This window comes from Orcinus orca, chromosome 1, assembly GCF_937001465.1.
Source record: "Orcinus orca chromosome 1, mOrcOrc1.1, whole genome shotgun sequence".
NCBI classification, from domain to species: Eukaryota; Metazoa; Chordata; class Mammalia; order Artiodactyla; family Delphinidae; genus Orcinus; species Orcinus orca.
In genome coordinates this window covers 194228854-194289206 of record NC_064559.1, presented here as the reverse complement: position 1 = coordinate 194289206, position 60353 = coordinate 194228854, and the positions used below count along the sequence as shown (strand labels likewise).

Genomic DNA, 60353 nt, shown 5'->3' with positions numbered 1-60353 from the left:
TACAAATAATCTCTTTGAGATTCTGTTTTCAGTGCTTTTGGGTATATATCCAAAAAGTGGAATTGCTGGACCATGTGGTAGTTTTGTGTTTAATTTTTTCAGAAACTGCTATACCGTTTTCTGCAACCAGTTGCATCATTTTACACTCCCACCAGTAACGCACAACAGTTCCAATTTCTCCATATTTTTGCCAACACTTGTGATTTTCTGGCTTTTGTTTTTTGATAATAGCCATCCTAATGATTATGAAGTGGTATCTCACTGTGGTTTTAATTTGCATTGCCCTAGTGCTTAGTAATTTTGAATATCTTTCATGCCTTATTGGCCATTTGTATATCTTCTTTGGAAAAATGTCTATTCAAGTCCTTTGCCCATTTTTGCTGAGGTTTTTTTTGAGTCACCTCAAAAGAATGGTACTAGAAGTGAGGAGTAGAAGAACCAAAGGAATTACTTTCTTTGCTCTGCATTAAAGAGACTTGGCAAGTTATCCCCCTTCTATTTTTTTATAAAACATAAGGCTATAAGCAATCCATATAGAAACTGGAAGAAGAAAGCTACAACATGCTTTTTGGTAGAAAATAATTTGATGTACAAATTTATTTATTTGATTGTATTAAAGAAAGCAGGGCAGAATCACATTCATTTTCTTCATAGTATCACTGTAAACAGACTGAATTTCAGAGCTCTTAGTTTGCTTTGGAAACTTCTAAAAAGCTGATTATTAGCAGCCTAGGAAGCACTTTCCTTCCCCTCCAGGATCTCCTGCTCCTGGGGGTAGGTGGGAGTAACTGGTCACATTTGATGCTAAATAAATAGCACGTGGTGGATTTTGCCAAATCCTTTTCAGCTCCTCCCATAGGCAACGGGATGACTTGGCTTATTCTTGATCTGAAGTCATTTGAGTAAACAAGCAGGTTATGAAACACAGAATGGAGTGAAGTTTCCATCGTAGATAATTCCCAAAGTTAGGATGAGCTTAACTGCTCAATCCCTTCTGCTGATCAGAGAGAGAGATGCTAGCAATCGATCTCAGATCTTTGATCCTGTGAGACATCAGCATAACGTAATTCCTTCCTTTTATTAAAATGCGTTGGAAAAGAGATGTGTGAGTAGACAAGAGTAGTTTATTACAGTGATGGTACTGTAAGAGGAAAGTCAAAGTGTAGGCAGTGTCCCTTTCTGGTTGAACTCCAATGATCACTCCACTCCTGTCAGCTTTACAGTCCAAGCAAACTCAGTCGGAAGAGCAGAGGGTGGTAACTGGGGCAGGTACACGAGGAGACCTTTACCTGGATTTGGGGACCACTTCAGATACTTTTCGATTCCCAGCATTGTTACCTGCAGAAAGCAAAAGGGAATGGAAAAAACATTAATGCACTGATGGGCACAGAATGTGGCCTGAACATGGTGAGAAACAACTATGCTGGGCCATGGCAGGGAAGACAGTCCAAAAGGGGAATAAATATGGGAGAAACCTGGGGAAGGAAGGAAGAATTAGGGAAGACTTGCCAATTCCTTTACAAAAAGTTACTTCTCTGACAAGACTGACTGAGGCTCTTTACCTCTGTAGTCGAAGTAGTTATGGGGGATTTAAGGCTTAAGATTCCATCTTCTGGCCAGTGTAGGAAAATGGCATAAACAGCTGATCCTTTTGAGGTATACCTGGGAAAAAAGAAACATCACTGTCAAAGATACCTGGCTTATTACCCTGCCACATGACCTTATATGTTCCCCTTTCAATTATCCACCAATTCCAAGACCTTCAGTCTGTCACTGCTACAAGGAAGCACTAATAACTCGATACCAATTAAGGTCTGTGGGAAGAAAGCAGCCCTGGAAGATTCTTTCTGGTGATATCTTCCATTTTCTCTCTCTACAGGGTTCTAAGTTTTCTTTAAAAAATTTGTAACTCTTATACTAGTTACCTCACACTGAAGCCATTTGCCTCATCATTCAAATCATTCTTTGACTCCAAATCCATATGAAAAGTCAAGGATATAACAAGGGCAAGGTGTGCAACGAAGACAAATCTGGGTTTTTGTTTTTAATTTTAAATTTTTTTTTTATTTTTTAATTTTTGGCCACCCAACACAGCTTGCGGGATCTTAGTTCCCCGACCAGGGATCGAACCCTGGCCCATGGCAGTGAAAGCGCAGAGTCCTAACCACTGGACCGCCAGGGAATTCCCAAGACAAGCTTGTTGTTCTGAGATTTCACCATGCTTAAAGAAGAGGGTGAAAATCACTACATAGAAACTCATCCAGAACAGAAGGATGAACGTGTTTCCCCTGACCCAGAGACCCCTGCTCTCTGGTATAACATTTACAGAGGTCTTTCACTGAGCAGTTAGTTTGTGCCTGGCACTCTGATGATACTTTACATATGTTATCTCATTTAACCCTCACACTCTAGGAAGTTACGTATCATCACCCCATCTTGCCATTGAAAAACACTGAAGCGCAAGGTCAAATAACTAGATCCACAATCCAAGCATGAATCATGACTTCTCCATTTAGCAGCTCTGTAATTCTGGGCAAGTGATATTCCTGCCCTGAGTCTGCTTTCTCACTTGTAACCTGATAATGATAGGATCAACTTGGTGGGATGGTTGAGGGGATGAAATTAGGGGAAAGAATTTAGAGCGAAGCCTGCATATTGTGAATGTCGTGCAAATATCAGCTATTAGTATTTTTAGGAGGTGGGCTAACATTGTCAAGCAAATTGACTGACACTTTGTAGCTCTTTCTTTTTTCACCAAGCCTTCGGCCTCCCTTACTAGTCAAAGATACCCTGGGGCCTAAAACATAAACCTGGGCACAAATTTAATAGCAAAAGGACCGCTTTTGCATTTCCTCAAGATGACTCCCAGCCTGGCTTGTACCACTGTGGACCCAAGGAGATGCCAGCTCAGGGTGGGGCCACATCCCATTCCTGCACGTAACAGAAGACTAGACTCACCACACAGAGGTCGTGTTTTTTTCCAATTGTACCCTCCATGGTTTGGAGGCATAGATAGCCTCCCCATTGATGCTCAGCCACTTCCCAACAGCAAGAAGCCTTTCTTGGAAGATGGGAACAATCAGTCCATCTTTAGTTGGTCCAACGTTGAGAAGATAGTTGCCTCCCAAACTTACTGTCTGAATCAGTTCCTGGAGAGAAAAGAAACAAGGAAATCCCAGCTCTGAATGTCAAGACTGGAGAAATGCTTATAACACACAGATGAAGGGAAGAAAAAGAATCTAGGCTACATTCTCCCTCTGTTTTGTGAATAGCCTTTACCCTTTGGAAAATACTATATATTTTTGTCATTATAAAAGCAGGATAGGCTTATGTGAGAAAATTTTAAAATCCTGCCACAAGGTGGAGAAATATATTAACTCGAATTCCAGGGAGTATCACAGGCACTTCCCTGTGAACCGGCACCTGCTGTGGTGCCGTGTGCAGCGGGAAGGGTCGTGTGTCAGAAGCACAGACTGTGAGCAGGGAACTGAAAACAAAGCACTTGGCCATGAAGGAATCCCATGGAGCCATCCAGAGAGAAAACAGGGATCAGAGAGGACAGATTTAGAGCAGGTGCTGTGGAGACTCTGGGGAGGTAGAAAAGATCTGATGAATTTCAGGACACTTTGTATGTGGTGGGCTATATAAGTGTGTATGTTGCCCCTTCAGGAAAACATGCTGTAAAGAGATATATTCTTTAAGATTTTTGGAGGGAGATGCATGTGTGTTTAGTGTGACCTCAAACGGTAGCACTTCAAGGCAGCCCAGAAAAATTAAGGCTACATACAGAATACTTTAAAAAGGAGGTTTTGTTACAGTACCCCAAAGACACCACACCATTAATTTTTTTTTTTTTTTGGTGGTACGTGGGCCTCTCACTGTTGTGGCCTCTCCCGTTGTGGAGCACTGGCTCCGAACGCGCAGGCTCAGCGGCCGTGGCTCACGGGCCCAGCTGCTCCGTGGCATGTGGGATCTTCCCGGACCGGGGCACGAACCCGTGTCCCCTGCATCGGCAGGTGGACTCTCAACCACTGCGCCACCAGGGAAGCCCCACACCATTAACTTTTGATGTTTCCTTTTGGTGCTTTTCCTATGCAGTTAATTCTATATAGTTGTGATACTACACCAACCCTCTAAGCATTAATCCATGTTACATTCAGAAACATTTTAATAGTTAAGGAAAATCCCTAAATCTATGTAATTACTCCTTTATGGTTGCAAGAAATTGAAACAACCCAAATGTCAAACTGAAAATAATCCTGGGAAGAACATCTCTGTACAGAACTCTTCTTAATTATACCTAGTTCCTTAGGACAGGTTTTATGAGTGTGTTCAATAACCCTAAAGGGATCTATCAGCCTGCACTTCCATCCACAGTGCTTCCACCACTCTTAGTCAGAAGGTAGTTAACAAATCACTACCTCACAGGTACTCTTACCGAAATGATTTGAGATTCACTTGCGATGTCAGCCATTGCCATGTTGCGACGATAGCCCCAGGACAGCTTGTCTATTGAGGTGCACATCTCCCACTTGTGATCTGGCAAGGTCTCTGGCTTGAATTTATCTTGACAGTTGTAGTATCCTCCATGGCGACAGGAACAGTTCTGACCCCATCGGTCATTTACTACGACAACATCCTAAAGGAGGAAGGAGTACCGGGGTCATCGGGGGTAAAATCACTTAGGTTCCTTACGTAACACAGTTTGATGTATTAGGTGCTTACTTGGAAGCAAGAAGCAGACTTAGTCGAGAGCAGTGTTTCTTTTTTTTTAAATTTTATTTTACTTTTGGCTGTGTTGGATCTTCATTGCTGTGCGCGGGCTTTCTCTAGTCGCGGAGAGTGGGGGTTACTCTTCACTGTGGTGTGCAGGCTCTAGGTGTGCGGGATTCAGTAGCTGTGGCACGCAGGCTCAGTAGTTGTAGCTCACGGGCTCTAGAGCACAGGCTCAATAGTTGTGGTGCGCGGGCTTAGTTGCTCTGCGGCATGTGAGATCTGCCCGGGCCAGGGATCAAACCGTGTCCCCTGCATTGGCAGGCAGATTCTTAACCACTGTGCCACCAGGGAAGCCCAAGAGCAGTGTTTCTTAACTGGGGGCCATTTTGCCCTGGACAAGACTTTTAGCAAAATCTAGAGACAGTTGTTTTGGTTGTCACAACTGGGGCGGGGGTGGGGGGTGCTACTGCCACCTAGTGGGTGGAGACCAGGGATGCTTCTAAACATCTTAACAACATACAGGACAGTCCCCTCACAACAAAGAAATATCCAGCCCGGAATGTCAATAGTACCGAGGCTGAGAAACCCTGGCCTAGCAATGTGTAATGTCAGAGCTGGAATGGCCTGTTTAAATAATCTAGTAAACCACTTATTCTATCAGAGGAGAAATGGAGAGGAGACTTGCCCGAGGTCACAACCCCAGGCAGAGTTTCAGAAAGCTGGGCCTGTGAATCAGGTATTTAAACCCAGCCCAGGATACTTTCCACTATACAACCCTGACTTTCTTTACTTAGGTAAGAAAAAATCAAACATTCTTTTCCCTTCCCTCAAGGTTTTGCTGAACTTTGAGAAATCCTTACATGGAATAACCTAATGTAAATGTTTACTACTACTATAAGGGACTTCCCTGGCCATCCAGTGATTAACAAGCCACCTTCCAATGGAGGGGATGCAGGTTCGATCCCTGGTCGGGGAACTAAGATCCCACGTGCTGTGGGTCAACTAAGCCCGTGTGCCCTAGAGCTCGCACGCCACAACTAGAGAGCCCACGTGCCACAACTACTGAGCCCGTGCACCACAACCAAGACCTGATGCAGCCAAATAAATAAATAAATAAGTGTTTTTAAAAAAATACTACTATGAGGCTCATACTGGGTTATCTAGGGTAAAAAAAACACAGTTCTTGCCCTCAGAAATCCAGCAGAGACTAGCTGAGGAGACAGATATGTGAAAAATTATAATGTGACATCACAGCAGAGTTAGGGATGAACATAAACAGGGAACACCGATCCAGGAGTGTTTCTTGCTTCTTCCAGGAAAGAATATAAATTGCCAGGAGGCAGATTTAGTTTACATTGCACCAATACTTACTATGCGCCTAACTGGGCCAAGTACTGTTCGTGGGGTTGGGGACACAGCAGTGAACAGACCCAAACGTTTGCCCTCACAAAGCTGACACTTCAGTGAGGGAGACAGACAGTAAAGAGGCAAATGATATCTGAAATATGTTAGGCCAATATCAATATCTTAGTGGTAAGAGAAAGATAAAGCAAAGAAAGACATACAGTGTGACAGGGGCATGCTGCAATTTTAGATAGGGTGACGGGGAAGGTGACCTCCCAGGGAAGACCTGCGGAGAGCTCAGGAGTGAGCCACGTGGGAACTAGAGAGAATGGAGCATAAGGAGAAGGGACTATTTCTCCTAAAAGTACTTTCCTAACATGAGTATATCTCCAAAACAACCCTCTTTCCCAATGCGTGAGAAAGCATTCAGAACAAGAGTGGGTAGAACAGGGTCTGTGGTGTCCCACCCAAGGATCCACAACGGAGCCACCCCAGCCTGAGGACCATCGGGGAAGAAGCACAACACTGTGCCACTAGAGGTCCCCACACATCTTGCAAGTCCCAGAAAACCAATCTGAATTTGCTTCAATTTGTCACATAGGATCCTTCCTTTTTTCTTTCTCTCCATTTTCTGAATTTAGTAATATTTACCCAATGAGATCCTTAGAGGTTTATGAATCTACCAAGAAAGCTCAGTTCAAACTGGTCTTACACTTAGATTTTTCTTTAAAATCCACAACAAATCTAGAATATGTAAAATTTTTGAAATTTGCTATAGTGAAGATTAAGATGTCTGCTGCTTTGTAAGTGTATTGAAATACAAACTTTAAATGGGTAGCTATCGTGCAGCGTAATAGTGTTGATTATGGGGGAGAGGACAAGGTAGGCAAAGTTCCCTCAGGAATTTGGAGGGACTCCCCTGGTGGCACAGTGGTTAAGAATCCGCCTGCCAATGCAGGGGACACAGGTTCGAGCCCTGGTCCGGGAAAATTCCACATGCCATCCACGGCAACTAAGGCCGTGCGCCACAACTACAGAGCCTGTGTTCTAGAGCCCGTGAGCCACAACTACTGACCCCGTGAGCCACAGCTACTGAGCCCGTGTGCCACAACTACTGAAGCCCACATGCCTAGAGCCCGTGCTCCACAACAAGAGAAGCCACCGCAATGAGAAGCCCGTGCACCGCAACCAAGAGTAGCCCCTGCTTGCCTCAATTAGAGAAAGCTGGGGCTGGCAATGAAGACCCAACACAGCCAAAAAAATAAAATAAGTTAATTAATTAAAAAAAAAAGGAATTTGGAATATAAGGGAAATGAAATTTCCCCTTAAGAGTTAAACTACATAATCAACATAAGAGTAGGTGAAGTCATAGATATTCACATTTTATTCTTATCGTTTAATTTTACATGTTTTATATATTAATTTTTGGTGTGGTTTTCTCATTTATAATGTCTGTTTACTTAATAGTTTATTTTCTCTATGGTGGTCTGGGACTTCTACATACTATTTCTAGCCTACTTAAATTTAAGAAGATTTAAAACTATCTTGTAAAAATCAAGAATTAAAGGAGAAGAAGAAAGATTATACTCCAAGTAAGGGGCCAAAAAAGAATTAATGGAGAAACTTTTAACATCCACTAAGTTCCCCGATCCCTACCACACCCACGTTGATATTACTATTTACTATTGTTGCTGTGGTCATTATTGTTATTACTCCGGATCTTGGTTCCTCACATTTTCTTTTATCATAACAGAAAAATAAGAGATAAGTCATATAATCATGTACCTTAACTGGGCTATCATTGTAGAGCCAAGCAAGAAAATTTGTAGAGTTCCAATAAGTATCAGGACATTCCCACTCTCCATCAGACCAAATCAAGTCAGGTTTGTACCTGAGAGACAAGCAATGAGAACAACGTTTATTATCTGAATTCATTCATAGTAAAGTCTTACGGATCTATCTTTGCAACAAATATTTAAAAATTAATTTTCTCCTATTTGGAAAGTACCAAAAGACTACCGCAATGCAGAGAAGGTGGAAAACTAAAGAGACAAAAATGACAACACAGACACACACACAAACCCCTTAGCTAACACAACCACTGTTTAATACACAGCACTTTGGTGTATTTCTTCCTAATCTTTTTCTTTTTAATGTCTTAACTTAAAAAGTAGAGTTGTAATCAGTGTGTATACAATTTGGTTTCCTTCCGGCAACTAATTCCAATGAAAAGAGTGGTGGTCCAGAACTATAGGATTAATGTTTCTGCTTTTAAGATGTATTAGAGCTTGAACTGTTCCGCCAAATGCATTTCTGGGGACAACTACCCAAAACTTTGACTATAAAAATCTATTGAATTCACTTGGGCCACAGTTGCCTCTTTCACATATTATTACTCTGAGCCCTATGAGGTGTGAGTGTGTGTGTGTGTTTATAACTATAAGGTAAGCATTATTATTCCCACTTTAGAAAGCTAGAACCTAATGCTCAGTAGGGTACTTTGCTTTAGGTGACAAAGCTGGTAAGTAACAGGAGCTGGAACCCACATGCAAGTCTGCCTGATGCCTAATCGTGTGCTGTACTCTGTAACTACTTAGGATAGCAGCTTGGTTCCAGGAAAATGACTGCCTGTCTGAGAGGTGAGAGAAGCACTGCTGGTCTGTGTTCCACTGTGTACGAGAAACTGTACTAGGCACTTTATACTCATTACCTCATTCATTCTCACGACAACCCTGTGATGTATAAACAGATAAAGAAACTGAGTTCTAGAAAGATGAAGTCGTTTTTTCAAGGCTATACAGTCAGTAAGAAAAAAGAACTAGATTTCTGACTTAAAGCCTATGCTGATCTCTTACAACTGTACTATTTCCTTAGAGAAGTCATCTGGATGCAAGGAGTTTTTTTTGTCTTCTGGTCTACAATGAGAGTCCAGGCAGAGATGGCTGCCTCTTAATCTTTAAAGGTCCACCATCCTCTAGGAGGCCCCAGAAGCAAGAAGGGCAAACTCAGAATAAAACGTGGTGAAGACTAGGGACAAATGCCAAAGTGAAAGTCATCATTTTAAGAATAATGGCAATAACAACACCATTATTCTGTACCAGGCATAGTGACAAATACTTTTCACATACTATGCTGAGCCCTACACAGAAGGCATTATTATCCCCACTTCACAGAGTAAGAATCTGAGGCTCAGAAGGGTGACCTGTTTAAGGCCTGTAAGTAACTAGAGCCAGGATTCAAATACAAATCTGCCAGATGCCAAATCCTCTTCAGGTTCCGTTAGACCATGTTGCCCTTCTTCAAGGTCCAGACAAAGAAAATAGCATGTAAGGAGGGAACTGAAGTTTTGTTTGGCTTTTTTTTTTTTTTTTTTCTCGGTACGTGGGCCTCTCACCGCCGCGGCCCCTCCCGTTGCGGAGCACAGGCTCCGGACGCGCAGGCTCAGTGGCCATGGCTCACGGGCCCAGCTGCTCCACGGCATGTGGGATCTTCCTGGACCAGGGCACGAACCCACGTCCCCTGCATCGGCAGGCGGACTCTCAACCACTGCGCCACCAGGGAAGCCCGGAACTGAAGTTTTGACTTACTACCATCCTCAGTTTTGTTTGTTTCAATTTATAGAGGCAATATGACCATATTATGAAAGTTCTGAAAAGTAGGAAGAAAAAATATATTTTGTCTTAACACACCCACTACTTTTACTATTTTGATGTCCTACCCCTTTTCCCCCTTCCCCTCAGCTTAACAGTAACCTATAAGAAGCTCAGGTGTCATTGCTGAAGGTCATAAGGCCAAAAAAATTTTCTGTTTTGTACCTGCTAACAAGGTCATATAGCTCTGGCATTGTTTTTGCACGGACAAAATGCTGTGTTTTGAAGCCATTTTTCTTATCACGTAGGTAGAGAGGATGGAACCATTCTAACAGTGAGTGATAGAGTCCATAGCGTATGTTCCTTAAACAGAAAAACAGGACAGCAACTGTCATTAAGCAAAGAAAAAATAATTTATTTTAAGAAATATCAGTTGCAGCATTTTTACATCTCAGTGAAACTTATCCATAGGGCATGCAGAGGGGCAGGATCCACAACCATTTCCTTAAATTATCTCATCATTCACTTAAGCAAAATGATTGGGCTTACTATGCTTTTGATAATACACATAACAAATTATTTTCATACATAAATATCTTAACACCAAATGTCATTTAAACCATCTTTTGTCTTTTAAGTCAATTATCTCAATAACATGTAGTCCTATTAAAAAATGTTTTCTGTCAATCGTAAGAACACATGTGGAAGAGATACTAGAAAATAGAGACAAGTATAAAGAATAGCTAAAATCTTATCACTTAAATAATCATTAGTAACATTTTCTGTGTAGCTGAATTAATATAGGTTTATTGTTTCATATAAGATTTATTAATAGTTCTTAACGTGAGCAGAAGCAAGAAGAACTACAATCCTGCAGCCTGTGGAACAAAAACCACATTCACAGAGACAGACAAGATGAAAAGGCAGAGGGCTAGGTACCAGATGAACGAACAGGATAAAATCCCAGAAAAACAACTAAATGAAGTGGAGATAGGAAACCTTCCAGAAAAAGATTCAGAATAATGACAGTGAAATGATCCAGGACCTCAGAAAAGGAATGGAGGCAAAGATTAAGAAGATGGAAGAAATGTTTAATAAAGACCTAGAAGAATTAAAGAACAAACAAACAGAGATGAACAATACAATAACTGAAATGAAAAATACACTAGAAGGAATCAATAGCAGAATAACTGAGGCAGAAGAATGGATAAGTGACCTGGAAGACAGAGTGGTGGAATTCAATGCCGCAGAACAGAATAAAGAAAAGAGGATGAAAAGAAATGAAGACAGCCTAAGAGACCTCTGGGCCAACATTAAATGCAACAACATTCGCATTATAGGGGTCCCAGAAGGAGAAGAGAGAGAGAAAGGACCTGAGAAAATATTTCAAGAGATTACAGTTGAAAACTTCCCTAACATGGGAAAGGAAATACCCACCCAAGTACAGGAAGCGCAGAGTCCCAGGCAGGATAAACCCAAGGAGAAACACGTGGAGACACATAGTAATCAAACTGACAAAAGTTAAAGACAAAGAAAAATTATTGAAAGCAATAAGGGAAAAACGATAAACAACATACAAGGGAACTCCCAGAAGGTTAACAGCTGATTTCTCAGCAGAAACTCTACAAGCCAGAAGGGAGTGGCATGATACATTTAAAGTGATGAAAGGGAAGAATCTACAACCAAGATTACTCTACCCAGCAAGGATCTCATTCAGACTCTATGGAGAAATCAAAAGCTTTACAGAGAAGCAAAAGCTGAGAGAATTCAGCACCACCAAACCTGCTCTACAACAAATGCTAAAGGAACTTCTCTAAGTGGGAAACACGAGAGAAGAAAAGGACCTACAAAAATAAACCCAAAACAATTAAGAAAATGGTCATAGGTACATACATATTGATAATTAACTTAAACGTGAATGGATTAAATGCTCCAACCAAAAGACACAGGCTTGCTGAATGGATACAAAAATAAGACCCATATATATACTGTCTACAAGAGACCCACTTCAGACCTAGGGACACATACAGACTGAAAGTGAGGGGATGGAAAAAGATATTCCATGCAAATGGAAATCAAAAGAAAGCCAGAGTAGCAATACTCATATAAGATAAAATAAACTTTAAGAATGTTACAGGAGACAAGGAAGGACACTACATAATGATCAAGGGATCAATCCAAGAAGAAGATATAACAATTATAACTATATATGCACCCAACATAGGAGCACCTCAATACATAAGGCAACTGCTAACAGCTATAAAAGAGGAAATCGACAGTAATACAATAATAGTGGGGGACTTTAATACTTCACTTACATCAATGGACAGATCATCCAAACAGAAAATTAATAAGGAAACACAAGCTTTAAATGACACAATAGACCAGATAGATTTAATTGATATTTATAGGACATTCCATCCAAAAACAGCAGATTACACTTTCTTCTCAAGTGCGCACAGAACATTCTCCAGGATAGATCACATCTTGGGTCACAAATCAAGCCTCAGTAAATTTAAGAAAATTGAAATCATATCATCTTTTCTGACCAGAACGCTATGAGATTAGAAATAAATTACAGGGAAAAATACGTAAAAAACACAAACACCTGGAGGCTAAACAATACGTTACTAAATAACCAAGAGATCACTGAAGAAATCAAAGAGGAAATCAAAAAATACCTAGAGACAAATGACAATGAAAACATGACGATCCAAAACCTATGGGATGCAGTAAAAGCAGTTCTAAGAGGGAAGTTTATAGCAATACAAGCCTACCTCAAGAGACAAGAAAAATCTCAAATAAACAATCTACACTTACACCTAAAGGAACTAGAGAAAGAAGAACAAACAAAACCCAAAGTTAGTAGAAGGAAAGAAATCATAAAGATCAGAGCAGAAATAAATGAAATAGGAACAAAGAAAACAATAGCAAAGATCAATAAAACTAAAAGCTGGTTCTTTGAGAAGATAAACCATAAGTCAGACTCATCAAGAAAAAAGAGGGAGAGGACTCAAATCAATAAAATTAGAAATGAAAAAGTAGAAGTTACAACAGACATTGCAGAAATACAAAGCATCCTAAGAGACTACTACAAGCAACTCTATGCCAATAAAATGGACAACCTGGAAGAAATGGACAAATTCTTAGAAAGGTATAACCTTCCAAGACTGAACCAGGAAGAAATAGAAAATATGAACAGACCAATCACAAGTAATGAAATTGAAACTGTGATTAAAAATCTTCCAACAGGGCTTCCCTGGTGGCGCGGTGGTTGAGAGTCCGCCTGCCGATGCAGGGGACACGGGTTCGTGCCCCGGTCTGGGAAGATCCCACATGCCGCAGAGTGGCTGGGCCCGTGAGCCATGGCTGCTGAGCCTGCGCGTCCAGAGCCTGTGCTCCACAACGGGAGAGGCCACAACAGTGAGAGGCCCACGTATCGCAAAAAAAAAAAAAAAAATCTTCCAACAAACAAAAGTCCAGGACCAGATGGCTTCATAGGTGAATTCTATCAAACATTTAGAGAAGAGCTAACACCCATCCTTCTCAACCTGTTCCAAAAAATTGCAGAGGAAGGAACACTCCCAAACTCATTCTATGAGGCCACCATCACCCTGATACCAAAAGCAGACAAAGATACTAAAAAAAAAAAAGAAAATTACAGACCAATATCACTGATGAATATAGAGGCAAAAATCCTCAACAAAATACTAGCAAACAGAATCCAACAACACATTAAAAGGATCATACACCATGATCAAGTGGGATTTATCCCAAGGATGCAAGCATTCTTCAATATACGCAAATCAATCAATGTGATACACCATATTAACAAACTGAAGAATAAAAACCATATGATCATCTCAACAGATGCAGAAAAAGCTTTTGACAAAATTCAACACCCATTTATGATTAAAAAACTCTCCAGAATGTGGGCATAAAGGGAACCTACCGCAACATAATAAAGGCCATATACAACAAACCCACAGCAAACATGATTCTCAACGGTGAAAAACTGAAAGCATTTCCTCTAAGATCAGGAACAAGACACGGATGCCCATTCTCGCCACTCTTATTCAACATAGTTTTGGAAGTCCTAGCCACGACAATCAGAGAAGAAAAAGAAGTATAAGGAATACAGGGCTTCCCTGGTGGCGCAGTGGTTGAGAGTCCACCTGCCGATGCAGGGGACACGGGTTCATGCCCCAGTCCGGGAAGATCCCACATGCTGTGGAGCAGCTAGGCCCGTGAGCCATGGACGCTGAGCCTGCGCATCCGGAGCCTGTGCTCCGCAACAGGAGAGGCCACAACAGTGAGAAGCCCGTGTACGGCAAAAAAAAAAAAAAAACCCGAATACAAATTGGAAAAGAAGTAAAACTGTCACTGTTTGCAGATGACATGATACTATACATAGAGAATCCTAAAGATGCCACCAGAAAACTACCAGAGCTAATCAATGAACTTGGTAAAGTTGTAGTATACAAAATTAATGCACAGAAATCTCTTGCATTCTTATCACTAATGATGAAAAATCTGAAAGAGAAATTAAGGAAACACTCCCATTTACCACTGCAACAAAAAGAATAAAATACCTAGGAATAAACCTACCTAGGGAGACAAAAGACCTGTATGCAGAAAACTGTAAGACACTGTTGAAAGAAATTAAAGATGATACCAACAGATGGAGAGATATACCATGTTCTTGGATTGGAATGATCAATATTGTGAAAATGACTATACTGCCCAAAGCAAACTACAGATTCAATGCAATTCCTATCAAATTCCCAATGGCATTTTTTACAGGACTAGAACAAAAAATCCTAAAATCTGTAGGGAGACACAAAAGACCCCAAATAGCCAAAGCGGTCTTGAGGGAAAAAAAACGGAGCTGGAGGAATCAGACTCCCTGACTTCAGACTATACTACAAAGCTACGGTAATCAAGACAGTATGGTACTGGCACGTAAAACAGAAATATAGGTCAACGGAACAGGATAGAAAGCCCAGGGATAAACCCACGCACCTATGGTCAACTAATCTATGACAAAGGAGGCAAGGATATACAATGGAGAAAAGACAGTCTCTTCAATAAGTGGTGCTGGGAAAACTGGACAGCTACATGTAAAAGAATGAAATTAGAACACTCCCTAACACCATACACAAAAATGAACTCAAAATGGATTAGAGACCTAAATGTAAGACTGGACACTATAAAACTCTTAAAGGAAAACATAGGAAGAACACTCTTTGACACATATCACAGCAAGATCTTTTTCGATCCACCTCCTAGAGTAATGGAAATAAAAACAAAAATAAACAAATGGGACCTAAGGAAACTTAAAAGCTTTTGCAAAGCAAAGGAAACTACAAACAAGACAAAAAGACAACCCTCAGAATGGGAGAAAATATTTGCAAACGAATCAGCGGACAAAGGACTAATCTCCAAAATACATAAACAGCTCACGCAGCTCAATATTAAAAAAACAAACAACCCAATCCAAAAATGGGCAGAAGACCTACATAGACATTTCTCCAAAGAAGACATAGAGATGGCCAAGAAGCCCATGAAAAGCTGCTCAGCATCACTAATTATTAGAGAAATTCAAATCAAAACTATAATGAGGTATCACCTCACACCAGTTAGAATGGGCATCATCAGAAAATCTACAAACAACAAATGCTGGAGAGGGTGTGGAGAAAAGGGAACTCTCTTGCACTCTTGGTGGGAATGTAAATTGATACAGCCACTATGGAGAACAGTATGGAGGTTCCTTAAAAAACTAAAAATAGAATTACCATATGACCCAGCAATCCCACCACTGGGCATATACCCAGAGAAAACCATAATTCAAAAAGACACATGCACCCTAATGTTCATTGCAGCACTATTTACAATACCCAGGTCATGGAAGCAACCTAAATGCCCATGGACAGACGAATGGATAAAGAAGGTGTGGTACATATATACAGTGGAATATTACTCAGCCATAAAAAGGAACGAAATTGGGTAATTTGCAGAGACGTGGATGGACCTAGAGACTGTCATACAGAGTGAAGTATGTCAGAAAGAGAAAACAGATATCGTATATTAACGCATATATGTGGAACCTAGAAAAATGGTACAGATGAACCGGTCTGCAGGGCAGAAATAGACACACAGATGTAGAGAACAAACGTATGGACACCAACGGGGTAAAGTGGCGGGTAGGTAGTGCGATGAATTGGGAGATTGGGATTGACATATATACACTAATATGTATAAAATGGATAACTAATGAGAACGTGCCGTATAAAAAAATAAAATTCTAAAAAAAAAAAAAAATAGTTCTTAACGTTCCCCAAATGAAATACGGTTAAAGTGACCTATTTTCATATACAATAAAGCTTGTTTTGAGTTAAGAATAGTGAGTGTTTTGGAAATGCTATAATACAAGTAAGAAGTAAATGTAATATTGCAATGGCACAGATAAGACAGAAACAATTGAAGTTAAGTATTTCATCACGTGATTCAGGGACTAAATAAAGAAGGTAAAAATCAAGGATCTTAGAGTCCAGATCTAATCAACACCTCAGAGTCTTACAGCAGGACTATTAGCAGAGCACAGCAGTGGGAAACTGAATATTTAACCGGTGACATAAGTCAGCAAATGCTTTCTCAATGGACCAGATAATATTTGAGGCTTTGCAGGCCTTGCGATCTCTATCCCAACTCTGCAATTGTAGCTTGAAAGCAGCCAGAGACAATGCATAAATGAATGGGCACAACTGTGTTCCAGTCAAACTTTACTTATACAAACAGGCAGCTGGTTTACCCCTTAAATAGGACATCAAGTTTGCCAAATCACAACAGAGCTGAGATTGGGCATGATACAAATACCACTTTTCCTCCTTAGAGGCAAACACCCAGAAATATAGGATCCAAAACCAAAATACCTGGGTTCAAATCCCACCTCTGCCATTTCCCAGCATTTTGATCTTGGGAAGTTACTTTTTATTAAGTGGCAAATATTAGAAAGCATTAATTAGAATCTACAGGGTGGCTCCTTAGCTCACTTTTTGCCCTTTTCAGTTCTCTCTTGATCTACTATTCATCTAAACCTTCCCTGAATGCCTGCAAAGCTCTGTGTTGACAGCTAAGGAGGACAGAAAGATGAGAGGCCCAATCCTGGCCCCCATCAGATACTGGAAAAGGCCTGGGGTTGGTAGCCTTTCCAGAAAAAATCCTTTGCAGAATGCAAATGAAGCATTGGGGTCTACGCTGGGTATCCTTCACCTAAGCAGACAGGGCTGTGAACTTCTCTGATGGTGTCACCTTTGGTCATATGAAAACTGCCAAGCATCAAACACTGCTAAGGCCAGAAGCCCTTCAAGGTACTGGTTAAATGCAAACTTAGAAAACACACAAGAGTAGAGAAGGCACGGCACATTGGATGGCGAGATCAAAAGTGATGATGGAGTAATCATCTGTGGACACACACCTATTTCGGATGGCTGTTCCCAACTCACCAACCAGATCACGATGGGGCCCCAGATCCTCAGAGTTCCAGTTCCAAGACACAGGACTTGGCCAGTTTGTGAAGCCTTCATGATGCTTTGTTGTCAGGACTACGTACCTGTGGACATTGAAACCATATGAACAAAGGAAGTGGGCAGTGGGCCACCGGCACGAACTTACCCGGTATGCCTGGGGCTTTCAAAATGGTTGGGAGAACTTGACTATAGGAAATGTATGGTTGAACCTTGAACAACGTGGGGGTGAGGGGTGCCAACCCCCTGTGCAGAAGAAAATCCATGTATAACTTTTGACTCCCCGAAAACTTAACTACTAATAGCCTACTCTTGACTGGAAGCCTTAGCAATAACATAAATGACTGATTAATGCCCATTCTGGGGGACTTCCCTGGCAGTCCGGTGGTTAAGACTCTGTGCTTCCAATGCAGGGGGCACAGGTTCGATCCCTGGTCGGGGAACTAAGATCCTGCATGCCATGCAGTGTGGACAAAAACAAACAAACAAACAAAAAACCCCGCCCATTTTGTAGGTTATATGTATTACGTACTGTATTAATACAATAATGTAAGCTAGAGAAAAGAAAATGTTTTTAAGAAAATCATAAAATACATTTAGAGTACTGTATTTATTGATACTATAAGTTTACATTGTTTGTTTACAAGAGGAACCACCTGTCAGTACCTACATCAATATTATCTTACATGATACAAAACACTGCAGATGTTATAATTATTACTAAAACTAGATATAAAAAGTGAAAAGCTAATGTGAAAAAGAAGTTCATATTTATTTGCAGGTATAACAATTTGTACATTGATAATAAAGAAGCAGTAATATGATTGCTTTTCAGTAGCCTAGTGTAATCAATATGATTGCTTCATGATAGCCTAGCCGATACACTAATGAATGAATCATTATAAAATTTTTATGGCCTATGGTATTATAATCCTATTCATAACACAGTATTGGAAACATTGTTACATTAAAAAAAAACACACTTGCCTGTGATGATAGGCTGATACACAGTTTATCCAATTATGAGAGGGTAGAGGGGAGGGTATACTGTATGGTAATGTAATTCTTTGAAAGCAAAGTTTTAAAACAGTAAGAAAACTGATACATTGGTAATTTTTTATTGTGTCACTTACCATATGCTTATGTAAGGATTGGCTACTCACTTCCATACCAATCTTGCATATGATGTTCTACGTGATGCATACTCAGGCAATGACGACGATGATGATGACACAAAAACGTTTCATACAGTTCTTGCCATCCAGTTCTTAGGTTTTCACATGAAGACACACACTCACACAGCAGATACATTTATTAACTGTATGGCATAATGATTATTCACCGTTCATTAAGTGGAAGGAGATCATCATAAAGGTCTTCATGGTGAGTAGGTTGAAGAGGAAGAGGAGGGGTGGGTCTTGCTGTCTCAGGGTGGCAGAGGCAGAAGAGGTGGATGGGGAGGCAGGAGAGGCAGGAATTCAGTGTAATGTTATGGAAATACATTGCAATTTCTGTCTGCCTTTTCTGTTTTTACATTTCTCTAAAAATAACTTCTACATGATACCAATCCTTCTTCCACTATTTGCTTTTTTTGTTTGTTTGTTTTTATTTTTTGGCTGCACTGCTTGACATGTGGGATCTTAGTTCTCAGACCAGGGATCAAACCTGTGCTCCCTGCATTGGAGGGGTAACCACGGGACCACCAGGGAAGTCCTCACTGTTTGCTCTAGTTTCAGTGCTCATATCATAGAAGGGTCCATGTGGTAAAAGAAGTCAAAAGCTGTCTTGAGTAATCAGAATCCTTCTGCCAGATTGTCTAACGTCAATCTGTCTTCTGGCACTGCTTCTTCTACATCTCCTTCCTCTGCACTTGCTCAGAAGCACTCATCTCCATCAAGCTGTCCTCTGTTAATTCCTCAGGTGTGATGTTTATTAGCTCCTGAATTTCTCCAAGATCCACATCTTGAAACCCTTCACCCTGCATCTTTTTTTTTTTTTTGGCTGCATTCGGTCTCTGTTGCTGCGCACGGGCTTTCTCTAGTTGCGGTGAGCGGGTGCTACTCTTTGTTGCGGCACGCAGGCTTCTCATCGCGGTGGTTTCTCTTGTTGTAGAGCACGGGCTCCAGGTGTGAGGGCTTCAGTAGTTGTGGCACGTGGCCTTAGTTGCTCCACGGCATGTGGGATCTTCCCAGACCAGGGCTCGATCCCGTGTCCCCTGCTTTGGCAGGCGGATTCTTAACCACTGCACCACCAGGGAAGCCCTCCCCCCTCCCCATCTTTTTTGCCGTATCCACATCTCTTTCATGATTTCCTTGACTGGCTCTGTTATAAATCCCGTGAGGTCATGCAAAATATCTGGACACAGTTTTCTCCAGCAGGAATTTATTGTTTGGGGCTTGACGGCTTTCACAGCTTTTTCTATAACAACAATGGTATCTTCAGTGCTGTAATCCTTCCAGACTTTCATGATGTTATCTATATTGGGGTTCTCTTCCACAGCACTGACAATCCTTTTCATAGAGTACCATGTGTAATGAGCCTTAAAGGTCCTTATGACCCCCAAAGATCTAGAGGTTGAATTAGAGATGCTGTGTCTGGGGGTAAGTAGACCACTTTGATGCTTTTGGTGTTGAACTCTTGGGGTTCTAGGTTGCCAGGGGCATTTTCCAATATTAAAAGAACTTTAAAAGGCAGTCCCTGGGCTTCCCTGGTGGCGCAGTGGTTGAGAGTCCGCCTGCTGATGCAAGGGACACGGGTTCGTGCCCTGGTCCGGGAAGATCCCACATGCCGCAGAGCGGCTAGGCCCGTGAGCTATGGCTGCTGAGCCTGCGCGTCTGGAGCCTGTGCTCTGCAATGGGAGAGGCCACAACAGTGAGAGGCCCGCGTACCGCAAAAAAAAAAAAAAAATTAGGCTGTTTGTTTTACCAAGCCCATATGAATTGCCTCTCATTCACAGAGGTGACAAAAGGCCAAAAGAAAAGGGGAGAAAAGGCAAGTGTTGAAATAACAAGCAAATCACTCACCATTTCATTTACTTTTACGGCAGAAAAACACCTGGTGCTCACATGTGACAATTTAATCACTGGCCGATGTGGAGTGCTCAAGACTTTAAGGTCTAGACAGTATTTCAGACTCTGTGGATCACAGTCCTCTCTGTGGCATACTCTTCTTCTACTTTGTTTTTTTAAATTAATTAATTTATTTATTTTTGGCTGTGTTGGGTCTTCATTGCTGCACGCGGGCTTTCTCTAGTTGCGGTGAGCGGGGGCTACTCTTCGTTGTGGTGCGCGGGCTTCTCATTGCGGTGGTTTCTCTTGTTGTGGAGCATGGGCTCTAGGCGCGCGGGCTTCAGTAGTTGTAGCACGCGGACTCAGTAGTTGTGGCTCGCAGGCTCTAGAGCACAGGCTCAGTAGTTGTGGCGCACAGGCTTAGTTGCTCTGTGGCATGTGGGATCTTCCCGGACCAGGGTTCGAACCCGTGTCCCCTGCATTGGCAGGCGGATTCTTAACCACGGTGCCACCAGGGAAGCCCCTCTTCTTCTACTTTTTAAAAACAACCCCTTAAAATGTAAAAATCCTTCTCATCTCAAGAAACTCACCAAAATGGGCAGAGGACCAATCCCTCTGACCATGGTTGCAGACCTCTGGTGTGGTGGAAAGAACCTTCACCTTAGAGTCACGGGATTTGGAGTCCAGGACATTAGTTCCCTTCTTCTGTCTGGGCCTGTCATCTTGTCCATAGCAAGGGCATCTTGTCCTGGACAAAGGATGTCTCCCAGATTTTAACTTCTTCATTTGAAAATTATGGATTTCTAAGGCTTCTGGAAGACAGTGAACTCCTCCTTTGTTCAAGGCTTATATTCCCATACACTTAATTGCAAACACTAAATATCAGTTGTAATTTCTATTTAGTACAAGAGAACTTAAAGTCCAAGAGAAACTAAAACCTGGAAGACAGGTGAGGAGACAAAGTAAGGGTGGAAGACTGCCCTAAGCCAGGAGCCGGGAAACCTACCTGTCCTTCATTCTTACTCTCCTCCAACTCACTTCCTGCCCAGCAGCCTCAGAGTCATCATTCCTTGACTTAATACCTGCAACATCCTGTCTTCAAGGATGATTCCTTCAGGACTAGCCCCAGCCTTCAACAACCTTGTGAGTCCTTGCCTCTCTCTTCCCAGCCCCAGTGCTCTGCACTTTCAGTTCTCTGAACCATTCACAAGCAAGTTGCAACAGTTCTCAAAACGATTCTGACATTTCTTGAGCACTCTCTATGTGCAAGGCATTGAGAAGAGCAGCTGAAAGAGAATCTGTATTGTTGCCCAAATACACTGCACACCAGAACTCCCTTCCCTTCGGGACATATTAAAGCTGAAAGGAGGAACACAATCCCTGTCTACAACCATGGAAGGAGGCGGTAGGGAGGTAAAATGCCTTGTTCAAGTTCGCAGCTGAACTAGGATCAGACTCCATACCACCGGCTTAAAATCCTGGAATCCTGATTGCCTTGTTGACCCGGAAGGGACATTAGGTATCACTTAGCTCAGTCTTCTCAATATTCAGGTGCAGACACTGTGGGCTTTGCAGTCCATCACCAACCGGAAACCTTTATTTCCTTCTAATCCTCAACCAGACGCACCTTCTTAGGATCAGGCGTGCCATATTCAATTCTGCATCCTTCAGGAGGCAAAACACAGTACCCCCGGTATCTTAAGTCAGACGGACACCTGTGTGACCCGGCAAGTCGCCTAGCCTTCCCCCGCTCGGTTTTCACCTGCCTAAGCCCCCTCCCGGCGCTCGGGTCAGCCCTAGCCGGGGAAGGGGAGCCCCGCCCGCCCCGCGCGGCGGCACTCACTTCGCCCCGGCGGCCTCGAACAGGTTGGCCCAGCTGTCCGGGTGGAAGAAGCGCGCAGTGAATCTTGGCCCGAAGTCGCCATAGGTGAAATTGGGCGGGTAGTTCTCCTTCATGAAACTCTGGTACTGTGGCAGCTTTTCGCCCTTCCAATGCCACCAGAACCACTCACTTCCCCAGGCCGGCACCGAAAACACGCCCCAGTGCACAAACACTCCAAATTTGCCCTCGTCGAACCAGGCCGGCAGCGGCCGGGAGTCCAAACTCGGCCAGTCTGCGGTGTAGCGACGCGGAGGGTCGGTGCAGCGCGGAGGGTGGGTGCAGCGCAGAGCCCGCACCGCGCCGAGCACCAGCAGCAGCAACAGCTTCGCGCCCACCACCCGCAACTTCATCTCGGGATTTGGCACAGCAGTCTTGGAGCCGCACCGCCGCCACTGAACGCGCAAGTGCGGGGCGCGTGGCCCCGCCCACCCTAACTAATGATTGGCTCGGAAGGAAAAGGGGTGGGTCAACCCAGGCTGCTCGGCTACCGAGCGTCTTCCCCTCCTGGTGGGCGGTCCCTACCACCACTGGCTCTCAAAGGGAGAAAGGTGCAAGGAGGATGGGGGTGTGACCGATGATTGAAAACTTTGGAATTCACTGCCGGTGAAATCGAGGGGGTGTGGAAGGCCCGGTGTGTGCAGAGAACTGGGACTGGTCCATTTTGCCGTTGGCAGCTGTGGGGGACTTTTTGAGCTGTAGTATGGAAGAACAAGTCAGGAGGCAGGAATACCAGATGGACGGGCATTGTAACAGCCCTGGCAGAAATGACGGGGCAGAAGGACGATGGGAAGAAGCATTATAAGGGGAGAGGTGGGAGGAAAGTGGGCGCTGAAAGAGGAAGAACAGGTGTGACCATTTTGCCTGTCTAATAAATATTTTTTGAACTTGCTTTGGGAATTTTGAGGCAATTCAAAGAGCTTAACATCTAGTTGGAAAAACAAGACCCATGCACAGGCTACCACGAAGGAATATTTTTAGAGTAACAGCGTGAGAAATTCGAGAGCCTCAGGCCCAGAGTGCCTTGTGTGAACCTTGTCTGGCAGGGAGGTCACCAAATTCCTCTACAGTTGGTAGAGGCTGTGCCTGCGCAAACAGGCGGTGAGGCTGTCAGGTGTGGGAAGTCTAATGACTCCCCCGTGGCACAGCTGGTACCTACATATCAGTGAGAACTGCTGCAGGTAAGAGTTGGAAGGAACTTTGGAGACCCTCGACACTATCCCCTTCTTTACCCTTACCATTTTATGGAAGAGGAAACTGAGACCCAGAGAGGGGATTGGAGTTGCCCAAGATCATGCAACTAGTTTGGATCAGAGGTGGGACCAGAACCCAGGTATCCAGATGCAGAATCTATGTCTCTCAAATGCTGCTTCTCTCTTGCACCCCAGGAGGTGCAAGAGAAACTGACAAAAGCTGTGTCGACAGAAGCAAGCACTTCCTCATTCTAGGAGTGATAAAGAAACACAGTGGCTGTTGCTGAATGAACAGTCATTTTCTTTATTTTCCGTTACTTCCTCTGCAAGATTATATTGTAATATTGTCCACAACAGCAAGCCCAGACACCTAACACAAGCAAACAAACAAAACAACAACAACAAAAACATTCGTACACATCTTGTAGTGATCAGGGTAATGGTCTTTGATGTTACAGAACTCATCTTGGGGGAGATAAAATAGGACACCATGACCTTCATTTCTCCTTAGCCTCATAATCAAAATGTAAATCTGTAGGGGCAGGTGAGAGGCATTGCAATAGGGTGGAAAAACTGCAAGTTGGGAAACCTAGGTTTCTTGCATTGGACGCCACCTTGTTGGGTCTCCTTGGGCAAGTCTTGTCCACTCTCTGGTCCCATTTCCTCATCTAAACAATGAGAGCAGTTCTCTGTGATACCTGAGGTCCCCTTTCTCCCTTGCTCTCCCCCTCCATAAACTCTAAGCAGAAATAGAGTGTGATTGTGAAAGGAGAGAGGAAGAAAGTGTGGAAGTGCATTTAATTCAATGATTTTTAAACTCTAGTTTAAAACTCTAGTTTTATTCATTAAACAGATGTTTACTGAGTATCAATTTATGCCAGGCACTTGGGCATTTTCTTTGCTGAAATGAGATAGGACCCCACCAATGAATAAAGAAAGGCATGCCCCAAATTTAAGGAGCCACATATCCACGTTTAAAAAATCATCCAATTTCCTTGCCTTACAAAAATTTGGGTTAAAATAAAATTCGATTTTCCAAAATGTAATTTAAAGCTTTTCAGAAGCAGCTCAGTTTTCAGAAGCAGCTCAGCCACAGATGTTGATCAGCCCCTTTAAGACTCTATGCTGGGTCTTCACGTAACGCTGGGAACTGAGAGATAAACATGGAGCTCATCTTGTGGGGGAAGACAAGCCAGTGACTCCCACTTAACACAGTCCATGAGATGTGCTGTAAGAGAGGGTTGAAATTTGTCCTTGGGGGCTGTACTGGGTTGAAGCATGTCCCCCAAAACTTCATGTCTGCTTGAATCCTGTGAATGTTACCTTCTTTGGAAGTAGAGTCTTTGGAGATGTAATTTGTTAAATTAAGATGAGGTCATACTGGATTACAGTGTGCCTTAATCCAATGATTGGTGTCCTTAAAAGAAGACACCAAGAGAAAAGACCTAAATGTAAGATGGAAAACCATAAAACTCCTAGAAGAAAACATAGGCAGAACACTCTCTGACATAAATCGTAGCAATATTTTTTTGAATTTGTCTCCTAAGGCAAAGGAAATAAAAGCAAAAATAAATGGGATCTAATTAAACTTAAAAGCTTTTGCACAGCAAAGGAAACCATCAACAAAATGAAAAGAAAACCTACTGAATGGGAGAAAATATTTACAAATGATATGACTGATAAGGGGTTAATATCCAAAATATATAAACAGCTCATACAACTCAATATAAAAAAAGGAAAACAACCTGATTATAAATGGTCAGAAGACCTGAATAGACATTTTTCCAGAGAAGACATACATATGGCCAACAGGCACATGAAAAGATGCTCAACATTGCTACTTATTAGAGTAATGCAAATCAAAACCACAATGAGATATCACCTCACACCAGTCAGGATGACCATCATCAAAAAGAACACAAACAACGAATGTTGGCAAAGGATGTGGAGAGAAAGGAACCCTTGTACGCTGATGGTGGGAATGTAAATTGGTGCAGCCACTATGGAAAACAGTATGGAGGTTCCTCAGAAAACTAAAAATAGAGCTACCATATGATACAGCAATTCCACTCCTGGGCATATATCCAAAGAAAATGAAAACACTAATTCGAAAAGATACATGAATCCCAATGTTCATGGCAGCATTACTTATAACAGCCAAGAGATGGAAGCAATGTAAGTGCCCATCAAGGGATGAATGGATAAAGAGGATGTGATATACATACATATATATATGAAATGGAATACTACTCAGTCACTAAAAAAGAATAAATTCCTGCCATGTACAACAACATGGAGGGACCTGGAGGGTATTATGCTAAGTGAAATAAGTCAGACAGAGAAAGACAAATAGTGAATGTTATCATTTATATGTGGGCTCTAAAAAATACAACAAATGAATGAACATAACAAAACAAAACAGACTCACAGATACAGAGAACAAACTAGCGGTTACCGGTGGGGAGAGAGAAGGGGGAGGGGCAAGATAGGGGTGGGTGTTAAGAGGTACAAACTACTATGCATAAAATAAATAAGCTACAAGGATATATTGTACAGCACAGGGAATATAGCCAATATTTATAATAAGTAAATGGAGTATAATCTATAAAAACGTTGAATCACTATGTTGTTGTTGGCTTTTTGTTTTGCGGTACGCGGGCCTCTCACTGTTGTGGCCTCTCCCGTTGCGGAGCACAGGCTCCGGACGCGCAGGCTCAGCGGCCATGGCTCACGGGCCCAGCCGCTGCGCGGCATGTGGGATCTTCCCGGACCGGGGCACGAACCCGCGTCCCCTGCATCGGCAGGCGGACTCTCAACCACTGTGCCACCAGGGAAGCCTGAATCACTATGTTTTATACCTGAAACTAATATAACATTGTAACTCAGCTATACCTCAATTAAAAAAAAAGGAAGACACCTGGAGATAAAGGGTGGGGAAAGGCCATGTGAAGACAGAGGCAGAGGTAGGAGTTATGTTGCCACAAGCCAAGGAACACCAGGAGCTGCCAGAAGTTGGAAAAAGCAAGGAAGGATCCTCCCCATGCAACTTTGGAGAGAGCATGGCCTTGCTGACACCTTGATTTTCTAGAGTCCAGACCTGTGAAAGAATAAACTTCTGTTGTTATAAGCCACTCAGTTTGTGGAAAAGTGTTGCAGGAAGTTTAATACAGGGCATAAAATGAAGTATGTTGAGAAATAATGATGAGTTATTATCTTAAGTTTGCAGCAATCTGATGTTACAAAAGTCTAATATTATTATTGGACCTATTAAGTCATATTATCACTTATACTTTATACATATTTATCACTTAGACTTATTATTATTGAAGTCATTATTATTTATAGACTTATTTATTATTACTATCCTAATCGAGCAGAATTTGACTGAACTAGGCCAAGAGGTTAGTGGTAAAGAGGCTTAGGAGTCAAACAGAACTGGGTTGAAAACCCCAGCTTTGGGTACATGTTAGCAGTGTGACCTCAGGCAAGTGATTTTGCCTCTCAGAGATTTCCTCATCTGTAAAATAAGGATACCAAACCCTCTTCATCAGGTTACTGTGAAGACTAAGTGAGATCCCTCATTTAAAACCACATAGCCCAGAGCCTGGCACATAGTAAAACCTCAGTAAAAGCCAGTTGACTCTTATGACCAGAGCACACAGTAGTTATACCTTACCTAATGTTACCTCAGTTAATCTCTATCCCACGACCCTGACGATTTCCTTCATTGTACCACCAGTAATCATCTTCTTTCTTTTTTTATTGGCTCTCTTCCCACCAGAATGTAGAATGTGAGCCCCATCAGACAGGGGCAGAGTCTCCTTTATGGCTGGACACCCAGGACCTAGCACAAAGCCTGGCACATATTTGTGAGATGGGTGGATGAATGAATGAACAGTGAACACCTCGTCTTGTAAGTATTAAATGAAGACACGTTTAATCAATATCTTTCCTTTTATTCCATCTGTAGCTCCAAATAATTGCATTAGGATTCCTCTGCAGTCCTCCGCACCATCAACAGTTTCTCTTGCCTACTGCTTTAAGCCCCTTTGGTAGGAACCTAGCCTCCCTGATATGTAAGATATGGGTGTCCTGGGATCTCCAAAAGTATGGGGCTGAATCCTTGCTGGAGATGATGGACTGTGGGATGTCAGAACCACACCTGGCACATAGTAAGGGAATCTCCCCCTCCTCCCACTTGCTCTGCTTATTATTCATTATAGGGCATGGGGGTGGAGGAGACAAAGGGGCTGAATTGAGGGATGACCGGGAACAATTCGGGGATTTACAAAATCCCTGTGAATATCTTCCTTTTTTTTGGAGTTGGGTTAGCCTGGGACACTGCCTGCTTCCAGTGGTACCATCAAATAGGTCTTCACAAAACCAATCTGCATCTCAAGCGATCCCAGTCTCCTCTGTATTCCCCACATACCTAGGAGGACACAATGGTTGTGAGTGGGGATTATCAGGGTGTGAGAGAGGGCCGGTACCATAATGATTAGATGCCCTGAACTGGAGGCTTGTCAGTTATCTCTGCAAGAGGTGGATCCACATCCTAGGTCCTCATTGCATTGCAGTTCTTGGTCCTCTGTGGGAAAGGGTGACCTGCAGGTAGGGCCTTTCATAGCTCTAGAACCAAGGTGGACCCAACAATTAAGCAGGAAGAAGGGCTAGCCAGCCATCCTGAGATCCCAGGAGAGTGATCCATTCTTCCCAGATTTCCTCCAGGCCATTTACTGCTGAGGCTGAAGGCTCCGCTTGGCTCCCGTGGTCTCTAGAGAATGCAGGCACTAAGCCGTCTTGTTGGGAAGGTTGTCCTGACCTGCAATGAGCCTGTCCCAGGCCTCCTGCCTCCTGCCCACCTTGCCGCCCCTCACAGGGTCTGGCTACCCAACAGACTGTGTGCAGACAGGCGTGGCCAGGTTACCCTCCAGGGGTCAGTGCCAACACTCAGTGAAAAGGGGTAAGTGTCCAGGCCTTTGGGGCTGGTTCAAGTAAGATGAGAGGATCAAAGACACTCTCCTCCAGGGATTGAAATGATTTCTGACTTGGCTTATTTAAAATTGTGAAAGTGACCTCATTAGTGATTAGAGCAGTACAGCTCTCTGGAATCTGGCCCTGGGGTGCTTTTCACATCAGCCTCTGTCTCAGTGACTGAGGACCTCGGGAACTCTTCTTTTCCTTCAGGTCCGAGGCCCCTCAGGCACTTCTTCCAGTGGGCCAAGTGGTGGTGAGCAGAGGAGCGGATCTCCCCACTACGCAGGGCGTAGATGATGGGGTTGACCATGGAGTTGACAAGGCAGAGCAAGGAGCAGAAGGCAAAGACCTCCTTGACCTGTTTGCTTAGAGTGGTGGCCAGGCTGTAGACCATGAGGGTCAGTACCGGGACCCAGCATATCAAGAGCACAGCCAGCAGCACCCCCAAGGTCTTGGCCAACCACACATCCAGCCTCATCCGGGCCATTCCGAGCACTTGCCTGTCCCGGTGCTCAGCCAAGCTGGTTACATGCTGACGGGCCTTCCAGAGGACATGTGCGTAGGTATAGATGATGCCAGAGAAGAGGACAGCAATGAACAGGAGCCAGCCCAGCAGATAGTCATTGGGGATCAGGGGGAAAAGCTCGGAGCAGGGCCTGGGACAGCAAGTCCATCCCATGAGAGGCAGAGAGGAAACCAATGCTGAGAGGACCCACATGATGCCCAGGGTCACCAGTGCCCTCCCACGGGTGAGTAGGGCTTTGTATGTAGGTGGGTAGTGCAGACAGAGGTAGCGGTCAATGGCGGTCAGCAGCAGGCTGCCTACAGAGGCCGTGAAGGTCATAGTCACGCTGCCAATCTTCAGCAGGAAGACAGCTTTGGAATCAAAGCCATGGAAGACGTGGAAATTTACAAAGTTGAAGGCAAAGACCGCACTGGCCAGAAAGTCAGCCCCAGCCAAGCTGCCAATGAACAGGTACGAGGGCTTCCTGCGGAGCCGGTGTGAGGACAGGATCAGGTAGAGCACCACCAGATTCTCCAGGGCGCTTAGTATGCCCAGAGAGGTGCACAGCACCGCGATAGCTATCTTTTGGGAACCGCTCAGGATCATGTAATCCTTCATGGGGTTGAAATCCAAGCCATCAGTGGAGCCATTGCCTGCCTGTATCTTCCAGCATATCTCCATGGGTTGGGTCCCTCGGCTTCTGCCGGGCTTACCAAGAAGCCTTTGCTGTAGTACAATGAGAAGAAGAAATGAGTTCTTTTTCAATCAGCGCAATAATGACCTCATACAATCACTGACTCTAACCAAACACTTTACCTGTGCGATGGATCATATGTTGAAACAGCGATTTATATTGGTTTCTCTCTATTTTACTCTTTCTTCATCCTAGTGGGGTGCTAGGTCTGTACTGGTTGCCTTAGGAGAGGCATGTGGGAATTCAAGAAGCAGAAGTGACCTGCAAACCATATGATCTCACTTACATGTGGAACTGAAAAAAAACCCAACTAATTCATAGATACAGAGAAGAGATTTGTGGTTGCCAGATGCAGGGGTTGGGGTCGGGGGGTGACATGGGTAAAGGTAGTCAAAGGTACAAGCTTCCAATTATAAAATAAGTAAGTCTTGGGAATGTACGTACAACATGGTGACTATAGTTACTAATATTGTATTTGAGAGTTGCTAAGAGAATAGATCTTAAAAGTTCTCATCGTAAGAAAATAAATTTGCAGCTACGTGTGGTAACGAATGTTAATGACTTACTGTGGTGATCATTTCACAGTGTATACAAATATCAAATCATTATGTTGTATACCTGAAACTAGTATAATGTTGCATGTCAATTATACCTCAATAAAATAAAATAAGAAATAAAATAAAAGTGACCTGCCTTTTTTGGTCTTTTTTAAAAAACCGGAAAACTACACCTAAGACTTCCCTTTGAAAGTAAGGAAATCTCCAGGGGTCAAAAACCGAGAGGAAATCAAAACCAAGAAGAAATGGAATCCAGAGGGATCTGGGGGAGGGTGTTTTGCATTGATGTTTTATTTTGTTTTGTTTGCCAGTTTTGGTAAGTAAGATGCTGAAGTTTTAACAACTGTTTAGGGATGGGAGACAAGACTTGGGTTTCACACCAGTAGATTTGCCAGATAAACTATAGGAGTCCAGATAAATTTGAATGTCAGATAATGAATCATTCTTAGTATAAGAATGTCCTAAATATTGAGAAAAACAAACAGGGCACCCAAATATTGTATGGGACATTATTAGAAAGCAAACTCTGAGTTTCTCTAGAGGGGTATACTCTCGTATCCAGGTCACACAAGATTTCCACATATAAAGGCCCATGGAATGTGAGCTCACAATGCAAACTTACAAAATGCACAAGGAAACATGAACAAGAGTTAGCAGAAATGTCAGACAGTAGAATTAGACTTCCAAGAATTCATACAATTCTTGGGTTTATGTTATAGAATATGTTTATAAGCTTTTGTTTGTTTTTTTGTTTTGGCTGCACGGCATGTGGAATCTTAGTTCTGACCAGGGATTGAACCCACCCCCACCCCTTGCATTGGAAGCACGGAGCCTTAACCACTGGACCGCCAGGGAAGTCCGAATATGTTTAATATGATTAAACAATAAGGTATCAAAACCATGATTACCTAATGAGGGACTAGGCAGAATTGAAAAAGAATCAAGTAGAGTTTCTGGAAGTGAAAAATGAAGTCATTGAAAACAGTAACCCTTAAGCGTAGCTTAAAGAGCAGAAGAGACTAGCTGAAAAGCTTTGATCTAGAAGGTGGATCTGAAGAAACTTCTCAAAATGCAGCACAAGGAGATAGAGAGATGCGAAATATGAAAGAGAGGTTAAGAGACAGGAAGGATCGAAAGAGAAGGTTTAAAATATATCTAACTGGAGTTTCAGAAGGGAAGAATAAAATTGGTGGTGGGCATTGAGGAGGCCATATTCAAAGAGATGCTAGTGGAGAATTGCCCAGAATTCTCCTGGACGTGACTCTTCAGATTCAGAAATCACAGTGAACTTCGAGCATAATTTTTTTTTTAAACTGAAGTATAGTTGATTTACAATGTTGTGTTAGTTTCAGGTGTACAGCAAAGTGACTCAGTTTATATATATATATATATATATATATATATATATACTTTTTCAGATTCTTTTCCATTATAGGTTATTACAAGATATTGAATATAGTTCCCTGTGCTATACAGTAGGACTTCGTTGTTTATCTATTTTATATATAGTCGTGTGTTGAACAGAATTTTAAAAACAAACCAATGGGAATTCCCTGGTTGTCCAGTGGTTAGGACTTGGCGCTTGCACTGCCAGGGCCGGAGTTCGATCCCTGGTCGGGGAGCAAAGATCCCACAAGCCACACAGCAGGGCCAAAAACAAAACCAACCAACCAGCAAAAACCAAACAAACAGAAAAAGAATTCCACATTCACATATAGCATAATACAACTTCAGAATACCAAAGACAAAGAAAAAATTTAAAACAATCAGAGAGAAAAGGCAAAGGAATCACAATTAAATTTAAAAGCAGATTTTCCAATAACAGTAATAATAGCCAGAAGATAGAGGGAAAAAAGCTACACTATCACTCAAAATAAAGAAATACAAGTAGAATTGTCCACTAACAGACTCTCACTGAAGGAATTCTAAAGCATATGCCATTAGAAGAAGGAAATTCTTCACAGAGGGAAGAACAGAAAGGCAAGCAGGAATTGTGAACAAATAAATTGATAAATGTATGAGTAAATAAAAAAATACGTATAAAGCAACAATAATAATAATAATGATGACTGAGACTGATTTGGAGGGTATAAAAACAAAGTGGAAGTAAAATTGTGAATGACAGTAACACAAGGCAAGAGAGATGAATAGAGTTGAAGCTTTATTTAGGAAGTGAGTAAAGGTATTGATCTAATTTAGGATTTTAAAAATCAGGCATCATCTCTTACTTGGTTTACTACAATAGTTTCCTAACTGACTCCCTGCTTTTAACCAGGCCTGTCTAATTTCAGTACAACAGCCAAGGTGATCCTTTTCAAATATGTCAGATCCTTTTCAAATATGTCACTCCTCTGTCCCAAACCCCACACAGCACCCATTCCATTCAGTGTACAAGCTAAAGTACTAACAGTGGCCTAGAAGGCTGTGTGTGTTCTGGCCCCACTGACTCTCTGACCTCCCTACTAACCATGCTTCCCTTGGCCAACTAGCTTTAACCACACCGGCTTACTAATGGGTACCCCCCCGCCCCCCAACGGGGCCTTTGCAGTAGTTGTTCCCTCTTCCAGAACACTCTTTTCTATGCATGGGTCAATCTCACCTTCTTCAAGTTGTGGCTCAAATTTTGCCTTTTCAAAGACATCTACCCTATCATCGTATTTAAAACTGTAGCTCACCCCACCCTCCTGCTCATCTGGTCCCCCTTACTCTGCTCTATATTTTATTTTTTCCATCTCACTAATCACCTTCTAACATATAATTTACCCTACATAATCTTTATTGTTTATTATCTGTTCCACTAGAATTTAAGTTCCATAAGGTCAAGGAACTAACTCTTTTGTTCACTGGTATAAGGGTTTAGAATAGTTTTTGGTACATAGTAGATACTCAACAAATATTTGTGAAATTGAAGTGAAATTGAATAGTCAGTGATTTTTAGCATTCCTCTCTCAGAACTTAACAAATTAAGCAGACAATATACTAATTAATATGATATATAAGATTTGAACATGCAATTAATAAGTTTGATCTGATAGTCATATATGGAACTCAGCACCCAATAATTAAAGAATACTCATTGTTTTCAAGCAAATGTGGACATTTACCAAAACTGGTCTTGTCTTAGGTGAAAAGTAAATTGCAACAAACTTTAAATAATCTGTAACATACAAACCATGTTCTCTGACCACAGTGCAATTTATTTAGAAATCAAGAACTTAAAAAAATGTAACTAACAAACTTCACAGGTTTGAAGCTCCTGAATAATTCCTGAGCCAAAAAATCATAAAGGAAATGAGAAAATTCTTAGAATTATAACATATTAAAATGAGTGGGATGCATCTGAGTAGTACTGAAAGGGAACTTCATAGGCCTACGTGCTCATATTAGAAAAGAAAAAAGACTCATGAGCTAAACATCCAACTCATGAAATTAGAAAAAGAGCAACAGCAAAAATACAAAGAAGGCAGAAGGCAGAAATAATAAGAGCAGAAATTGATGACATGGTAAAACAACAGAGAATAAGAAGCCCTGACCAAGACCGAAACTAGTTCTTTGAAAAGATCATAAAACAGACAAACCTCAGGCAAGATTACTTAGGATGAAGGAGAGAACCTGCAAATAAGAAAAATATCAGGCATGACAGAGAAATGGTCAATAATCCTTTAAAAAGATGTTTAACCTCGATAGCATCCACAGAACGGCAAGTTTCACTCCCATCAGATCAGCAAAAAGATGAATCTGACAATATCGAGTACTGGAGAGGATGTGGCGTGCAAACGGTCAGCACTGTGACGGGGGTGTAAGTTGGGGCAAACACTGTGGAGAGCAGTTTGGCAAAATCTAGTGAAGTTGAAGATGAGCCACTGCCCTGAGATGCACCAATTCCGCTCCTGAAAATGTGCCCAAGGAGACATGTACAATCAGCATTTTTGAAATAGCAAAAGAAAACCACCATCACCACCACCAACAAAAGTCCATCAATTGCAAAATGCATAGATAAATTATAGTACATCCATACACAGAAATAAATGAAACAGTAAAAAATGAACTAGAACTATATGTGTCAACAAGGATAAATGCTAACATCACACCATTGAGCCAAAAGCCCAGTCCCTTAGGAGAATGTAGAGGATTTATAGAGTAGATAAAGAGAAGAGAACTCGCGGACAGTGGCAGAGGAACTAGAGAAGCAGGAGCGAGTGCAGGTTTTTTTCCCCGGACTAGACTAGAAAGCAATGTCTTGCCTGAGGCAAAGGGAAAAAATGTGTTCCTCTATGTAGACATTTCCCTGTATTCTTTTTTTTTTTTTTCCGGTACGCGTGCCTCTCACTGTTGTGGCCTATCCCGTTGCAGAGCACAGGCTCCGGACGTGCAGGCTCAGCGGTCATGGCTCACGGGTCTAGCCACTCCGCGGCATGTGGGATCCTCCCGGACCGGGGCTTGAACCTGTGTCCCCTGCATCGGCAGGCGGAATCTCAACCACTGCGCCAACCAGGGAAGCCCCTCCCTGTATTCTTTACTGGCTTTTATTCCCCCCCTCAAAACATTAAACACTAAAACACTAAAAAGTAGTTACTTTTGAAAAATGGAAAAGTAGGTCATTAAAACTCACAACAGCATTTTATAAGATTTAAATATTTTATTTACACTCAAAACAGAATTTATTATAATTTTTTGGCACCCATTTAAATTTTGTGCCCATGGTGAGGGCCTCGCTCTCCTCACCCTACTTCTGGTCTTGCTAGAGGTTATCAGGGAGTGGGAGTTGGGACAAGCGAGGTCTGTGGTTCCCAAGCAGTGGTTTCCTGGTGTGTCTGGGTGAGAAGACCTTCGCTGCATTTTCAAACCTCCCCTCACAGTAACCTCCAGGGTGGGTGTGCTTATGCTCGTTTTAGAGCGGAAGAAGGTTTAGGAATGATAAGCTGTTTGGGCTCCCTGTACTCACTCAATTTCCTTATCTATAAAATGGGGATAATGATGGTAACCCACCATTATAGATAATTCACGTTATAAGGATTAAGTTAGATGAAGATTAATTAAGATTTAATCTAATCTAATTAAGATTAGATTACGATTAATTAAGAATTAATACATAAAATATATTTAGAAGAGAGCTCGACACTTCACTGAACTGTTCTTAATTTGGAACCTGCTCAGGATGACCTAGTTATTTAAGAGTTGAGAACTGGGTTTCAACTCCAGTTCTGTCTATACCTGCACCATGAATGTGGTTAGTCTGAACGGAGATATGCTTTGAGTGTAAAATACACACCAGATTTCAAAGACAGTATGGAAAAAAGAAGGTAACATAGCTCATTAGTAATGTTTTTATATTAATTACCAGTCGAAATGATATATTGGGCTAAATAAAAACATTTATTTCACCCGTTTCTTTTTTTGGGGGGGCGTTTCTTTTTATTTATTTATTTACTTATTTATTTTAACATCTTTATTGGGGTATAATTGCTTTACAATGGTGTGTTAGTTTCTGCTTTATAACAAAGTGAATCAGCTATACATATACATATACATATATCCCCATATCTCCTCCCTCTTCCGTCTCCCTCCAACCGTCCCTATCCCACTATTTATTTATTTTTTATTGTGGGTACTAGAACATTTTAAATGACAAGGGGCTCATGGGACAGCGCTAGCCCACCCCAATGTGCTGTACTGTCTGGTGACAGCAAGGCAAGGTCAGAAGTATTCCTCTGCAGCTGCTGTAGGCAGCCCCAGTTGGGCTCAACTGGTTGCCTCACCATTCCTCAGATAGTTCTGCTTTCTTGCACCTTTGCCCCAGGGGTTCCTCTCCCTGGCTCATCTTTTTTCTGGACTTGTCTTTCGCCCAGTGAAAGCTTCTACGACCACGCAGTCACACACCAAGTTCCTAGACTTACTCTGTATATATTATAACCAGTTCTGATTAGTCTTTTCTCCAACCAGGTTGATAACTGCACCAACCAACATTTGTATGCAATTTAACTTCTACAAAATATTTTTTCTCAGCCACAATCTAAAGTAATCCACACAATCTCTGATATAGGAATTGTGCTTATTGTTATTTCATAGATAATGGAAGCTCAGAGACGTTAAACTACTTGGAGGAGGATGCACAGCTCGTCAAGGTCAGGAACTGAGCCTTCATTATTTCTGGGTCTTCTGTGCCTTGCACAATGCCTGCTACCTAGTCAGTGCTAAAAAACTGCTTAATGGGGAATTCCAGTGGTTAGGACTCTGCGTTTTCACTACTGAGGGCCCAGGTTCGATCCCTGGTTGGGGAACTAAGATCCCACAAGCCGCAGCAGGGCCAAAACAAACAAACAAAAACTGCTTAATGAATGAAACCCATTTGGATGGAAAGCGGCTGTTGCCAATGTGTAGATCCCAAGTAAGAGTGTTAGGGGGAGGGGAGCACATAGGGTAGGTTCAAATCCTAGCCTGGTGACCTTGTTCAAGATACTTAATGCCTCTGTTTTCCCATTTCTCATCTGTAAAATGGGTTTTTGTGAGGATTTCAGTAAACTAATATAACATATGGAAGTGCTTATTATTGTTATTATTATTAGGAGCATCTTCAAAGGGGATAATTCAACCTGCTTAGTGAGGTTGTTGACAGTAATGTGCCTGGAGCATTATATGAGCTTAATAAGTGGCAGCTCTTATAATCCAGTGTTTTTTAAATTTTAAGAGAGCAGAATGCTTTTTACCATCAATGGAACACCTATTCATAAATCAGGTAAAAATCTGAATTCATGTCACCTATTGTCCTCTCTTCCAGGCAGCCCAGATTCCTCTGTGGAGCCCTCAGCCTCCAAGGAACAGATTGAAAACCTCTCTTCTAATCCACCTCTGTCATTTTACCATCAAGGAAACAGTCTAAGGGTGGGGATGCAATTTTCTAAGATCACCCAACAAATCAGCAGCAGAGCTGGAACACATCCCCCAAACCACAATCAAAACCCTCGTGCTGTAAGCATAGAAGTGACCCTATTTCAAAATTTGAAAAGGAGTGTTTCCCTGAGATGGATGCCCTTTGCTGAATGTTGCCAAGGCCACCCCAGAGTGAGACAGGAAATGGTGCTAGCCGAGTTCTCAGCCCTGGACATGAATAAGAGACAGTGTAAGCCTTTCTCAGCTCCCATATCCACCATCCCACTTCTGGAAGCTTCCTCCCTGCACCCCCGCAGCCCCAGTCCCATCCCCCTCCAACTCTCTTGCCATATTTCCCTTAGAAAACAGCCCCCCACCATCAGAGAATGGCTTACCCCACGCAGAGTCCAGCCTAGAAGAGGGATGCCGGGGTGGTGGTGGCTGGTATTTGTGCCTCACCCAGGCCTGGCGTGGCCACCAACCTATGGTTATTGTGCAAATTAAGTAAGGCCAGGAAATGCAGGCATTTGGATGGAGGTCCTAACAAGAAAACATCCGACAACAGGATGCACAGAGCAACAGGAAACCCAGCTCCCTGTCTGCCTTCCCTCTGAGCAGATAGAAATCCCTTTTGGAGTCAGAGCTTCTGGCTTCTAGATGAACCTTCCTCCCGGGCAAGGACTGGTCTGAACGTCCGGCGCAGAGAGAGACTCAGTGCTTGCTGTGCTACACAACTGTTCCAGTTCCACCTCTTCATGGCTTGTCATGTGACTTTGGGCAAGTCCCTTCAGCTTTCTGAGCCCCTCTTCTCATTGTGAAATGACAATGACAAGACCTGTCCAATTCTCCTTGGGAAAACCAAATTGGCTGGCAATCTCCCCCATGGCTCTTTAACCAGGTCCATGGGGAGGCTGTGATGGGGTACCACTCCTTTCAAAGTGTAGGTAAGACTTCATGTCAGTGCGTTTGTTAGGAGGAAAGGGTTCATTTTTTTTTTTTTTTTAATCAGCATGTCAGTGGAGTTTCAAATATTAGGAACCACTGATGCGTGTGAAAACATTTTGTGACTTGACATCGTACAAATGTAGTATTAAAAGAGAAGCAAACAACCAAGTGCTTTTCCCACCTAAGAAAAATGCCAAACCCCCAAACTATATGACACTCTTTCCCCAGGGAGCATGCCCATGCTGCAGTGGGTGTCCAGGACCTGGAGCCCTGACTCCTGCTGAGTGTCTGTGAAGCGCACATTGAGTGCCGGGAAGCTGCTCAGGAAAAGGTGCGCCTGGGGGTTTTACTGACCTGAACTGAAAGCGTGAAGTGAAAGCATGCCATTGTCACAGCTGGCCCCTCTGTACTGCTGTGTTGAAAGCCCAAAGGCACTGGGGACCATGTGTGAGTGAGAAGGAGCTGGCCCTTTGATTGTGGCCGCTACAAGTGCAGTGAGAAGCTGAGACTGGAGGCCGGGAGCCAACATATTTATTTCTTACTGGGAGTGGGGAGGCCTGGGTTCCAGTCCCTGTTCTGCCACTGAGTGACTTTGGGCAGGTCCTTTCTCCTGTCTGGGTCTTTCTTTTCTCATCTTTAAAGCAAGTGGGTTGCTTAGGTCACTTCTTAGGTCTCCTCTGGGAAACTCGCAATGTTGGATCACAATGTCACAGGCTTGGCAACCAAACCTCCTTGGATTCAACCAGCCCTGGATTCAAATCCAGCTCTGTACCTTGTGGGCTGTGTGATCTTGGGCAAGTTACTTCACCTATCTGAGCCTCTGTTTCGTTCATCTGTAAACTAGGAGGAATACTACCCATATCACCCTGTTGTACAATCAAGTGATAGAAATTTATGAAATGAATGGTGGCTTCCAGTATGTGTCTAATGAACGGCAGGACATACTCAGTAGAATTAGTTTATAGGATTCTTACAGGATTCTGTGCTGGTCTTGTCCAACTGTCATCTGAGAACTTAGGCATATAGAAAGCTTTTCACTCATCCTCAGTGGACACTTTACTACCATGAAGTCCAGACCATCACATTAAAAAAACAAAACCAAAAAAAACCTGTTTGACCTGCATGAATGATCCATTAGTAATAGACCAAGTTGAGGCTCTTGACTTGCTTCCCGGCAGGGCTCTTGGTGCTGTGTTCAGCCATAGGAAGGGTGTCATGGGGCCTTCCTTCCATCTTTCTTCCCCTAGTTCCCCTCCGTGCTTGGTAGCACTTGGTTGCAGTTGCAAGAAAGTTTTCTGGAGTTTTGGGCTGTGGGCTATATTCCTTTGCCCAAATCTTATTTAGTTTTTCAGGCCCTATATCAAAAGCCACCTCCTCCAGGAAGCATTCTCTGGTTCCTCCTTACCTGTCTACGAGGATGAAACTCATTGAGTCCTAATGCATGGATCACTGTCTACCTTCCATTATTTGTGTCTTTTCCTCATATTGCTCCCTGGACTGTGAGCTTCTAATTTTGAGAATCTGGGTCAAGGATTGGTGGCATCTTTGTGTTCTACTCGCCCTCACACCAAAAAGAGCCCACAGTAGACTCTTGGTGGAGATCTTTTGATGAAGGACCCAAGCTAGGCTAAGCAGCCCTATGGAGATGGAACTCAGCCCACATAAGCAAGGCAATTTGATGGCCCCCAAGCCACCACTCCCCATTCCCAAGTCATGGCAGACATTGTCCATCTGTCCCAGTCCTCCCGCACCCTAAGCCTCACTGTGAGCTTCTCACTATAGTGTCCCTGGCCCACAGATCCAGACTTCCGGAAAGAGGCGGGAACACAAGCAACAGGTTGAAAGCAGAGAGTTAACTAGAAGGTTGGCAGCCGTCCAGGATCCTTAACCTTATAAACAGAGCACCAGGATAGTCATTCCTAAAATGAATTTGCCAGGGGAGGTGGGCCAGCATGTGGAAGAAGGAACTTAAAATTTCTCCAGTGATATGAGTCGCAGGAGAAGGTTATCGATGCAAGGCAGAGTATAGAAATTGCCTTAGAGGAGAGACGCAAAGGGCTGCCAAAGGGGTTATTTCCCAAGCTGATTTCTCTAGTACTTTCCTCCTGGATTTCCAGCCCTTGGGCACAGGGCCTGGCAAAAAGTAGGCTCTTAAGTATCTTCAAATCAACTTATTGAACAAATGAATGAACAAATGTCGATTAGGAAAAAAGCAGGTTTCTTCAGACAAACTTTTGTGTTTCCTTTTCCCTCAGCTGCCAGGAAGCTCAGAGCTAAATGCAGTACAAGCCAGCAGTGCTGGGTCATTCAAGGTTGGTTCCTCATTCACTTATTGCTCCTTTTAGTAGTTTCTAGTGTTTTTCTTTTTTTAAAATTAAATAAATATATATATATATATATATATATATATATATATTTGGCTGTTTCGGATCTTAGTTTTGGCACTCGTGATCTCGTTGTGGCTTGCGGCATGTGGAATCTTTAGTTGCGGCATGTGGGGTCTAGTTCCCTGACAAGGAATCGAACACGGGCCCCCTGCATTGGGAGCGTGCAGTCTTAGCCACTGGACCACCAGAGAAGTCTCTCTAGTGCTTCACTTTTATTTCCACTGCCCTAATTCATAACATAGGCCACCTCCAGTCCTTTTAGGAAAGCATTTGTATTTTAAAGAATTGGGGCAAAAGATCATCACTGAGGTCTCCTCTACAATTCCTTTCTCAAATGTCTATTGGTCATCAAAGAAACCCAGTCCCCATGAATCTGCCTTGTGGGGCTGAAGGATTTTGTCCCAAGTCTGCTGTCTACTCACCATTCATCATTCCTGCCCAGGGGTCTGTGGGGTCACCACCTGCTGTCTGGACACTCATTCTCCCTGGACCTTCCTTCTTCATTAATCTGTATCATCTCCAGCCTCTCTCCCAGGAGGAATTGAGCTAAATGATGCCTGAATCCTCTTTCCACTGTAGCGAAGGTTAAATGCCACATCTTCGGAATGAAGCATTGCAGGGTTCAAATCCCAGCTCTGCCACTGATGGGCTGTGTGACCTAGGGGCAAGTTACTCAAACTCTCTGAGCCTCAGTTTCTTCATCTGTAACTGGGGAAATTAATACCTGAATTCTTTTTTTTTTTTAACTGTTCACAAGTTTACTTCTGAGTTGCAAAAATATTTTCCCTGTAATACCAGCATTCTTGATGTGCAGATGAAATAATTATTTAAAACAAGCAGTAGCTTGGCCGCCTAATTGAACGACAGAGCGTGTGTGCAATGTAGTAGAAAGAAAAGCGTCCCAAGTTAGGAAGCAGATACTCAGGGTTTGAACCTGGCTCTGGCACTGGTTAATTCTATGCAGAAGTCACTTACTCTCTGTTGCCTCCATACTGCCATCTGAAAAGAAGATTGGAGGATAGTGGTGATGGGCACTTGGCATTGCACTAGCACTTTCTCTTCAGTATCTCATTTAAACCTGATATTATTATTTTCAATATTTCATAAATGAGGAAATTGGGGTACAGGGTTGCTAAGAGACTGGCTGGGGGCGTCAGGAACCTGTGCTCTTGTTCATTCCTCTGAAGACCCAGGGTCCCATCTTATTGCTTTACACTCTTTACCTCCAAGCCATTACACGGTGAATTAACAGACCTGAAATCTGCCCACAGAACAGTTTTGTTGAGTCTTTTCAAATATCTTCTTCTTCTTTTCAACTACCTTATACTCTAGCAACTTCCCTTTCAGAGAACAGACTCATAAGGCCCACATTCAGATCATACTTGACAGTTTGCACAGCAGGGAAGGGCTCATGGCTATTATATGAAGCAGGTAGCATTCCTTGAGCAAATGGGTTTAGAGAACGCAAGTCACTTGCCCCCAGTTCACAGCAAGTGGCAGGCCAAGCCAGACTTGAGCCTTTATGTTATGACAAAGTCAAGTTGATAAAGGGACAGGATCTAATGCATGACATTGCCCAGGTGATGCCAGACACAGGCAATCTTTTGTCTTTAGTCCCAGGGTCAAATCACATCTCTTTTCTCTTTTTGTCTTTTTCCTCTCTGACCAGTTGCACTCAGTCATGCCTCCTTTGCTACTATTAGCTGGCGTAGATTTTAGTCCTGTCCCCATCAGCCTGGTGAAGTCCTGATCTGCATGGATTTGCCAGTCAGGCTGATTTCCAGTCCTGGCTCAGCCAATTATTAGCTTTGTGCCCTTGGATAAAGTCAATTACTTCATTCACTTCTTTTCCTCAGTTTCCTCATCTGTAAAATGGGAATAACATATAGTACACATTTCATCGGTGGTGAAGCACGAGGACTAGTTGGGATAGCATCATGCTTAGTATAGTGCCTGGTACACAGTTAGCCCGCCACTGACGGCAGATTATATATGTATATATAATATGTACACATATTGTAGCTTTCTCCTCAAAAAAAAATTTTTTTTTTTTTTTTTGCTATGCCACGTGGCATGCAGGATCTTGTTTCCCTGACCGGGGATGGAACCCGCTCCCTCTGCAGTGGAAGCGCAGAGTCTTAACCACTGGGCTGCCAGGGAAGTCCCTCTCCTCACTTCTCAAGTTCTTTGTTAGTTGGCAACAAATGAGAGTGACAATGCCATGTCTGCTATGCCCTTGGGCTGGTGTGAGGGCAGGGGCGTGGTCAAGGAGGAAGGCAAAAGGCAGGAGAGAGGGGGTGAGCAGAGGGAGAAGATCCTGTTTCCGGTCAGGACTTTTGGAGCTGAGTGAGCAGGAAGCTGACAGTATGTCTGGGAGCTTGACGGATTATTAACCAGGCTGCGGTAAAGAAGTCAGTACCCGACAGCCTGCAGTCCAGAGGAGAGCCCTGGGCCAAGGAGATAGGAGTCTGGATTCCAGTTCCAATTTTGGGTGGAACTGATGCCTGAGAACCTCAGGCAAAACAGTCCCCTTCTCAGAATGTCCATCTGCACCAGATGAGATCTCAAAACCCTTCCAACCTCGTTCTTCCATTTTGTGAGTTGTGCAATCAACTGCACACAATTGGGGCGGGCTGGGGCGGGGCCGGGGCCAGGCAGAGGCGGGGAGTGGGTGCGGGGGTTCGTCAGGTGGGAAAAGAGCTAACAGCGAGAACGCCTGGAGCAGCAGTTCTCAAACTCCGTGGGCTCAGCACCTCTTTACCATCTCAAAAGTTACCCAGATCCTAAAGGGCTTTCCTTGCAGGTTACATCTTTCAAAACCTACTGGGTAGAAACCAAAACTGACAACTTAGAAACAATATTTAATAAAGCTGTTACGTGTTAATAGAAATAACATGTTTTTAATGAAAATAATTTTGGGGGGCAGATGTCTTTATTGCCAGGCAGCTGGATTCTCATCTGCTTCTGCATTCAGTCTGTTATAATGTGTCGTTGTGGTTAAAGCGTATGAGGAAAATGAATTTTTCACTGTCTCCCGTGCTTCCTTTGTGGCAGGCACTACAGGAGGCATTTTACCTGCACTCTCTCCTTTATCCTGCAAACTGCCCTTGCAGATAGAAATGCTTTATTCTCACTATCTTAGAGATCAGGAAAGTGAGGTTCAGCTGAATGGATTTGCCCAGTGTCTCACAGCTTGTAGGTGGCAGGATCAGAACCCAAAGCCAGGCTGCTCTGCTACGGCTGGTGCCAGACCCAATCCATGGAAGGCAGGCCAGCCTGGATGGAGGGGGACGGGGGTCTTTCTCACACTCTGGGCAACAGTCTCTTCCCTGGTCTCCTTTTCCTCCTTTCCTCCTTGGACCATTTCCTCTAACCAGGGCCTCCAGCACCACCATTAGCTGCCAGGGCATTGACAGGTCAGCTCCAAGAGATCCGGGGTTCACTGTCTGTTTTGTTCCCTGCTGCATCTCAGGGCCCTAGAACGCTGCCTGGCCCACGGCAGCTGCTCGAGGAATATTTGTCCAGGGAATTGGTTGAAGGAGTTCTGTGAACTTGTGAAAATCCTCAGGGAGGGCTACCTTCTTCAAGATTCTCAAAGTAGACACAACTGCTCGATTTATGGGGGAAAAGACGGACTGATAGAATATACATCAGCAGGAAGGGCACGCCTGGCTTAACATTTCAAAAGTGACTCTCAAAGCTTCTGTGGCAAGAGGACATAGGGAAAGCCTTTTAGAGCCTGACCTGCCCGCCTTGAATATATGGGCGAGAGGGGGATCGCAGGGTAGGGGGGACTGTACCTTAATGACAGTGGCTTGCTGTGTGCCAAGCACTGGGCTTTGCGTGTAAACTCAGTTACTCCTCACAACGAGGAGGGGAAGGTGGTGCTATTCTCACGTCCCTCTTTTACAGACGAGGAGATAGAAGCACAGGGGAATGAAGTGACTTGCCCAAGGTCATACAGAGGGTAAAGCCCAATTTGAACCCAGGCCCAGGCCCATCACCCTCAGTCAGATCCTGAAGCTTTCTCCTGGGGACCTCTATCCTTTGGGGGGGGGGCGGTTCTTGAAATACTGTAAGTACATAGGCTTCCCTCTTTCCTGCTTTAGCAGATCCCAGGGTTCAGAGTCTCAGGATGGGCACCTTGACATGCTGTCTGAAGACATGTGTCTTAGTTCTGCCCCTGCAGGGAGCATCTCTACGATTCAGGGCTTCACTCTGATTCTGTGCTGGTTATCTTCATCTTGATAATAGGAACTAAAGGCCTATCTTCCTCTTTCTTTTTTGTTTTTTTAATAAATTTTTTTATTTTTGGCTGCGTTGGGTCTTCGTTGCTGTGAGCAGGCTTTCTCTAGTTGAGGCGAGCGGGGGCTACTCTTTGTTGCGGTGCACAGGTTTCTCATTGCGGTGGCTTCTCTTGTTGTGGAGCACGGGCTCTAGGTGCGTGGGCTTCAGTAGTTGCAGCATGCGGGCTCAGTAGTTGTGGTGCACGGGCTTAGCTGCTCCATGGCATGTGGGATCTTCCCAGACCAGGGATCAAACCCTCATCCCCTGCACTGGCAGGCGGATTCTTAACCACTGCGCCACCAGGGAAGTCCCTATCCTCCTCTTTCAAAGAAAACCTATTACAGAAAATTTTAGGAACTCAATCATTAAAGTGTAAATGCCCGATAAGAGTCTCTGGCTTCCCCTCACCCTGGGGGTACTTGCTGCTGGTGGAAGCTTGGTCAGGAGTCAATGGGAAGCATGACGTGGGGAGCAGGTGGGTTTAGGAGCATTGTTAAAACTGTTAAAATTACACCTAGAAGTGGCTGGTCAGCCCCCTCCGCCCATGAAGTGCTCTCTGTAGGACAAGCAAAGCTGTAATGGGGTAGGGGGAGGGGGGGCAGAGAGGCCATTAGTGGATGCTGAGGACTTTTCATGGTGGCTCCTCTGTATAGCAGAGAGTAGGAAAAGGTTAACCGCATGGTGGGTATTCTGAATCCCCTGTGGTTTCCTTTCAGGCTGCTCTGCCTCTTCCTGGCTTGGCCAGATCCCAAAGGGTGTGGTCCCTCCCTAATCTTGATTCTGGTTGTTTCTAGGGTTGCAGCAGTGGGGGTGGCGGTTCCAATTTGGGCTGGTCCCCGAGCAGAGGCGGGAGTGGTGGGGTGATGACGCGCAGAGCCCTGGAGGCTCAGCTCTTGAAACACACCAGTGCTCACGACAAAGACAGAAGGTGACACTGAATGAGCACTTACTGTATACTGTGGGCCAGACTCCATGCTACACCCTTTACACATGAACTCATATATTCCACACGACAAGCCAATGAGGGAAGTGGTATGACTCCCATTGTATAATTGAGGGAACCGGCATCAGTAAAGAGGCTGAGTCGTAGGGCTGCAGGCCGCTAAGATGTGAGCGGTGACAGAGTGGCTGGAGGGTCACAGGGACAGCTGGACAGCGGCTGATGCTAAATGAAACCTAGTGTGGGCACTCAGGCCATGGACAGATAAGGAGAGGCCAGACATCTGTGGAGCTGACCCTCATGCAAGTCCCACGATAGGCTTTTGTGATAGAATGAATTCACGTGTGTTTGGGGATCTGTCTGGCTTCTGGCCTCCGTGGCCGTGAAGAGGAAAGCACATTACCATTTCTGGCCTAGGATTTGGGATCAGATCCAGCAATACTGATTCCTTCAGTATACCCACTTGCAGGGTAACCTGGATTTCTATCTCCTGCTTCTGTGAAGAGAGGTGGTGAACAGGTAAGGATCAGCTCAGAATAAGAAGGGAATAGTTAGAGGTTTAAGAGGCAGCCTTGAGTCACAGTTGTGAGTTCTGATTCTGCCCCCTTATTAAATCTGTGGGCTCATGGCAAATTACCTCACTATCCTGAGCCTCAGTGTCCTCATCTGTAAAATGGGGATAATGAAATTATCTCCCCTCAGGGCGCTTGCGAGGGGTGAATGGGGCGGGCGGCAGGTAGAAAACGCATAACACAGTGCCTGGCTGGCACTTAACAGATCCTCATAAACGTTAGCTATTACGTTTATTGTTTTTGTGTGCATTTTTCTCTGCCAGATTACTTAAGGATCATATCCAAAATTTAAAGAGTAAAATAAAATAGAATGAGATGGTTGGACTAGACCATCTCTCATCTCTCCTGACTCAGGAACTATTTCACAGTAAAATATAATTTTACAAACCCCCATGAGAATTATTTGGGCTATATCATAATTTTCTATGGTCCATGAAAAAGGAAGTGTTTTTAAGTCGAATGTACTATTTTTTTTTAATTAATTAATTTATTTACTTTTGGCTGGGTTGGGTCTTTTTTGTGGCGAGCGGGGGCTACTCTGCATTGGGTTACGCGGGCTTCTTGTTGCTGTGGCTTTTCTCGTTGCGGAGCACAGGCTGTAGGTGCGTGGGCTCAGTAGTTGTGGCTCACAGGCTGAGTCGTTCCGTGGCATGTGGGATCTTCCCGGACCAGGGCATGAACCTGTGTCCCCTGCATTGGTAGGCAGATTCTTAACCACTGTGCCACCAGGGAAGCCCCCTAAATCAAATGTACTATTTTTAATAAGTGTATTATTTCCAAAATTTCCCTAACATTTATTTTATTTAAATTATATGCATAATATATAAAAACAAATTTTGACTTCTCCCCACTTTACAGTGGCATATGTTCTTGATTTGCTTTAAATTCATGACAGAAGAAAATGCATGGTTGCTGAACAAATTTTAAAGTGATGTTTTATGGGGAGACCAAATAGACATTAAAATAGAATGAAATGGGGAATTCCCTGGTGGTCCAGTGGGTAGGACTCAGCGCTCTCACTGCCAGGGGTTCAGGTTCAATCGCTGGCTGGGGAACTAAGATCCCGCAAGCCCTGCGAGATCACTGTCATAAGTCGGGGGTTTGCATTCTTGCATTTGGTGCTTAAAAGTCTGATTTGTAGGGCTTCCCTGGTGGCACAGTGGTTAAGAATCCACCTGCCGATGCAGGGGATGCGGGTTTGAGCCCTGGTCTGGGAAGATTCCACATGCCGCGGAGCAACAAAGCCCGTGCACCACAACTACTGAGCCCACGTGCCACGACTACTGAAGCCTGTGCGCCTAGAGTCTGTGATCTGCAACAAAGAGAAGCTACCACAATGAGAAGCCCATGCACCACAATGAAGGGTAGCCCCTGCTCGCCTCAACTAGAGAAAGCCCGCACGCAGCAATGAAGACCCAACACAGCCATAAATAAACAAATTAAAAAAAAATCTGATTTGTACTTTAAAAGAGAATGTTATGTTTGTTGTATGGTAAGATAAAATAGCTCTCAGGTCCCTATTTGCAAGCACCTCTCTGCATATGCCTTGCAGGTATAGATTACCTTTATGCCCAACACAGGGAAAGAAAGAGTACATATTATTTTCTCTTTCTCTTTTTCTTTTTTGCAGTATGCGGGCCTCTCACTGTTGTGGCCTCTCCCACTGCGGAGCACAGGCTCCGGACGCGCAGGCTCCTGGGCCTAGCCGCTCTGCGGCACGTGGGATCGTCCCGGACCAGGGAACGAACCCATGTCCCCCACATCGGTAGGTGGCCTCTCAACCACTGCGCCACCAGGGAAGCCCTATTTTCTCTTTTTAACATTTTGTAACTCACAAGAATTTTTATGACAAGGTATATAAGTAATTTGATCAGATAAATGCAAATGATAAATCTTGAGACTTATCTGCGGAGGAGTCATCATCTTCCTTCTCCTATTTCCTTGTGTATTCGACCTCAGTGTTCACTTTGATTCCTTTATTTAATCATTGGTTCGTAAAAGGTATAAATTAAACAATATAAGATTAAGAATAAGACCAATGTAAAACCTTGCATCAGCCAAAGCCACTCCAGTGGCCAAATGATGAACAGCCTGGTTGGGGGTCATGAGGTTATTGTTTGTTTGATCACCACTAACTGCTGCTTTTGATTCTTCCATTTATTTTATTTTATTTAAAAAAATTTTTTTGGCTGCGCCATGTGGCTTGCAGGATCTTAGTTCCCCAACCAGGGATCGAACCCAGAACCCTGGCAGTGAGAGTGCCAAGTCTTAACCACTGGACCACCAGGAAATTCCTGATTCCCGTGTATCTTAAGAAGCTCTCACCCTGAGAAAAATATCTTTTAAATGGCAAAATAATTATTCACTAATTTTTCAAAAAATGAAAACATTCTAATAATGTGAACCTTCTGGAACACCTTCTTCCCTGTTGGGAAGAGCTGGTGGAAAGTAGTGGAAAGACAGACCCAGGCTTGACTCTTGTCTTTGCCATTTACCTGCTGTGTCTGAGCCTTGGTGGCCTCATCTGTCCAATAAGTATTATGTGACAACTTAGAGAAGGTCCATGAAGCACCTCACTCCCCCCTGGTCCTCAGCAGGCTCCCATCTCCTGCTTTTGGCTCCATCAGATTCCCCAGGATCCAGGCAGATACACGGAGACACATAAAAGATGGACTCATTGAACTCTGACAGAGGCAACACTGTGAATGCAGCTGTGATTCTCAAAGAGGAACTCTGGAGTGGCCGCAACCCCCAGAGAGGAAGGCAGGGGGGCTTTGGTGGGAGGGGCTGCTTCTGACTCACTGGGTGAGCAGATCAGGGGCCTCCCCTGTGCAGGTGGGAGTAGGTGGGGGAGGAGAAGAGAAGCAGCAAAACCCACAGGACGCCCAACCCGCCCATGTTGTCTCTTCTGCCCGAGCTCCCACAAACATCCTCCCCATTTGGATGGGATACCCACAGCTTTCCTTCCCACGCCTGGGTCTAATGACACTGGGGAGGATCCTCCCCACCTGACCTACCCCACTGATCTGCCCTGGTCTGCTATTTTCTTTCCTTTGGGGTCTTCGCTGCATGGGGGTGGGGGCAGGACACACCCCATGCTCTGTGGACCCTATCTCTCCAGGATATGGTGGGAATAGGGAATAATGGTCTTGTCCTTTTCTGCTGGAAGAGGGCTGACCCTGGAGCCTGCATTGCACCTTACTGCTTACGAGGCACTTCCCACAACTGTTTTCCTGTTTGATTCTCACCACAATGTACCGTGGTTCTGGATTCAGACACACCTGGGTTTGGGTCTTGGCTTTGCCATGTGACCAGCTGTGTGAACTTGAGCAAGGTCTTAAGCCCGTGTCAGCTTCAGTTTCTCACCTCTTAAATGTGGGTAGTGACAGCATCTCTCCCACAGGCTGCTGTGAGGATTGAAAGAGGTAAGTCTTCAGGGCTAGCAGAGCTCCAGCATATGGTGCTAGAAAGCTCAGTAAATGTTAACTTCAGAAAATAAACAAGCACCCCTTTGAGACAGGTAGGTAATGCCACCATAGCTTCATATTTAGAGTTGAAGAGACTGAGGTTGAGAAAGGTGATGTGGCTCAGCCAGGGCCTCCTGACTAATTGGTGAGGGAGACTTGGGTCTTCCACAGGATTCGGTGATGGACAGCACAAGCTTTGGAACCCGCAGAGCAGGACCCAACGCTGGCTCCTCTCTTCGTCGGCCATGTGACCTTGAGCGAGTACCCATTGCCTTTGAGCCTTGGTTTTCCTCCTCTGTAGGGTAGGACAGCCTGTCTCCCTTCAGAGTGCCCTTGGTGTCTCCCGGCTCAGAGACTTTGCACAGGGGTGGGGTGGAAAGCAGAAGCTGTTGGAAGACAGCCCTTCTTCCTGTCCTTTGTGAAAAACCTAAGAAGGTTAAGCTGGTGTCCCAGGTGGGTGGGGAGAGAAGAGCCAGCATGTGTGATCGAAAGCCGAGGACAGAGGAGAGATGGCCCCAAACAGGGAGGGGACCAGAGGTCATGGGTCCTTGAGTGTTGGGGACCTGGGCTCTGGCCTGGAAGTGCCTTGGGGAGACGGTGGGACCTCTGGGGAAAGTTGCCAGGTGGCATACCCTGAGGGTGAACCCAAGACACAGGGGATTCGAGCCTTGGCAAAGAATCCGGGCTCCAGGCTGGACTTCAGAGGATCCAACCCATTTGGACAAGGGGCATTCACCAAAGGGGGAGCCTGGGTGGCTTCTCTCACTCTGTGCTCTGCAGGTGACCCTAAGAGTTGATGTGTGATGCTTGAAGGTGGGGGTGGGGGCGGGGGAAGCTCCGTACACACTGAGGTTCAGTTACTGACCAGTTCAGGAGGATGGGGGCTCAGAGTCTTATTGAATGTGCTTTAATAAGAATGAATAGGGACTTCCCTGGTGGTGCAGTGGTTAAGAATCCGCCTGCCAACGCAGGGAACACGGGTTCGAGCCCTGGTCCGGGAAGATCCCACATGCCACGGAGCAACTAAACTAGACCCATGTGCCACAACTACTGAAAGCCGCGTGCCTAGAGCCCATGCTCCACAACAAGAGAAGCCACCGCAACGAGAAGCCCACGCACCGCAACCAAGAGTAGCCCCGGCTCAACGCAACTAGAGAAAGCCCACACGCAGCAAGGAAGACCCAACGCAGCCAAAAAAAAAAAAAAAAAAGAACGAATCAAAGAACATTTTATGCATATCTGAGAGCGTGAGGTAAGATTAATAGATACAACAAGATGAGGAAGGAAGAGAAGAGACTGGCGCTGAGGGCTCTGCTCAGCTGAGCCGGGCTGCCATTTTCCCACCTTAACCCGACCTTAACAAGCCAAAGAATGAAGGACATGCTTCATTGATAGAAATTGATGCTTGGCCCCAGGGCAGGTTAGGGGCCATCTCGGGGTGAGCCAGAGGGCGGATGCAGAGCTCGGGCCAGTGTTGTCGGGTGCCATCTCCCAGGCCTCCCCAGATTCCTCCCCAGCCCCTCCCCCACCTCAGTCCTGGTCTTTATGCCCTGAAGGTGTCTACATGCCACCCATTCCAGGGAAAAACAGCGCGCAGCCTCATTTATCCTCATCTCTAATCCAGGGCCAGAGCAGGTGGAGTCAAGATCAGAATCTCCACCTCAGCCACCTGCTGAGCCCAGCACAGGTACCCATCCTAGCGCCGGCATCATCCCATCGACACTCCCACGAGCCTGTGACTGATGGTCCCGGGCCCAAATTTCTCAGAAGAGGAAGCTGAGTGGGAGAGAAGTGGAGTGATTTGCCTGAGGCCATAGGGCTACTAGAGGCTGCGCTGGGGTTCGCACCTGGGCACTGACCCCAGAACACACTTGTCAACACTACTGTTCGCTGAGTGGAACCTCCAGGGAAGTGGACCCCTAGCCTCCTGGGTCTAGTGTGGACTAGACTACACTACGTTACCGAGCTGCCTCAACCGGGCAAGCTGCATCTCTCTGTGCCTCAGTTTCCCCACCTGTAAAACAAAGGCTGGGACTCACCAGATGGTCTTTTCCAGCCTTAGTCTTTTGGGGTTTTTTCCTGGCCCACCATCTGCTGTTTAGGCCTGTACCTTGTAAGGCAGGAGGGCCTAGTGGTTGAAGAGTGGGCCATGGAGCCAGAATGCCTAAGTTCAAGACCAGAGCTCTCATTTAACGCCCATATGACTTCAGGTAAGTCGCCGAGCCCCCGTCTGTAAAGTGGGGAATGATTTAGACCGTCGTGAGGATTAAATAAACATGAAAGGCCCTTAGCGCAGCACCTGGCACACAGCGAGGCCCTCTGCGGGCCGTGATCGTCACCTTGTGTCCTGACTTGGGCGGACATGAATGCTGAGAGCTGATTCTCGTCCTGTCCAAGGGTGAGGACGGCACCAGCCCTGAACCTTCCAGGGGTTGGTCCTCAAAAACCTCAGGAGTCCTCTACAACATCAACCCCCTGGCCCCAGGCAGTCGCACCCAGCTTCCTACAACCCTGGAGGGAAGGGATAAGGTAAGAACACAGGTTTTCTGGAATGAGGAAGAAGCCCAAAATAAGACAACACAAAAAGCTACTCACGGTTGTCCCTGGCTGAGCTCCCTGACCCAGCTGGATGTTGAGGGGTCCTGGCAGTTGTGTGTCTAAGGCCCAGCCCTGGGTCCCAGTCAGAGCTCCTGTGGGGCTGCTGCCCTCAAACCAGCGTTCTCTTACTTTTGCTTTCTCACAGATGAGTGAGTGTGGGCAGCTCTGGCCTTCCGTCCCTGTCACCACTTCCCCTCTGGGTACCCAGTGTCACAACGTCCTTGCCCTTACAGTTGAATTGTTTCTCATGGGGATCTCTGGCCAGGGCATAGGCCCTGGAGTCATGGGATTTGGGATCCAACCCAGCCTAGCTGTTATGATCTTGAGCAATTCACTCAACCTCCCTAAACCTTAGTTTCTTCACCTGTAAAATGGGGATAATGCACCCATTTTTTTTTTTTTACACAGATCACCTAAAAGGACATTCCATTCTAATGCTCTTCCCCACCAGAGCTTTGAAATCCAAATGTCTACAGGCCCCAGGCAGATAACATAAATGGGTGAAGGATGCTGGTAGGGGGCAATAAGGAGTGGTGGGGACTGCAGGGGAAACGGGGAACACATCTCTCAGCTCCAGGCAAGCCTTGCTACTTGGGAGTGCAGTCCCGATTGCTAGATGTTCCAAGCATTTGGAAGATGTACCACATTTTTCAACAGATACTAGAAAACCTGACTTTTATGTAGTGGCTTCCAATTTTAGAATGTTGACCACAAAGTCAAATCTTCTAAAAATGCTAAGTGGGTCAAATCAAACACCATTTTCAGTTTATGTTTGCTGGACCATGGGATCCCGGAGGGCAGGGAGTGTGTAGCCAGTGCCCAGTCCGACACCTGATACAGTTCAAACTATTCTCACACCTGTTATGAGCTAGAATATTTAATGAGAATCTACTTCTCCTTAGGGATACAAAGATGAGTACAATAAAGTTCTCACCCCCTAGGGTAATGGCCTTTAATTATGTCATCAGATCTTTCCACCTAATGCCCCCCACCCCCATACACACACACCCCAGACCCCAAGGGATAGATCTGGGCCAGTAATTCTCAAGAAGGGAGATTTTGCCCCCGAGGTGGAGTTACTAGATTCAGCGAGTAAAAATCTAGGATGGTAATATTTGAGACATACATATACTAAAAATTATTTGTTGTTTATCTGAAATTGATATTTAGCTGGCCATTCTATATTTTATCTAGCAACTCCACCCAGAGGGGACCTCTGGCAATATCTGAAGATGTCACACTGGGAGAGGATCCTACTGACATCTAGTGTGTGGAAGCCAAGAACGCCGCCAAACATCCTACCGTGCGCAGGACACAGGAATTATTCAGCTCACAATGTCCACAACACGGAGGTGGAGAAATGGCTCTAGAACCAGCCCAGGTCCCTTCTGAGCAAACCCCACTCTGGGAGGCCTTTCATTTGATGACAAGTCTTTTGGGGAGTCCTCTTGTGCCTTTCCTAAGAGCAAGTAATTGACAGTAAGGATGGGAAGAGACCCTGGGATGCTGAGAAAGAGGAAAAAGGAGACAGGAGGTAGCTGGGGTGTGGGGGCCACCTGCAACCTACATCAGACTTCTGTCTGGACCGGAATTGGAGAACACCAAGGTTGAGCTGGCAAAGATCCAGCAGATGCTTCCATGACACTGACTCCCAGACCCCTGGTTTTGAGGAAACCCCATCATGAAGAAGAAAGGGGAGGTTGACTCCAAAGCCTGCTCTCCATCGCAGCGCAGAGAGTGGAATGGCAGGCTGAATGCATGAATGAGGAATAAATGAATGAATGAATGAAGAAAAGAAGGAAGCTACTTAAAGGCTAAGGTGGAAAGAACACTGGGAATCTGGGTTCTAGTGTGGTTCTGCCACTGCCTGGCTGTGTTACTTCCTTTGTCTGGCCTCGACTTCCCCACTTCTAAAATGATAGGTGCTTCTATAACTTGCGGGTGTATCAGAATCACCCGAGGGGCTTGTTAAAACACAGATTGCTGGCCCACCCCGCCCCAAGTTTCTGACTAAAGTATTCTGGGGTGTGGCCTGGGAATCTGAATTCCTAACAAGTTCCCAGGTGATGCTGCTGGTCCTTGGCCACACCTTGGGCAGCACTGGGCGACGTGATGGATAAGGGCCCGTCTTGCTCGGTCGGTCCAGATCTCCAAGTCCTCTGGCTATCGTGGGCAGGGCTGAGGGGGCCCACGCAGGAAGTCTGTTCTGCTTTTCCCCAGGGAGGGCTAGGTGCACCTGCAGGGGAGGGTCCAGGAGTCGGTTTTTTTCGGTTCCTAGTGGACAGCTTCCCCCGGCCCTTGTTCTGTGAGACACTGCCATCTACTGGACGCATCTGCCCATAGTTGGGCCCAGAGCACTGCCATATTTGGGGCCTGATTGAAGGAGGAACATTCTTGGGTCGTGTCTTTCCTACCAGGCTTCAGGGAAGCCGCCTTGGTAACTTCTAGGCCATCTGACTCTTTCAGAGGACTCAGCTTCCAGTATACAGGGCACCTGAATTAACCTGGGAAAATAAAAATAAAATGCTCTGGCAAGCTTGTGGAATAACATTTTCACCAAACTGTTGCTATTTTCTGCTTAAAAAAACCCTGACGTACAATTATCTTAATCTACTAAATGCAGATATTGGTGGTGATACTTACACGGAAAAGGATTTGTGTATCTTTGCAAGTTTTTACTACTAGCACCCTTTTAGGTGGTTGCATAATGCATGCTTAAGTCATGGTTATTCACTTACCAAATTGGGCAAAAAAAACAATAGCAATGCTGGAAAGCCTGTGATGAGACACTCTTGTACATTTAGTGGGAATATAAGCTGAAAGTAAGTGGAACTAGGTTCTCCAGTGTGGTGGGTGGTTTGAGTGCAGTCTCTGGAATTGGGCTAGCCTTAGGTTTACATTCTGGTTTGGGGAGAATCTACAGTTGCTCAGTCAAAGCACTTTCTTTTTTTTTGGTCTCAATATTTTCAACCAGGAATGAGGAACCAGGTCCCGGTCAATGTTTCTCAAACTTTAACTTCATCAGACTCTCCAGGAGAACTTATTAAAGTACAGAGATGCTGTACAGATGGCCAATAGGCACATGAAAGATGCTCATCATTGCTAATTATTAGAGAAATGCAAATCAAAACTACAATGAGGTACCACCTCACACCTGTCAGAATGGCCATCATTAAGAAGTTTACAAATAACAAATGCTGGAGATGGTGTGGAGAAAAGGGAACCCTCCTACACTGTTGGTGGGAATGTAAGTTGGAGCAGCCATTATGGAAAACAGTAAGGAGGTTCCTCAAAAACTAAAAATAGAGTTACCATATGATCCAGCAATCCCACTCCTGGGCATATATCTGGACAAAACTATACTTAAAAAAGATACATGTACCCCTATGTTCATAGCAGCACTATTGACAGTAGCCAAGACACGGAAACAACCTAAATGCCCATCAACAGAGGAATGGATAAAGAAGATGTGGTACATAGATACAGTGGAATACTACTCAGCCATAAAAAAGAACAAAATAATGCCATTTGCAGCAACGTGGATGCAACTAGAGATTATCATACTAAGTGAAGTAAGTCAGAAAGAAAAAGACAAATACCGAATGATATCACTTATATATAGAATCTAACATATGACACAAATGAACCTATCTACAAAGCAGAAACAGACTCACAGACATAGAGAACAGACTTGTGGTTGCCAAGGGGGAGGGAGGGTGGGGAGGGATGGACTGGGAGTTTGGGATTAGTAGATGCAAACTATTACATACAGAATGGATGGACAACAGTGTCCTACTGCACAGGGAACTATATTCAATGTCCTGGGATAAGCCATAGTGGAAAAGAATATAAAAAAGAATGTATATATCTTTATACACACACACAACTGAGTCACTTTGCCGTACAGCAGAAATTAACACAACATTGTAAATCAACTATACTTCAGCTGAGAGAGCCCTTGCCATGTCTCAGGAGGTTGACACAAAGGAGGTTGTGCCTCTCGGCTCTGCTGATTGTTCCTTGAAGGAATGAGCTCAAGTGGCCAAACCACATGACTTCTCGAGAGACACCCCAAATCTGGAATTCCTTGATTTTTTAATCAAACATGTGTTTAATTAAACAAAAAACACATCTTCAGCCCGGATCTATCCTGCGGGCCTCCAGTTTGCAACCTCTGCCTAAGGACCCTTCTGGCTCTGCATTTCCATGTTGTCCCATCCTCTCCCTCTCCAGCCCTCCCGGTGAGGATAGCTGGTAATTTCTCATAGATGAATGCACGCACATCCCCTCCCCAAAGGTACCTATTCTTCCCTTTTCCAAGGTATTGCCTTTGTATGTCAAAAGAAGGGGACGTGTGACTCCGTATCCACTCACAGCTAACTCTGAAATGCATCAGACCCCACCTTTGCTATTTGTTGGGCCTTTTTTTCTGATTATGAAATTAAACAGAAGTCACAGACAATGTCCACATATGTGCAAGTTAAAAAAAAGAGAAAAGCAGAATAAGACGTGTGGCATACTACTATTTTTGTAGATTAGAAAACACCTACACACAGAAAACAATACAACATATTTTGCAAGGATACATTTAAAGTCAAGGTTATTTGGTGACCAAAGAGGTACCGCATAGAGGTTACCTGTAGTGGAGAGGGAGGGGCAGAGGGGAGCGCAGGAGGAAGGGGGATAAAAGAAATTCAGTACATCAATGAATCAGTTACCTGCGAGGAGGGTACCCTAGACTGGAGGGGGCTACTTAAGACAGTAAACTCACCCAAGGGGCCCCCCTAAAGGTGTAATAATTCTCATTGCAGACATTTGGGAAATTTAAAATATATGTGAGGGAGAAGACAAAAATGCCTGCCTCCGATCCCTCTGCAGGGAACCAGAGAGCCACTGCTAGCTTTTTGACCTTTTGCTCTCAGCTGCCGCAAGTCCAGGCCAGAGGTGCTGAGGCCTCAGCATGCCTGTGGGGGCCTTGGGGACGGAGGAGAGAGGACGGCTAAAAAGATGAATTAGAGGGTGGATCAACAGAACCTGAATTTGGAGCCAAACTTTGAGCTCTGGTGCCCAGGCGAAGCATGTGGGTATTTCCATCGGCTCTTTGCCCTGGGGGGCAGAGCCCAGCCAGCAGGGAAACAATTAGCTCTATAAATAACAGCGCTGGCAGGGGCTGAGGGCAGATCTGAGCCTGCTAGGCTCAGGGACCTGAGAGAGTTTAATAGTAGCCTCGTCTCTCACCATTGGGCTCAGACAGCAGTGCAAGTGCAGGCAGATAACCTCTGGGCTCCCGATCAGGACCTGTGGCAGGCGTCTTCAGTAGCAGAGTACTGGATTTGGATTTTCCAACTGGGTCTGGCCATGAGAAGCAATGCACCGCGGTGGTTAAGCATCTGGGCTCTGAAGCAGATGGACCTGGGCGTCCATTCCCAGTTCTGCCACTGAACAGCTGTGTGACCTTGATCAAGTTACTTAATTTCCTTGAACTTCAGTTTTCCTTTGTACTAATACTCCCTAGCAACTAAATGCAAGAAATGGAAAGCACCATATAAATATCAGGGACAACTGTAAACACAAGATTAATAAGACAGATATAGATGCCATCACTAAGACTCTCTCCCCGACCAAACTGTAGACAGGCTCCTCGGAGTCCCCTTTTCAACTAGGCCTTGATGTTGGTCCCTGTCCCGCCTTAGGCCTGCCCAGCCCAGTCTTAGCAAAGAAGGCTACTAAGTCATCCTCCCCTCCCACCATTGATATCTTTCAAATTCCTCATCCCCCAACTTTGTTTTGTTTTTTGGCCGCGTGGCATGCAGCAGCTTAGTTCCCTGACCAGGGACCTGCAGCGGAAGTGCGGAGTTTTAACCACTGGACCACCAGGAATGTTCCCTCATCCCCCAACTTTGCTGTCTCAGTCCTTGGCCTGCCTTTAGCAAGAATCCCCCTACCCTCAATATCTCTTCTTAGTAACTTTCAACCCACTGGCACCCTCACCCTGCGCCTTGGCTTTAAATCCCCAGCTGCCTTTGCTGTATTTGGAGTTGAGCCCCATCTCTCTTCCCTATTGCAATATTCCTATCGCAGTATTTCTGAACAAAGTTTTCCTTACCATTTTAACAATTGTCAGAATAATTTTTCTTCAATGTCCCCAATCAGAACAAAAAATTTAAAAGTTAACCCAAGAGAAAACCATCGTCGGGCAGTAAATCCTACATTCCCATCGTAAACTTCATACTATCCCAGTACCTGGCGCAAATGCGCAACCCACGGTGGGCGCTCAACAACTATGTGTTGAATGGAAAAATGGGGAGTGTCCCCGGGGAGGGAAAAATACTGGGAGCATAGTGCTTAAGAGCTGAGTTCTATCTGCTCCCTTAGCTCAGGGGGTGGGATGCTTTGTGGAAGAGCACCAGGGGTCAAGAGATCTGTGTCCGGTCCCCAGGGCTGCCCTAGCTCTCGCTATGAGCCCCAGTCCCCTCATCTGTGAAATGAACAGGCTGGTTTAGTAAAAGTTAAGAAAAAATATTTTTACCGTAATCCATGAAAAATTCATTTTACATTATGACCCATTACATTTCTAACATTTATACTCGGCCATAAAAAAGAATGAAATAATGCCATTTGCAGCAACATGGATGGTCCTAGAGATGACATGCTGAGTGAAGTAAGTCAGACAGAGAAAAACAAATATCATATGATATCGTTTATATATGGTGTCTAAAACAAATGTTACAGATGAACCTATTTACAAAACAGAAATAGAGTCACAGATGTAGAAAACAAACTTATGGTTACCAGGGGGGAAAGGGGGGGAAGGGATAAATTGGGAGATTGGGATCAACATATACACACTACTATATATAAAATAGATAACTCATAAGGACCTAGTGTACATCACGGGGAACTCTTTTTTTCTTATGGAATAACTTTTATTTATTGAGCTTTTTTTAAAAACGTCTTTATTGGAGTATAATTGCTTTACAATGGTGTGTTAGTTTCTGCTGTATAACAAAGTGAATCAGCTATACGTATACATATGTTCCCATATCTCCTCCCTCTTGCGTCTCCCTCCCACCCTCCCTCTCCCACCCCTCTAGGCGGTCACAAAGCACCGAGCTGATCTCCCTGTGCTATGCGGCTGCTTCCCACTAGCTAGCTATCTTACATTTGGTAGTGTATATATGTCCATGCCACTGTCTCACTTTGTCAGCACCGGGAACTCTTCACAATACTCTGTAATGACCTACGTGGGAAGAGAATCTAAAAAATAGTGGATATATGTGTATGCGTAACTGATGCACTTTGCTGTACAGCAGAAAGTAACACAACATTGTAAATCGACTATACTCCGATAAAAATTAATTTAAAAAGAAAGATGAACATCCAGGACACAATACGACATTGACCCAGCTGTCCGTCCTCCCCCTCCCCCATATCCTTTAGTTTTGTGGGTCTTTCCAAGGGAAATCAAAGTGAATCATGTAAGACCATCTTAAATTGATTTCGTCACTTCTCTCGGGACCTTTGCTTCCTGCTCTGGCGAAGAGCATATGAATTATGAGCTGTGTGGAGCTGAGGCTATGCCAACGTCAGGTGAGGTTGTTGAACATGCATAGTGTGCTCATCCTCTCTGAATTATTTGAAATACAGAGCCAAGTGATTACCATATCAATATTTCCTTCACACGCTCTGTGATGGAGTTTGCTGGTCAAAACGTCATTATTTCTTTGTTGGACAGTTTGAGATTTGATATCTAAGTCTTTGAGATATTCCAAGTTTTCCATTAGCTTTTGTGGCAAGCATTAGTAAAAAAGGAAAATTGTACTTAAATAGCAATTTAATTACTTAAATAACCAACTATCTAAAAATAATAATAATAACATTTACATGCTATGAATAAAATTACAGCATCAATTTCATGTAACAGTAATAATCCTCTTTATTCTCTTCAAATCTACTCTGTTTTATTCTTTAGAATGTTATTTGTAGCCAAAAACATAATTTTTAATCACCCACAAACTGAAATTTGCAAACACTTGTTAGAGGGCCTCCTGTCCGGGTCTGGAATTCTGACCTGCCTGCATATCACTGCCTCTGCGTCTTTGGTTATGCTGTCATCCCAGCCTGTAGTGTCCTCTCCCTCCTGCTCTTCTGTCTGATCTTGACTCCTTCCTCCAGGCCTAACCAAATCCTTTCCCCTATGGATCTTCCCTGCTAGGTCACAAATCCCACTTCTCAATCTGTTTTTGGTTTTGTTTTTTTCTTGAATGGTTACATCTGTCAAATAGCTGGTAGGTATTT

At 44.3% G+C, this 60353-nt stretch overlaps 2 protein-coding genes across 4 annotated transcripts; both read right to left on the bottom strand.

Annotated features, from left to right (window-relative positions):
- Positions 1 to 565: 565 nt before the first annotated feature.
- On the bottom strand, positions 566 to 22476 carry FUCA1 (alpha-L-fucosidase 1). Of its 2 annotated transcripts, XM_033416297.2 has the most exons (8): positions 22028 to 22475; positions 17128 to 17262; positions 9876 to 10013; positions 7846 to 7951; positions 4439 to 4639; positions 2959 to 3149; positions 1563 to 1662; positions 566 to 1338 (listed from the first exon to the last, which is right to left on the bottom strand). In XM_033416297.2, exons 1-8 carry the CDS (start codon positions 22414 to 22416, stop codon positions 1198 to 1200), a joined length of 1401 nt encoding a protein of 466 aa, XP_033272188.2. In that variant the 5' UTR covers positions 22417 to 22475; the 3' UTR covers positions 566 to 1197. The 2 variants fall into 2 exon arrangements, with proteins under 2 accessions (XP_033272188.2, XP_033272189.2); XM_033416298.2 differs by lacking the exon at positions 9876 to 10013 and having other exon boundaries at positions 22028 to 22476.
- Positions 22477 to 24479: 2003 nt separating this feature from the next.
- Positions 24480 to 52326, bottom strand: CNR2 (cannabinoid receptor 2). 2 transcript variants are annotated; one of them, XM_004285660.3, is made up of 2 exons: positions 52053 to 52326; positions 24480 to 29464 (listed from the first exon to the last, which is right to left on the bottom strand). In XM_004285660.3, the coding sequence occupies exon 2, from the start codon at positions 29417 to 29419 to the stop codon at positions 28337 to 28339; it is 1083 nt and encodes a 360-aa protein (XP_004285708.1). In that variant the 5' UTR covers positions 29420 to 29464; positions 52053 to 52326; the 3' UTR covers positions 24480 to 28336. The 2 variants fall into 2 exon arrangements, with proteins under 2 accessions (XP_004285708.1, XP_033272190.1); XM_033416299.2 differs by lacking the exon at positions 52053 to 52326 and adding an exon at positions 37255 to 39192.
- Between the last annotated feature and the right edge of the window lie 8027 nt (positions 52327 to 60353).

Coding starts and splice junctions, on each gene's coding strand:
- FUCA1 (XM_033416297.2), bottom strand. CDS start 22,416: ATGAAGTTGCGGGTGGTGGGCGCGAAGCTGTTGCTGCTGCTGGTGCTC. Junction 7,952..9,875: donor CTATATGACCTTGTTAGCAG/GTACAAAACAGA, acceptor CTTGTCTCTCAG/GTACAAACCTGACTTGATTT. Junction 4,640..7,845: donor ACAATGATAGCCCAGTTAAG/GTACATGATTAT, acceptor TTCCTCCTTTAG/GATGTTGTCGTAGTAAATGA.
- CNR2 (XM_004285660.3), bottom strand. CDS start 29,419: ATGGAGATATGCTGGAAGATACAGGCAGGCAATGGCTCCACTGATGGC.